Below are 70862 nucleotides of genomic sequence, written 5' to 3' on the forward strand. Positions count from 1 at the left end.
GTGGTATTCTGTTACGAGTTTTTGTATCACTTTGCATGCTGGTTATTTCTCCTTTCATTTTTTTTTATTTGGTTCCTCTCATTTTTCTTCTTGGTGAGTCTGGCTATAGGTTTATCAATTTTATTTTTTTTCAGAGAACATTTGGTTTCACAGATTTCTTCTACTTTGTTATGTCTATCTTCTTGATTACTTTCCTTCTGAGGACTCTGGGGCTTGTTTGTTCTTTTTCTACTTCTTTCAGGTGGCAGGTGAGCTTCTTTGAGATTTTCCTTCTTTCTTGAGGAAAGCCTGTGTTACTATGTTACTAAAAGCAGTTCTTGGAACTGCTTTTGCTGCGTGCCATAGATTTTGGAGAGTTGTGTTTCTATTTTCATGTGTCTCTAGGTGTTTTCTGATTTCCTTATTGACTTCATTGACCAATTTTTTTTGTTTTTATTTTAGCAGCATGTTGTTTAGTCTCCACATATTTGTTTTTTTCTTTTTATTTCTGTAATTGATTTCTACCGTTTCATACAGTTGTGATCAGAAAAAATGCGTGAATAACATATGCATCTTTCTTACAGTTTTGGCTGTACAGGAGCCCTCTGCCAGTTTCCAGTGATAACTGCTCTGCACGGAGATGTATTTTTGGTGAGTCCCTGGGAGCAGGTGAGCTCTACCTCCTCTTACTCCACCATCTTGACTGATCCCCCTGAGGTTTGTATGATTTTCTTATTAGTTGCTCTAGCTATTATACATATAAGTAACTTATCACCACTTACAGGTGAAGCACATATATTTAGATCAGATACTTAGGAAATTGTATTTTTAAATTGGGAGGGTGAAAGTGAAAGTCGCTTAGTTGTGTCCGACTCTTTGTGACCCCATGGACTGTCCATGGGATTCTCCAGGCTAGAATACTAGCGTGGGTAGCCTTTCCCTTCTCCAGGGGATCTTCTCAACCCAGGGATCAAATCCAGGTCTCCCAGACTGCAAGAGGATTCTTTACCAGCTGAGCCACAAGGGAGGCCCAAGGAGGGTAAAGGAACCTAAACGTAAGTCAAGCTTCTGTATTTCACTTGAAGTGGTAAAATGTCACACTCTATTTATGGGCTTCTATGTACACTGAGCACCACTTCAGATGTTATAACTTTTGCTTCAGTCATAAAACGTGATTAAAGAAACTCACAAAGTGAAAGTCTATTATGTTCCTTTCTACTTTTACCTATTTCATTGTTCTTTCCTTTCAGAAAGGCCCATCTTACTATTATCATTTTCTTTCTGTTTGGAGGGATTTCTTTAGCCATTATTTAAGGGTAGTTCTGCTAATTTTTTTAGGATTTTTTTCTTTGTCCTTAGTTTTCAAATGTTTAATTATTATGTGTTTTCATGTGAATTTCTTTGAGTTTATTCTCTTTGGGATTTACTCAGTTTCTTGGATCTGTAACTTTACATCTTCTATGAAATTTGGGAAGTTTTCAGCCATTATATCTTCAAATTCTTTTTTAGTCTGACATTCTCTTCTCTCCTCCCCAAATCTCCAATGATAGCAATGTTAGATCTTTATTTATTGTCCCAGAGGTCTCTGAGGCTCTGTTAACTTTTTCCTTTTTTTCCTGCTGTTTACACTGAGTAAATTCTATTTTTTTTCTTCAGGTTCACTGATGCTATCATTTGTCATGTCTGTTCTACTCTTGAGTCCACTAAGTGAGTTTTTTTTTTTTTTTTAATTCACTTATTGTATTTTCAGTTCTATAATTTCCATTTGGTTCTTTAAAAAAAAAACCTAACAGCTTTATTGAGATACAATTCACATACCACAAATGCATCTTTTAAAAGTGTATCATCCAGTGATTTTTAGTGGATTCATTCAACAATCACCACTGGCTAATGTCAGAACAATCCATGGTACCCCAAAGGAGATCTGTCCCCATCAGTGGTCATTTTCCATTTCCTCCTTCTTCCAGCCCCTGGCAACTGCCAATCCATTTTCTATGCTACGGACTTGCCTATTTCGGACACTTCATGTAAATGAAACCGTGCATGCAGTCATTTGTGGCTGACTTCTTTCAATCAGCGTGATGCTTTCAAGGTTCATCCCACTGAGGTATTTGTTAGTACTTCATGCCTTTTAGTGGCTGACTCATATTTCATGGGAATATCTTGTTCTGTTAGAACAAGACCCAGTTTCTCCCAGTCAGGCTCTCCCATCAGGAAGCTTCCATAAGCCTCTTACCTTATCCCTCAGAGGGCAGACAGGATGAAAACCACAATCACAGAAAACTAATCAAACTGATCACATGGACCACAGCCTTGTCTAACTCAGTGAAACTATGATCCATGCTGTGTGGGGCCACCCAGGATGGGTCATGATGGAGAGTTCTGACAAAATGTGGTCCACTGGAGAAGGGAATGGCAAACCATTTTAGTATTCTTGCCTTGAGAACCCCATGAACAGTATGAAAAGGCAAAAAGATAGGACACTGAAAGATGAACTCCCCAGGTCGGTACGTGCCCAATATGCTACTGGAGAAGAGTGGAGAAATAACTCCAGAAAGAATGAAGAGATGGAGCCAAAGTGAAAACAATGCCCAGTTGTGGTTGTGACTGGTGATGGAAGTAAAGTCCAGTGCTCTAAAGAACAATACTGCATAGGAACCTGGAATGTTAGGTCCATGAATCAAGGCCAATTGGAAGTTGTCAAACAGGAGATGGCAAGAGTGAACATCAACATTCTAAGAATCAGTGAAATAAGATGGACTGGAATGGGTGAATTTAACTCAGATGACCATTTTATCTACTACTGTGGGCAGGAATCCCTTAGAAGAAATGGAATAGCTCTTATAGTCAACAAAAGAGTCAGAAATGCAGTATTTGGGTGCAATCTCAAAAACGACAGAATGATCTCTGTTCGTTTCCAAGGCAAGCCATTCAATATCACAGTAATCCAAGCCTATGCCCCAACCAGTAATGCTGAAGAAGCTGAAGTTAAATGGTTCTATGAGGACCTATAAGGCCTTCTAGAACTAGCACCCCAAAAAGATGTCCTTTTCATTATAGGGGACTGGAATGCAAAAGTAGGAAGTCAAGAGATGCCTGGAGTAACAGGCAGATTTGGCCTTGGGGCACAAAATGAAGCAGGGCAAAGGCTAACAGAGTTTTGCCAGGAGAATGTACTGGTCATAGCAAACACCCTCTTCCAACAACACAAGAGAAGACTCTACACATGGACATCACCAGATGGTCAATACTGAGACTGATTATATTCTTTGCAGTCAAAGATGGATACGCTCTATACAGTCATCATAAACAAGACTGGGAGCTGACTGTAGCTCAGATCATGAACTCCTTATTGCCAAAGCCAGACTTAAATTGAAGAAAGTAGGGAAAACCACTAGACCATTCAGCTATGACCTAAATCAAATCACTTATTATTATACAGTGAAAGTGACAAATAGATTCAAAGGATTAGATCTGACAGACAGAGTACCTGAAGAAGTATGGACGGAGGTTCATGGTATTGTACAGGAGGCAGTGATCAAGACCATCCTCAGGAAAAACAAGGCCATTACAAATAGCTGAGAAAACAAGAGAAGCTAAAGGCAAGGGAGAAAAGGAAAGATACACTCATTTGAATGCAGAGTTCCAAAGAAAGCAAGGAGAGATAAGAAAGCCTTCCTTAGTGATCATTGCAAAGAAATAGAGGTAAACAATAGAATGGGAAAAACTAGAGATCTCTTCAAGAAAACTAGACATACCAAGGGAACATTTCTTGCAAAGATGGGCACAATAAAGGACAGAAATTGTATGGACCTAACAGAAGCAGAAGATATTAAGAAGAGGTGGCAAGAATACACAGAAGAACTATATAAAGATCTACATGACCCAGATAACCACGAGGGTGTGATCACTCACCTAGAGCCAGATATCCTGGAATGCGAAGTCAAGTGGGCCTTAGGAAGTATCACTACAAATAAAGCTAGTGGAGATGATGGAATTCCAGTTTGAGCTATTTCAAATCCTGAAAGATGACGCTGTGAAAGTGCTGCACTCAATATGCCAGCAAATCTGGAAAACTCAGCAGTGGCCACAGGACTGGAAAAGATCAGTGTTCGTCCCGATCCCAAAGAAAGGCAATGACAAAAAATATTCAAACTACCACACAATTGTACTCATCTCACATGACAGAAAAGTAATGCTCAAAAATCTCCAAGCCAGGCTTCAATAGTACATGAACCGTGAACTTTCAGATGCTCAAGCTGGATTTAGAGAAGACAGAGGAACCAGAGGTCAAATTGCCAACATCCATTGAATCATAGAAAAAGCAAGCGAGTTCCAGGAAAACACCAACTTCTGCTTTATTGACTATGCCAAAGCCTTTGACTGTGTGGATCACAACTAATTGTGGAAAATTCTGAAAGAGATGGGAATACCAGACCACCTCACCTGCCTCCTGAGAAATCTGTATGCAGGTCAGGAAGCAACAGTTAGAACTGGACATGGAACAACAGACTGGTTCCAAATCAGGAAAGGAGTACATCAAGGCTGTATATTGTCACCCTGCTTATTTAACTTATATGCAGAGTACATCATGGGAAATGCTGGGCTGGATGAAGCACAAGCCGGAATCAATATTGCCGGGATAAATATCAATAACCTTAGACATGCAGATGGCACCACCCTTATGGCTTAAAATGAAGAACTAAAGAATGTCTTGATGAAAGTGAAAGAGGAGAGTTTAAAAGCTGGCTTAAAACCCAACCTTCAAAAAGCTAAGATCATGGCATCTGGTCCCCTCACTTATGGCAAATAGATGGGGAAACGATGGAAACAGTGAGAGACTTAATTTTCTTGGGCTCCGAAATCACTGCAGATGGTGACTGCAGCCATGAAATTAAAAGAAGAAAAGCTATGACAACCTAGACATCATATTAAAAAGCAGAGACATTACTTTGTCAATAAAGGTCCATCTAGTCAAAGCTGTGGTTTTTACAGTAGTCATGTTTGGATGTGAGAGTTGGACCATAAAGAAAGCTGAGCACTGAAGAATTGATGCTTTTGAATTGTGGTGTGGGAGAAGACTTTTGAGAGTCCCTTGGACTGGAAGGAGATCCAACCAGTCCATCCTAAAGGAAATCAGTCTTTGGAAGCACTGATCCTTGCCCACCTGATGCTGAAGCTGAAACTCGAATCCTTGCCCACCTGATGTGAAGAACTGACTCATTGGTTAAGACCCTGATGCTGGGCAAGATTGAAGGCAGGAGGAGAAGAGGACGGCAGAGGATGAGGTGGTTGATGGCATCACCAACTTGATGGACTTGAGTTTGAGCAAGCTCTGGGAGTTGGTGATGGACAGGGAAGCCTGGCGTGCTGCAGTCCATGGGGTCACAAAGTGTCAGACAGGAGTGAGCAACTGAACTGAACTGAATATTTCATGGGATAGATATATGACATTTTGTTTATCCACTCACTGACTGAAGTGCATTTAGGTTGTTTCTATTTTTTCTATTACGAATAATGCTACTATGAATATTTGTGCACAAGTTTTTATGTGAACTTATCTTTAAAATATTCAAGTATTGCTGATTTGCAGTATTAGTTTCAGGTGTATCTGTTAGTCACTCAATGATGTCTGACTCTGTGATCCCACAGACTGTAGCCTGCCAGGCTCCTCTGTCATGGACTTCTCCAGGTAAGAATACTGGAGTGGGTAGCCATTCCCTTCTCCAGGGGATCTTTCAAACCCAGGGATCAAAGCCAGGTCTCCTGCATTGCAGGCAGATTCTTTATCATCTGAGGCTTCAGTTGTACAGCTGAGTTTCAGTATTTTTACAGATTATACTCCATTTAAATGATTACAAAGTAATGTCTATAATTCCCTGATTTGCACGATATCGCCTTCTTGCCTATCTTGGACATAACTTCATTTCTCTTTGATACACAGGATTTCTGGGTCATAGGGGACCACTGTGTGCTGTGCTTAGTCATGTCTGACTCTTTTAGACCCCATGGACTGTAGCCCACCAGGCTCCGCTGTCCGTGGGGATTCTCCAGGCAAGAATACCAGAGTGGGTAGCCATGCCCTCCTCCAGGGGATCTTCCCAACCCAGTGATCGTACCCAGGTGTCCCACATTGCAGGCAGATTCTTTACCATCTGAGCCACCAGGGAAGCCCTAGGGAACCTCTGTGTTTAACATTTGGAAGAACTGCCAGATTGTTGCCCAAAGTGGTTGCACTATTTTACCATTCTGACTGCAAAGTATGAGTGTTCCAGTTTCATTTTTATAACTTCTATTTCTTTGCTGGAATTTTTTTCATTTATCTAAAAAGAATTTGGAACTTATAATAGAAGCATCTTTATAATGACTGCTTGAAAGTCCTCAGATAATTTTGACGAGTATTGGCAGCTGATTGTCTTTTACCATCAGATGTGGTTTCCCTGGTTCTTCTCATGGTGAGTGATTTTCAGTTGTACCCCAGGCACGTTGGTTGTGATGTCAGACACTCTTGATTCTGTTTAAATCTTCTATTTCAGCAGGTGTCCATTCTGTTTGGACTCAGTGTGTAGGTTCCAGTCTTCTTTTGTGGCCTCAGTTCCAATGATAGTTTAGGTCTCAGAGCCCTTGTAAAGCTGTCATGGCCTGTCTTGTTCTTCTGTGCTTTGGGACTCCTACTGTGTCCCTGCTGGTCCCCATGATGTCTGGGGTCACTGTGTCACCACTCATGATGGGGAGCTGAAGCCTGGGTGGAGGGCAGGGCTTGGCTGCTGCTGTGGCCGTGAGCCCGTTGGACCACCTGCCTGTCTGCTGGGTCTGAGTGCAGCTACCCTGTCAGCGTTTTCAGCAGAGGAGGAAACCCAAAGGCCGGGCCCCCCGCTCGGTCTGGTGATGCTCGGGGCTGCCAGCCATTGGCTGCTCTGCCCACAGATGGAGACAGAACCACTGATACGCCCTGGAAAGGCCCTCGTGGCAGCATTGGTCCTGAGGGGCTGCTGATGGCCCTGCTTCTATGTGTTGCCCTGGACTGTGATCCCTGCGTTTGCACAGGCTGAGCCGTGGAGCTGGCTTGCAGCTGCAGGGCCATGAAGGTGGCTCTCTGGGTCTTGGACCTTGGCATCCTCCTCCTCAGGACCAGGGCCGCCCCCACTGGTAAGAGTTTCCTTCCTCCACCCATGGAACCTTCTGGAGGCTCTGCTCCACAGAGGCTGAGGCCCTGGGGTATGACGGTCCCGTGTTGTCTGCTGTCTGCTGGGGTCTTGCTCAGCCCAAGTGGGGCCACGTCCTAGGGCAGAAGACATGTGGGGCTCCTGAGTGCAGACACCCAGAGATGCTGGTCCTTGCGCTGACTGAGCAGGTTCCACCCGGGGTGAGCCAGAGCCCCCGGCCCCGCCACTCGGAGTCCAGGATGCAGGGCTGGCCAGAGTCCAGACGGAGTGAGGGACATGGCTGGCGTCTGGCCCCAGTGACCCAGACGGACAGGGGATGCTGATGGGTTCTGCAGGGAGCTGCCCCGTCTCCTTCCCTTGGGGCAGGCAGGTGGTGGGTGGGTGTAGGCAAGCTGGGGGCACCCGGCTGTGATGGTGAGTGTGGTTTGGTGCTGGGCCACGGAGGTGAGCCAGTCCCGGAGAGACGCCACGTCAGGGTGGGGGGTGGGGGCTGCTGGGTCCAGAAGCCAAGAGCTAGGTCATGGCAGGAGCTGTGGACGGGTGTCCTGCTGGGAGACAGCACAGAGAGGCTGGGTGAGAGGGCGCCGTGCGGCCTGCGTGCGGGTCTGCGCGAAGAGTGGTGGAGAGTGAATGCCGAGTACAGGCAGGGATGCGTGTGAGAGGAGGCTGGGCAGCTGTGTGTGGACGCATGTGAGTGTGTCTTGGGGCTGGGGAGGGGGCGAGGTGCCCTGGGAGCTGACGGGGGGAAAGGTCACTGGGCAGGTTGATCCAGGGTCCAGCAGGAGGCGACAGAAAGCCAGACAGAGGGGCACGCTGGGTGGGGTGGGGTCTGGGTGATGCTGGAGCGCGTGAAGGGTGGGGGGCTGGGTTCTGAAACGCAGTGAGGCTGGCTGGCGGGAGGGGTGCTGGCTTGTGTTAAAAAGGCGCACACTGTGCACATGTATGTCCAGAGGAGCAGGGGTGGGTGTGAGGGGGCTTTGGGAGCGGGTGGGAGCGGTGGATGAAGGCCTGGAGGGTGGTGGGAGGAATGTGCCTTCTTCTGTACTGAAGGCTGGGGGTCCCCCTCTCTCTCCTGCCCCACGAGTCCGGGACAGGCCCTGGAGGTGGTCTGGCCCAAGCTGGGCATACTTGTCCCTGCGGAGGCTATCTGACCCCCCTGCATCAGCCCAGGGATCGGTAGGATGATGGAGGGTCCAGGGGCCAAGATGAGGGGCTTCCGGGGCTGTGGTGTGGTGAGGACAGTCCAGGGTCCGAGACAAGGGGGGCTGTGTAGGAAAGACCGGGGTGCAGGGGCCTAGTGAGGAGTGCAACCCTGCTCCCGGTGGGACTGGAAGGTCAGGGGGCGGCTGAGACTCTTGGAGACCCAGGAGGCAGCCCCCAGGAAAGTGAGCTGGGGTGCAGGGGGTGGGCAGTCAGAGATGTGGGGTGGGGGTGAGCAGGAAGATGAGGGGCTGCGGGGCTGCTGGGAAATGACCTTCGGCTGGAGGCTGGGATGGGTGATGGGAGGAGCCCGCCATGCCAGGCAGAGGACAGGGGACTTCCATGCCTTGGGCCTGCGGTCACCCAGGATGTGGGGGCTCCGGCGGGCCAAGGAGGGCACTCAGGGCCCTTGCCCCACCACCCGTCTGGACGGCTCTGCGGTGCGGGACTTGGCTTTGCACGGAGGCCTCGGAGTCAGGCCTTGGCAGGGGCCCCAGGCACTGTCGTCACCACCACCGACTCTCTGCTGTTGCCGGCCCTCACTGGCCCGTTCCATCTGCAGGTGGACCCGATGACCTGCGGTTGGCCTACCGGCCCAGTCCATGCGACGGGGTGGTGCTGGTCTGGCATGAAGGGGCCTGGGGACACGTGTGCAACTGGGAGTGTACGCTGAAGGAGGCGTCCGTGGTCTGCAGGCAGCTGGGCTGCGGCTGGGCCGTGGGCGCCCCCAAGTATGTCCCGCTGCCCAGAGAGGCGGTGCGGCCCTGGCTCCACAATGTGTCCTGCAGGGGAGACGAGGCCTCCCTCTGGGGGTGCAAACTGGGGGCCTGGACGAAGAGCGAGTGCCCCTACGAGTGGGTGGTGGTGGCTCTGTGTTCCAGTAAGTTGTGGGCTGGGGTGTGGGGGGACGAGGGGTCCCAGGGCTCTCAGTGGGGGCCCCCAGAGCTATCTGAGACAGGCCGGCTCTCAGCTCTCCCTTCTTCCTGTGTCAGCAGGCCTCTGTGTTTTGCTTAAGAAATCCCTTCTTTACAAGGCAGCGGCAGTGTTCTGGGCGCTGGGGATGCAGCCATGAGTAAACAGTACGAAACTGGCTGCACAAAGCCTGCTGTCCAGGGAGAGACCGAGGGAGAATGCACAAGCAGGCAGAAGCGCAGTGAGGGGGTGGACATGCAGGCAGGGGTGGGGGCGACACTTGAGGGAGCCCCACGGACTGTGCAGGCATCTTATCACCATCACCAGCTCGAATGTTCTCCCTGGAGGTCTGTCTGGAGGGTCTAGGGCTGTGTCTGGCACCTCACGTCCTGTCTGAACTGACCCACAGGGTGGTTTGTGGGGCCCAGAGCAAAGCGAGAAGGCAGGTGTCTGTTGAAAAATCAACGAGGGTGTCCAGAGATTGTTGAGCCAGGAGGGCCTCTGAGCAGCCCCACGCTGACCCCTCAGCGAGGCACAGGGCTGGTCTGGCTCAGGCCGGGCCCTGCTGGGGACGGCTGTCATCGAGGCCTGAGGTCAGCAGAGCCTGCACTGTGCGCGATGCCCTTTATGCTTCACAGGTGGCACTTTCCGGGAGGTGCGGCTGGTGAAGGGCCGGAGCCCCTGTGCGGGGCTCCCTGAGATCAGGAATGTGAACGGGGTGGATCATCTCTGTGGCCTGCACCGGGAGGAGGCCACAGTGTTCTGCCGGGAGCTGGGGTGTGGCCCTGCCCTGCAGGCCCCCTGTCAAGATGGCAGCATCGCCAGGAAGTACACGACTTGTGTGGGCGATGAGCTGACCATCCGGAATTGCAGACTGAACAACAAGTTCCGCAGTGGCTGCGACTTCCAGCGAGATGCCCAGGTGGTCTGCTCAGGTGAGGTGGACCCTCCATCCTGGTGTGGGGTGGGGTGGGGACAGCAGGGAGCTGGCCATGGGCTGGCCATCCCTCCATGCTCCGAGTGGGCTGCAGCAGAGTGCGCCCTGGGAGTGCCTCTCGCTGGCCCAGTCCTGCCTGAGGCCTGGGGTGCCAACGTGGGGGAGATGGCCCCTGTGCAGCCCACCTGTTGTGGCGGAGGCGAGAGCAGGCCGGGGAAGGTGAGTGAAGGCAGACAGGAAAGTCTCCTTGAGAACGGACTCTGTAGCTCTTCCTTGCTTTGGACAGAGACCTAGAGGTGAAGGCACAGGATGGAGCCGGGGGCACGTACAGCCGTTGCCTCTGGAGTGCAGGGTGGCCCAGGAGAGGTGCGGGCCGGAAGCCAAGGGCGGGTGCAGTCCCGGCCGTGTGCCGCGTCTGTGCTGCGTTGACTGTGACCACTGTGGGTCTCACACAAGTCAGGGTCAGTAGTGGGAACAATCTGGTCTCTTAGATCCTGGTACATTCCGGGTGGAAATGAGGTAAAGTGTCCACTCTCCTTGGTGCCCTCGGGGGCATGCCCTCAGGGGGCCATTACCTAGCCTCTGAGACAAGGAGGGTCTTGATGCCACTGCCCCGGGCAGACAGAGGTTGTGCAGCGTCTGTTGTGATGGGGATGGAGGGTCTCTGGCCATCAGTTCTCCCACTGCTCAGCAGGCCCTGCTGCAGGCAGATGATCGCCTCTGACAGGACTGCTCAGGGTCCACAGGGGGGCTCAGGGCTGAGCTCTGAGCTGAGAAGCCCTGTACATGTCAGAACTGTCTCCTATCCAGGACACATGGAGGCCAGGCTGGTGGGTGGCGAGCACTCCTGTGCTGGGCGCCTGGAGGTAAGGCGGGGCCTGACCTGGGGCACTGTCTGTGACGCTGACCTGGACCTGGCCACTGCCCACGTGGTGTGCCGGGAGCTGCAGTGTGGCATGGCCGTGTCCACACCCAAGGGCACCCACTTCGGCCAGGGCTCGGGGCTCGTGTGGACCGAGGCCTTCCGCTGTGTGGGCAATGAGTCCCTGCTGTTCCACTGCCCTCGGGGCCCGGGCACCAGTGTGGGCACGGCCAGGATGCGGGGCTCAGGTGCTCAGGTGAGGCCACGAGGGGGGGCTCCCAGTCTGGGCCCTGCCCGCTCCCTGCCAGCCTCCCTCTCAGGATGCAGCTGGCCCAGCCCCAAGGGGCCTCCTTCCAGGAGGTGAGCCCATCCCCTTGAGGAAGTGCTGCTTCTGCGGGTTGCGGGCAGGCTTTGGGGACAGAGGGATGTGACCCCCAAGGCCGGCACAGAGCCCTGCACACATGTATCCTCTGGGCATTGCCGCTGAGGCGGGTGTGGGGCTGGCAGAGAAGGGGACCCGGGACCCCCATCCTGGGTGTGAAGGGAAGAAAGAGCCAGGAGCAGGGCCCGTCGGGGGAGCGACGCTGACACCCCCTCCCCCTGCAGAGTTCCGGCTGGTCAACGGCAGCAGCGCCTGCGAGGGGCGCGTGGAGCTCCAGGTCCAGGGGGCCGGGGCGCCCCTCTGTGCCGCCCACTGGGACCTGGCAGACGCCACTGTCCTCTGCCACCAGCTCGACTGTGGGAACGCGGTGGCCACGCCCCCAGGGGGCCACGTTGGGGGCGGGGCCTCCGCCCTCTGGCCAGACAAGGTGCACTGCGCGGGGACAGAGTCCCACCTGTGGGACTGCCCCGTGAGCACCCTGGGGGCGCCCGCGTGTGGCCCCGGCCATGCAGCCGCCGCCGTCTGCTCAGGTGGGTCAGCGCGAGCGCGGCCGGAGGGGAGGCCGGGAGCGGACAGGGCTGCGCTGGGAGGCGGCGTCCTCGGCCCGGGACAGGCCGGGTGCCACCCGCCGGCCCCCGCCGCCCTGCAGTGTCCTCCTCCCCCCCGGCCCCCGCTCCCAGGTCTCCCCGACGCCCTGCGGCTGAGGGACGGACAGAGCCGCTGCGATGGCCGCGTGGAGGTGTCCCTGGACGGGGTGTGGGGCCGCGTCCTGGACGAGGCCTGGGACCTGCGCGGCGCAGCCGTCGTCTGCAGGCAGCTGGGCTGCGGCGCGGCGGAGCGAGCTTACGAGGTGGCGGCGCCTGCGCGCGGGACGGTGCCCCTGGGGCTCAGCCGCGTGCCCTGTGCAGGCACCGAGCCCCGCCTGACGCGGTGCAGTGTGTCCGCGGCCCCGCTGGTGTCCGCGGGGGTGTCGCGGGACGCGGGCGTCGTGTGCTCCGGTGAGTGCAGGCCCAGCCCCCAGGACCCCCTCCTGGGGCCCCAGCGCCCTGACTTGGCCTCTCCGTCTGCAGGGAACCTCCAGGTGCGCCTGGCCGCGGGGCCGGGCTGCTGTGCGGGGCGCGTGGAGCTGCTCCACGCGGGCGAGTGGGGCACCGTGTGTGACGACAGCTGGGACCTGCGGGACGCCCAGGTGGTCTGCCGGCAGCTGGGCTGCGGGCACGCGCTCAGCTCCCCGGGGGCCGCACACTTCGGGGCCGGGGCCGGGCGCATCTGGATGGACGAGCTGGCCTGTGAGGGCCACGAGGCCGCGCTGTGGCGGTGCCCGTCGGGAGGCTGGGGCCGACACGACTGCGGCCACAAGGAGGACGCCGGTGTCCTCTGCTCAGGTGGGTGCTGAGACCCAAGTGCCCTCCCAGGGCCGCTGGGTCTCCAGGGGTCTCGCGCTGTTCGTGCGTAACGTAATGGCTAGTGCTTTCCTGGGATTGCACTGAAACGTCCAGGGCTGTTCCCCCGCCGGTTTGAAGAACTCTGCACTTGACTCCTCAGTGCCCTCCTGCTGCAGTGATGCTGAGCGACTGACGCCCCTTTCTTTGCTCCTGTGGGCGGGGGTGGGGTGGGGTGGGGTGGGGAAACTGGGAGGTGCCCGGCGGTGGGCAGAGTGAGCTCACCTTGCTCCTGCTCTTGGAGCAGCACTGGGGGCCTTTCTCCGCAGCTGCTGGAAGCCCATCTCACATTTGGACTTTAGGGCTTCCCTGTCGTGAATTCTTGATTTTGATCCACATTTCAGTGTGCTGGACCGGTTCTTTCCAGAGTATTGTTGAGGCATGGTAGGAAGATTGCTTGCTTTTAGCTCATACATCTCTGAGGCTTTTTGTGTGCATCTTGTCTGGGTGCGATTATTCTCAGTGATGGGGTTTTGTCACACGCTGGAGGCATCTGTGCTTCCTTCCTCCTCCAGGGTCTCTGGGAAACCCTTTGAGAGGGGGTGGGCATCCCCGCGTGGGCTCTTGGCCTCTTCTGATGGAGTTTGGTTCCTATTTTTGCTTTAGGAACGTTTTCTGTAACTTTCTTGGATGTCTTAGATGACTGCTTCTACTTAAGTCATTGCATTTCTTTTCAAGTAGCAGGCGCATTGTTCTGGCTCCCCCAACCTTGTCACTCATCTGGTGGGGGTGGGGTCTCTGCTCCTTCCTCCTGCTTCCTGGGAGAGGGTCTCTAGGTGCTGTCCACTTCACACTTGGCTCTGCTGGCACTTCTGGTCTTTCTGTCCTTGGATGTAGGTTTCACTCCCACTGTTTTCAGCTTGAAGCTCTTCCTTCCTCCGTGCTCTGGGCTCCTCAGGCAGTTGCTGGTGCTCGCTGGCGGACAGGCCTCTGTAGGGGACCTGGCTGTTGGCAGGGGTGGGGACTCTGCTGTCCCGATTAGCCTGGCAGCAGCGGGGTTCCGAGGGGAGATCAGAGGCAGGCAGGCGCTACGAGGCCCGGGCGTGGAGCGGGCACCGGTCACTCTTGCCCCATGCATTTGGTTGGTGGAAGGTCAGAGGTCAGCCCAGATCCAGGGCTGGGAGTAGACTCGGTGAGGGGGCAGGGACAGGCGGGGGTCTGAGTGGCCGCTTTTACTCTGTCACAGATGCAATTCCTGCCGTTTATTTTCTAAGCCTATTTTACTTAGTTAAGATGCTGTCAGATGCAATTCCTGTCTCAGTTCTTCAGTTTATCCCCATGTATGTATTGTGATGCATTCTGATTATGGCCCTTTTGACTTATTTTAGGGGGTGGCGTCCTATTCCACTGTGTGGTCAGGTTATAGTCGGCTTAACATACTCCTTGCTCCTGGACTTTCACCACTCCAGGGTAACAAGACACTACTTGGGTGCTGACCAGCCGGGACCAATGACAGACTCAGAGATCGGGCTAATTCCTTTTTTGTTGTTGAATTTTTACAGTCACTGCTAAATTGATCATGTTGTTTAAAAGGGTTATTCTGTATCTGAGTGACTTCCAGGGACAGATTTCTACAGTCAGTTGAGTTACTAGGGATCGCAGCATTGGCGCTGGGGCCTAAATTGGCTCCCTGTGGGCCGCTGCTCCCCTCTCGGGTGGGGATGGACGGGGACGTGGTGGTGTGAGCTGGATGCCAGAGGCCCTGGCTTGGCTCGGGTCTCGGTGCTGGGGGCCCCGGTTTCGGCCTCCCCCTCCAGAGCCCCTGACCCGAGGGGCTTGTCTTCCAGAGGCAGGGGCCCTGAGGCTGTGCGGTGGCGCCGGGCCCTGTGCCGGGCGGTGGGACGTGTTCCACAGCGGAACGTGGGGGGCCGTGTGCAGTAACGCCCTGAAGGACGCCTGCTTGTCCATCATCTGCCAGCAGCTGGGCTGCGGGGAGCAGGGCTGGCTGGAGAACAGGCCGGGGCACAGCAGCCTGGACACCTCCTGGGTGGACAACATCCAGTGCCGCCGGCTGCGGAACTCCACGCTGTGGCCGTGCCCCTCAGCCCCCTGGCACCCGCGCTCTTGCACCCGTGGAGAGGAAGTCTGGATCACCTGTGCAGGTAGGCCCTGCCACCTACTGCCAGTGGGCAGACTCTGGGGGCCCTCGAGGCAGCTTCAGTGTCCTGACAGGTCATCCGCAGGGGCTGCCATTCACCGATGGCTGGGGGTGGTGGGGTCTCTGGGCTCCACAGGTTCCGTTCTGAAGCTTCTCTGAGCATTTATGCTGGGTGAACCGCTATTTGAATCCAACAGGATCATCAGGGACAACGACGCAGGATTCCGGGGAGGCCCTCAATTGCTCCTTGATGGGCAGCTGCCCAGGTACCCCCCCTCTGCCCCTTCTCCCCCCCCCCCCCCCCCACCAATCCTCTCCCCATCCGGGTCCTGCCCCGCGGTGACCACAGACCCCTCTTGCAGAGGAGGGCGAGCTGCGCGTGCGCGGGGGTGAGGACCGCTGCTCCGGCCGCGTGGAGCTCTGGCTCGCGGGCTCCTGGGGCACCGTGTGTGATGACTCCTGGGACCTGGCGGACGCTGAGGTCGTGTGCCGGCAGCTGGGGTGCGGCTGAGCTGTGGGCGCCCTGGCGGGGGCCGCCTTCGGACCAGGCTCGGGGCCCGTGTGGCTGGATGAGTTGGGGTGCCGGGGCTGCGAGGCCTCCCTGTGGGGCTGCCCGGCGGAGCCGTGGGGCCGCGGAGACTGCGGGCACAAGGAGGACGCGGGCGTGCGCTGCGCGGGTGAGTGGTCCGGGGGGGCTCCGTCCGTGCCCTCCATGGGGTGAGGGGTCGAGGTGGGGCTCCGTCGGTGCCCTCCATGGGGTGAGCGATCCAGGCGGGGCTCCGTTTGCCCCTCCATTGGGTGGGTGGCTGGGTGAGGCCTTCCTAGGGCCTGGGGATGGGGCGCCCGGTGGGTTCCTTTGGCGCCCCCTCAGCCCTGGTGCTGCAGAGTCCAGCCCTGAGGCTGCTCTGAGCTGGTCCCCTGGATGCTGGGGTGGAGGCTGTCTCCATGAGCTGTTTCAGCCTGACGGGGCTGCGGTGCTGCTCCGGTGGATTGGCTGGCCACAGCCCAGGCTCTCACTTGGATCCCACCCACTTTTCCTGCAGGTGACAGAGAGGCCGTCACCCTACATTCGGCATCAGGTAGGTGAGCGCTTCCTCAGGCCTCAGCTCTGGCCCTTCTGCTTCAACCCACCCGGAGGGGCCCTGCATGGAGCCCTGCCCCACACAGAGGGGCCCTGTAGGGACTCTGCCCCACCCACAGGGGCCCTGGAGGGACTCTGCCCCACCCCAGGGGTCCTGGAGGGACTCTGCCCCACCCACAGGGGCCGTGGAGGGACTCTGCCCCACCCACAGGGGACGTGGAGGGACACTGCCCCATCCACAGGGGTCCTGGAGGGACTCTGCCCCACCCAGAGGGGTCCTGGAGGGACTCTGCCCCCACAGGGGTCCTGGAGGGACTCTGCCCCACCCACAGGGGCCGTGGAGGGACTCTGCCCCCACAGGGGTCCTGGAGGGACTCTGCCCCACCCACAGGGGCTGTGGAGGGACTCTGCCCCACCCACAGGGGTCCTGGAGGGACTCTGCCCCACCCACAGGGGTCCTGGAGGGACTCTGCCCCATCCACAGGGGTCCTGGAGGGACTCTGCCCCACCCTGGGGGGCTCTACCCCACCCTGAGAGGCCCTGTAGAGGCTCTGCCTCAGAGGTTCTGTGGACTCTCCCACATCTACCTGGCTGCTGGGTGGAGGTCAGGATCCCAGGACCGCCGTGCTGGATGTCTCTACAGGTGCCCTGGGCCAGGCAGGCAGAGCGCCCAGGGAGGGTCAGCCAGCCCCCGCCCTGCTGGGCCATCTGCTGGGCATCTCCTCTGGGCCTTTCTCTTGCCAACTGTGGGGTTCAGTTCCGGTACACTGTGTCCTCTTAGACACCGAGTCTGAGTCCAAAGCCGTCAGGACGCTAAGAGCTACCCTCCTGGCCCCTCCCTCCTGGCCCCCCTCCCGGATTTAGTGCTGTGACCTCGGGGCCAGCTGGGACAGAAGCACAAGGCCCACCTCTCCTCTGGGTGCCCCCCCCCAGGGGCTCCGGTGGTCCAGGCCGAGGGTCACAATGCCCCAGGAGGAGCAGGCACACGGGCGAGACCCTCCTCTCCCTGTCTTCCCAGGCAGCCCTCTGGTCCTGGCGCCTGCCCTCGAGGCTGGGACTCTGCCCATGACCCTCGGCCTGGCCCTCGGCCCCCTGCTGCTCGTCATCTCCCTGGTCCTGGGGGCTTGGTGGTTCCGGGCCAGAGGTGCCTGCAGGGGTAGGTGGGCGTGGTGGGTGGGGTTGACCGTGGTCCCTGGGGGTGGGAATGCTGGGGGGGGGGGGTGCTTTGAGACCCTAGCCCATCGCAGCTTCTGTCTGTCCCTGCCGCTCCACCACAGCCTATGGCAACTTCCTGCGAAGTAAATCCATGAGTTATTGGTGACTGGAGACGCTGGGCCCTGCCCCACTTCTGAGAGGGGCCAGACGGGGGAATCCACAGTCCCAGGGCTGCCTGGGTGGGACAGAGGGCTCCAAGGGTATCTGGACCCCTCTGTCCTCCATGCAGCTGGGGACAGCTCCCACATGCTGTGCCTGGGGAAGCGTGTGGCCGCTGCTATCCGTGGGGAACTGCGGCAGAGGAGCCCAGGGTCCAGAGGGTCCTGGGACGTGTGGCCACCCCGCAGGGGCCCCGTGGGCGGGCTTAACTGCTGGGAGTGTCTCAGCTAAAGGGCTCTGGTGTGACCCCTGCAGGTTCTGGAATGCTGGGGAGCCTGCCCTCAGAAGGTGTTTATGAGGACATTGGAGCTGCCCCCGCCGGGGAGAAAGACGAGGCTGCTGGAGCGTCCGGGGCCGTGGTGCCGGAGGAGGAGTATGACGACGTGGCGGAGCCCGAGCCCGAGGAGGGCGACGCGGAGGAGGGCGGCGCGGAGGAGGGCGCTCCCCTGAGTCCCACGGGTGTGCAGCTCTGCGCCGTGGCGTCCATGGTGCTCTTCCTGCTCTACTGCTGCTTCGCCCGGGGCTCCGCTCCGGCCCACCCCTACATCTAAAGGCCCGAGAACGCCTCCGTGTGTGCGTGACTCACTCCCCCCACAGGCTTGGTGCTGGGGCACTTGCTTCTCCCTTCCAAGTTGTCCCTTAGACTAGAATCTTCTCAGGGATAGACTCGGAGTTTAGGGAGGGGCCTGGGCTTCTCTTTGGGTTTCTTCTCGAGCGGCAGCCGCTGTAGGGGCTGAGCACGCGGTGGGAGGAGGCGCGCCAGCAGCAGCCCGGCCCCTGCCCCGTCCTTGTCTCGCCCTCTGGCCTCACGGTGAGCAGGAAGCCAGGGCCCGGGAGTCCTGGGTCTCTGAGGAGTTGCTGAGGGTCCCCAACGGGTGTCTTTCTCTTTCAGTGCAGGCGGGGCTCTTCATAGCCCGGGCCTCCTCACACCTCAGGCTGGGAAGGAAGACCCCAGTGGCCTCTGCCCTGGGACGTGCTGACCACGAGCCGGCTGCAGGGGACATCAGTGAGACCAGGGCAGGGGAGAGGCCAGTGTGCCTGGGGCTTTCATCCTCCTTGTTTCTTAAAGAGTTTTATTAAATGTCTCATCCATAATTCATCTCAGACATTCCTCAGATGCCCACCACGGCCTGGGGTCTGTTTCTGGCCCCCTCTCTGCCTCGCCCTGGTCTGGGTGGGCCCCGAGGGTCTTTAGCTGTCATGGACTCTTGTCCTCACGGGTCTCCTGAGTTGTGTGTGCGCGTGGTCCCTGATGAACCAGCTCCGGCCACCCCTCCTTTCATCTGCGGACGTGCTTGACCTGGCTCAGGTGTTGTGCCACGGTCCCCAGTGTTCACGCATGTCCAGCCCTGATGCCCCCACCAAGCCCCTTGTGACCACAGCTCCCTGACGACACCCTCTTTGGGAAGCTAGTTGCCCTGTATCTTCTTCCTGTGTGGGTCTGGTATCAGTTTGCAAATGACCAGGCCCCCCTCCTCCATGTGTAGATCTTTCTGGACTCCCACCTCCTATCTCAGCACCCTGGGAAAGAGCAGGCTTACTTCTCCTGTGATCCCTCCCCTACAGGGTCTGTCCAGCACTGCTGTTGATTACCACCTACCTTCCATGTTTAACTTCAGGGTCTGGCCAGCCTGCAGTGACCACCACTGGCCCTGGACTCTTGGAGGGTCTCTGTCTGCTGCCTCCCACCTCCCGGCCCTTCCCCTGTGCCCCACCCTTGGACTGCAAGAGAGAGGCTGCTGTGGTCTCAGGGACCACGCTGCTGGAGGACGTGAACATGAAGGTCTCCCTTGGATGGGAGCCCTGATGAGGAAGATGATCAGGCTAATGTCCAGAGGGACTGGGCAGGGCCTCGGGCGCAGTGAGGAGGGCAAGTCACCAGGTCCCGGGGCAGCTCCTCACAGAGCTTTGGGGGACACACAGGGGCTTCCTGGCCCACCTTGCACCCCTGTGCATGTTCGAGGCCTGCCTGCTGGCCCAGAGTTGGCCAGCCTGGCTTACTGGCGTGCACTGGACATCTGGGGGGGGGGGCCTGGGAGTGGTAGCAGGGGTGCAGGGGGAGAAGGTCCCTGGGTTGGAGGAACGTGAGCTGGCAGGAAGTGGGGTGAGGCCCGAACAGAGTAAGGGTGCCAGCCCAGCAGTCAGAGAGGGTGGGGACTTCGGGAAGGATGCACCTGCCCTTCCCTGCATGCCTCTCCCTTCTCCTGCCCCCAGCATTCTGGTTACACTGCCTTCAGAGCGGAGTGTGAGCTCGTCCCCACGGGCTCCCAGCCCCCTCAGTCCACCTGGGGGTGCTGATTAGGCACCCTGTGAGTAGAGCCCCCTGGGGACCCCACTGAGGCTGCTGCTGGTCCGCGCGCCCCTGAGGTCCGAGCTGGGGTGCGGCTCAGTGCTTGGTGCAGGCTGCGGTTTGGGAGGCGCTGGGGCTGATGCACAGAGGGTCCTGGCTGACGGGCCCTTGACTTCTCTAGAAACCCCTTGTCTTCTCCACATCATCTGACAACCCGGGCTGCTCTTTGTAAAATTGGTTCTCTGGCAAATCTTTTGGAAAGTAACCTTTATTGATCTTATTCTGCTTAGAAGATAATGCACATTCAAAAACTCATGTAAGCAAGAGAGAAAATGAAAAACAAATATTCTATCACTCAGAAAAGAATGCCTCAGCATCCTGGCTCATATCCACTGAGAACTTTTCTTTTCAAAGATGCAAAGCCCTGAGCATGATGGCCAGCAGCACGTGGCACCCGCTCCCTGTCCCCATGCGTCTCCCACTAGAAGGTGCAGCCTGGCCTGCTCTGCGTGCTCAGTGGCTGCTGATGTCTCATTCACTCGCCTGCTGTCACAGCTTTGGCTGCTTTCCAAGGACACCACCCTCTGAGAGTCATGTGTTTAAGGGGTTGGTTCATGACACGCCGGAGCGTGGATTCATTCTGCAGCATACCTCTGTGTGTAGGCAGAAAGGCGTGCCTCCTACCGAGCGTGGCCCCTGGCTCCAGCCTGGCCTCCACAGGGTCCCAGCTCTGAAGGAGGCCAAGCCTGCGTCTCACCACAGGCGGCTCCACTTCACGTGTCCGGCCGGCAGATGGGCTGGGGAGACGAGGTATGGCTCATGGGCTGACTCAGACTGGCTCCCATCAGCAGGAGGCCACCTCCTGCACCCAAGGACTGCAGGCTGGCCTGTGCTTGGGCGGCTTCAGGGGCAGAGGGGCCAGGCTGCTGCTGTTCCCTCTGCAGCTGTGACCCTCCCTCCCGGGGAGGGTGCCCTGTGGGCCCTGGGCTGGGAGGATGCCCCATGGGGGCCCACTGGGGGTGCTGGCTCAGCCTGGCCCAGCCACCTGACGGGAAGTGACCACAGGCATGTCAAAGGCAGGGCCCCAACTCCAGAGATGCCACCGAACATGGTCCGTGAATGTTCATTTGTGTTAACCTTTTACTTTGTTAATGTCGTTGTTGCCATCAAAATAAAGCATGAGAAAACTTGGGAAAGTTGAAATTAAGGGCACAAATTTGGAATGGAAGAGGAAATTAGATTTTTAAGCTTTGAAAATCCTGGACAAGAAGCACCTTTCTGCCATCCACGAAGTTCCCATGTTCTTGTCTGGAAGGCCTAGCCATCGAGTCCCTGTCTCTGCTGCAGGGCGGGCCCCCAGCCAGGGCCTGGTGAGCAGGTACCGCTGGGCGGGAGGGCGGGAAGCATGGGTGTCTGCAGGTGGCCACGCCCCCACCTCCTCGGCGGCCAAGGGAGAGAGGCCTCGCTCCCTGCTCCAGGGCAGGCGGTGCATGGGCCTCGCTTGGGGCTGCGCGCTGGGGCCGTGGGGCCGTGGGGGCTGCCCGTGTGGATGCGTGAGCACCGCGCGGCCCAGGTGGGACGCGCCCCTCTCCCCGCCACGCCCCACGCCCGCCTGAGACAGCCCCCAGGGTAGAAGCCCAGGAGCCCTGGGCTGTGACCCTCCGCCTTCCCCTTGTTATGATGACCCTACGCAGGGCACCTTCTTGAGCCGTGTGTCTTCTCCGAAGGCAGGGCGGCACTTCCCCAGCTGCTTTTCATGCCCCAGCCCTTTCAGGGTTCAGGGGACTCTCACCTTCACGACCATCTCCTGCGCGGCGCTCCGACCCCACCCCCAGGCCAACCCCACCTCCTGGCCCGTGGCTGAGGGAGGCTCGCCTCTGGCCCTCTCCGCTCTGGCGAGGAGCCCACCGAAGCTCTGGAAGCCAGAGGGCAAGGGGTGCGTTCCTGCCGCGATGCCGGGCACCTGGCTGCGTAGCTCGATGCACCTTCCGGCTGCCTCCCTCCCCGGGGTCCTGGGAGGGAGGGAAGGGCCTTTCTGCCCCAGTGCCCTGATTCCTGCACGCGGAGAGATGCCCTCATGGCGGCAGGGCTCAGGTGAGGAAGGCGGGCTTCTGTGCTGCTGTGTGCAATGGGACGCTGGCCACCCAGGGACTGAGCGGTGGGCAGCCCTGTGCTGGGACCTTTGGGAGCGTGGACGGGAACACCTGTCCTGAAGGGCGGCTTGCACGCAGTGGAGGCAGGTGTCCTGCAGAAGGCTGGGGTGCCGCTCTGCGCTCCAGGCATCCAGACCCCGCCTCTTTGGGATCCCTGAGGGCTGAGTGCCTAAGGTCATGAACTGTAAGGAAACAGAGTCCTGCATCTTCTGCCACAGGTTCAATCTGAACTTCCTGGACCTGTGCAAGCTGCCTACAGATTCCCAGTTGCTGTATTCAGGTAGGGAGTTTAGTTCAGTTACTCAGTCATGTCTGACTCTTTGCAACCCCATGGACTGCAGCACGCCAGGCCTCCCTGTCCATCGCCAACTCCCGGAGTTTACTCAAACTCATGTCCACTGAGTCAGTGATGCCATCCAACCACCTCATCTTCTGTCATCCCCTTCTCTTCCTGCCTTCAATCTTTCGCAGCATCAGGGTCCTTTCAAATGAGTCAGTTCTTCGCATCAGGTGGCCAAAGTATTGGAGTTTCAGCTTCAGCATCAGTCCTTCCAATGAATATTCAGGATTGATTTCCTTTAGGGTGGACTGGTTGGATCTCCTTCCAGTCCAAGGGACTCTCAAGAGTCTTCTCCAACACCATAGTTCAAAAGCATCAATTCTTCAGCGCTCAGCTTTCTTTATAGCCCAACTCTCATATCCATACATGACTACTGGAAAACCCATAGCCTTGACTAGATGGACCTTTGTTGGCAAAGTAATGTCTCTGCTTTTTAATATGCTATCTAGGTTGGTCATAACTTTTCTTCCAAGGAGTAAGCATCTTTTAATTTCATGGCTGCAGTCACCATCTGCAGTGATTTTGGAGCCCCCCCAAAATAAAGTCAGCCACTGTTTCCCCATCTATTTGCCATGATGGGGAAGTGATGGGAACCATGGGTCCCCATGGGACCAGATGCCATGATCTTAGTTTTCTGAATGTTGAGCTTTAAGCCAACTTTTTCACTCTCCTCTTTCACTTTCATCAAGAGGCTCTTTAGTTCCTCTTCACTTTCTGCCATAAGGGTGGTGTCATCTGCATATCTGAGGTTATTGATATTTCTCCCAGCAATCTTAATTCCAGCTTGTGCTTCTTTCAGCCCAGCGTTTCTCATGATGTACTCTGCATATAAGTTAAATAAGCAGGGTGACAAATTACAGCCTTGATGTACTCCTTTTCCTATTTGGAACCAGTCTATTGTCCATGTCTAGTTCTAACTGTTGCTTCCTGACCTGCATACAGGTTTCTCAAGAGGCAGTTCAGGTGTTCTGGTATTTCCATCTCTTGTAGAATTTTCCATAGTTTGTGGTGATCTACACAGTCAAAGGTTTTGGCATAGTCAATAAAGCAGAAATAGATGATTTTCTGGAACTCTCTTGCTTTTTCGATGATCCAACAGATGTTGGCAATTTGATCTCTGGTTCAAACAGTCTCATTAACATAGCTTAAGAGAACGTTTGCATGAGTAAAACATACTGGTTTGTCGAGTCAGTTCTGAGTCTTAGGCAGAAACAACTTGAAGACAGAGCACATAGTTCATTGACATAGTTGAAGACAAACATTTCCATAAGAAAAATGTATTGGTTACCTCAAGGTTTGAGAAAAGTTAAGTTCAGGTGGAACCAGGTGTTGTTATGGCAACACAGAATTTTAAGAGAAACCTCTTTTTAAATTTGTATTAGAGTAGAGGAAAAAAAAAAATCTAACACTAGTTTGTTTCCTCCTGCCACTTAAGAGAGAGAGAAAAAATGTCTGACGCTTGCAGTCTATTTCCTCTCTTTGGAGACTCCTGGTCTTCCTGCCTGTTACCCTCTCAACATCATTCAAGATGCTCCTATTCTTATTTTTCCTGTGCTTGATAAAATATTCTCAAGGAAATGTTAATATATTTCACTATGATTATATATTTTTCTTTTCCCTTATGTTTCTTCTGATTTTTGCTTTATGTATCTTTGTTGTTAAGGTACATAATGGTTTATGATGTCTATCTTCTTTGTGAATTTTATCTCTTATCATTAAAAATATTCATCTTTGTTTCATTTAAAATAAAGAAATAAATTTAAGAAAAAAGAAAAAAACGCATCAAAGACTTATTTAAAAGTTAAATCGTAAAACTCTTAGGGAAAACATAGGAATAGACTTTCATGACCTTGACTTAATGGTTTCTTAGAAATGACACCCAAAGGATAAACAACCAAGAAAAAAGGTGTATTGAGTTTCATCAAAATTAAAACCTTTTATGCATCAAAGGACAATATCAAGAAAGTGAAAAGGCAAACTTTGGAATAGAAGAAAATATCTGAAAATTATATTCTTAATAAGAGTCAAGTGTCCAGAAAATGTAAAGAACTATTATAACAAACACATCAGTGAAAAGATAACCCCATTCCAAGTTATGTGGAAGATCTGAATAGACACTTCTCCAAAGAAGATGAGCTGGTGGGCAGCAAGAACATGAAAATATGCTCAGCGTCGTCAGCCAGAGAAGAAATGCAAGACCTCAGGGAGACGTCACTGCACATCCACTGGGGGACCGTCATAAAAGCACATCAAAATTGTAGCAGGAAAGAGGACCCCTTCCTGGGCCCGAAACTGGGCTCTTGTCTAACACTGGGAAATGAATTGTCCGAGGAGACACATGTGCTGACAAACAAGAGATTTTATTGGGAAGGGCGCCCGGGTGGAGAGCAGGAGGGTGAGGGAACACGGGAGAACTGCTCTGCCCCGTGGCTCCCAGTCTGGGGTTTTATGGTGATGGGATGATTTTCCGGGTGGTCTTTGGCCAATCATTTTATTTCGGAGTCTTTCCTGGTGGCGCACGCATCGTTCAGCCAAGATGGATGCTAGAAAGAGGGATTCTGGGAAGTGGATGGACACGCAGTGTCTTCTTTCGACCTTTCCCAAACTCTTTCGGTCTGTGGTGGCTTATTAGTTTTGTATTCCTTACCAGGATCTCCTGTCATAAAACAGCTCATGCAAATGGTTACTGTGGTGCCTGGCCAGGGTGGGCGGTTTCAATCAGCGTGCTTCCCCTAACAACTCCCCCCTGAGAGACTTCATACTCAAGATGCTTCTTGGGAATTGGGGTGGAGGTTTCTTTCTTCTGTAACTTCTTCCTGCTGTGCCTGGGCATAGGCCTGCCTAGCAGAGCAGAAGTCTCTCTCTACCTGATCTAAGTTGGGGTGTTCCACATCTGAAATCAGCTCCCACCCTTGTAATAACAGCAATTTAGTTTGAAACTGTTGGCTCCTCTCAGAGATGAAATAGACAGGGGCCAAACAGGAGACCTAACAGGATGGTCATCACTGGTCCCCAGAAACAGGAGGTAACATTTGGGGTGAGGGCTGCAGGGTTTGTGACTTTTTAAAAATTTTTTGATTGGCTGGTGGTGGAGCTATGCCCCAGGAATCTTGTGTTTAGTCTGAAGTTACCATCCTCCACCTGGGTGGGGGCTCCAGTTCAGTTCCAGAACTGAAAGACATTGTTATGCATATTTCTTTGAGTAGGAACGGGACCCTGTCTCAAGGCTGTACCACCGTTTGATTGTTTCGCCTCTGTTTCTGTATCCCTCCCCTCCCTGATTAGCAATTGTTTGAATCCACCCTTTGGAACTCAGGGAAGGTCAAGGAAGCTGAATGACGCCTATATCCTACAGATAAGAAATGGAGAACACACAGCAGATCTGTACTCCAGAGTCCCACAGAGTCCTGCTCCTGCTACTGCTAAGTCACGTCAGTCGTGTCCGACTCTGTGCAACCCCATAGATGGCAGCCCAACAGGCTCCTCTGTCCCTGAGATTCTCCAGGCGAGAATACTGGAGTGGGTTGCCATTTCCTTCTCCAATGCATCAAAGTGAAAAGTGAAAGTAGAGTCGCTCAGTCGTGTCCGACTCTTAGCGACCCCATGGACTGCAGTCTACCAGGCTCCTCCGTCCATGGGATTCTCCAGGCAAGAGTACTGGAGTGGGATGTCATTAGTTTTAATTTAGGGAACAGGGCAACTATGACTGTGATAACTTCCTGTCAAAATAGGGCAAAGGACTGCCTCAGCTTGGAGAATAGACACTGAATTGGAAGTATTCCTGAGTTCCAAGTCCTAGGTCTGAGCCTTGTATGATTAAAATCTCAATCCCTTGGTCTGCCATTTTGTTGTAACAGACCCAGTTGGTAGTAGCTGGAGGAGGGGTAACTGGAATTTTAATAGACGAAATAAATCTCTTTCTTTTTAGACGAATAGGCCTGAAACCCAGTCTGGACCTGGCACTTCAGGGAGACTTTTAGCCAGGTAGCTAGTTGCCTAGTTTTATAAAAAGTAAGGTATAAGTTACTAGCTTTTAGCAGACATCGTTTGGAGAATGGTGGCATCTAAGCATGACACGACTCAGAAAACTCAAGTGTTTAGCAATACAAGGTCTAATCTGAAGTTACACCCATAGTAACACCTAGTTATTTCCCAGGGTGTCTGAACCGTAGCTACTGTGTTTTGACTTTTAATTGTAAAATATTCCTTAATAGCCAAAGCAGATGTCACCATTAATGACGTCAGTGTTTTTCTAGGTATGAGAAGATGCAAGAATTGGAACTCATAAAATCTTCTCCTGAAAAGATCTAACTATCTGAAGGCCTATTCTGCCAGCTTTTCTCAGAGCACAGAGTGCTTCATTCCTGATTTTCACCCTGAACTCCTTTCAGGGCCATTGAAAGTCAGCAGTTGCAGTGGCCATGATTTAATCTCTGTAGATGTAGATGGCAAGTGTCAATCTTTAGTTGTCAGAGCCCCTTTTTGCTCATAAACTTGACCATGATTTTGAGGGGGCATTTCATGACCATTTTATCCCATGGTGCTGAGAATATCCATTCTCAGGTTTGGCAAAGATTTTGTTGACAGGCCACCCAATGTGCTGTTACTGGACTAGGCCATAAAACAGTATCCAAAATTCTCTGGACCACCTGTCTTACTAGCCTCTTCGTCCAGGAAAACATTCCCTCTTGTTGCTTCTTCCCATATCTAGAGTTACACTGTTACCATCATCGATCTCATGTGGAACTATATATTATCCTATCAGGGGCCTCAGTCACACATTTGGCAATGTAGGAAACAGCAATTTTGAAAAACAGGTGAAATACAAAGAACATAGCCAGCAGTATTAGTAAAGTCACAAGTAAGACTTAAGAGCTTCCATTAGATGTAGCCCAGTATATCCCAGGTCGTCTGACTTAGTCTACTCTGCACGAATCTTTATCTCCTAGGGAAATTATATATTGGCACTGTCTATAAAGCACACAGCCCAGTTTTCTAGTATTGCTAGACTGATTATCCTTAGTATGATTTAATTGTTTCCAACATAGAGGAGACTAAACTTAAATTACCATAGCCTGGTGTTATCTATATAAATCCATCCCATAATTGTGGGAGATTTTTCCTCCTTTGCTGAAACTTTGCTTGTTGATTGAGCTTGAGTAATAGAAGAATGCTCAAATTTATGGCCAGAGTCAGAGCAGGCATTATTAATTGGCCTGGTGAGGGGGTCCCATCTAGTAATATCACAGTGACCTGAATATGACTATAATTTTATTTTTTTGTAAGTAAATTTTCTCAGGGCCAACCAGTTAGAGCCTTGTAGTAGAGAAATTTACTAAGGTAACCCAGAACTAGACACAGGTAATTGGCCACAAACCCAACAATTGGATTGATTTCTAAAATTAGCATAGGATCAGGCCTATGATAGAAAAGCATTTGATTTATATGCAAAGGTCTAAGAAGTCAAGAAAACATTATAAATGATCATACGAATCAGGTCCAGCATCTTGGGCAAGCAGTCTATCTCTGATGTCTTCATCTTTTCATCCTGGTGTAGTGTAGTTTCTCCTGATAAAAAAGTCCTTCCATCCAAGTTGGAGACAGTCCCTTAAATTATGTCTTTTTCCAGTCCTGGTTGCAGGTCATGGGCCATCTGATCTTCATCCAAAGATAGATTACTGAGATAAGCTTCAGAAGCAAACTTAGGGTGTTCTTTAAGAATTCAATTAAATTTTACATTAATATCACATAACAGCAAAGAACTATCTAAGAAATGAGTCTTACTACCTCCATTGGTAGACCTCCATTAACAAACTGGGATTTAACATTTGTTGAAACATCTTTTTCTCCCTAAAATTACCTTCATTTTTATCAAATATAACCAAATTCAGGCTGGCTTGTTTGCAAAATAAGTCTGTTCTCACTAATTTTGGTCTGATGATTTATATAACCATGATTGATCATAGACTTTTTATTTTGCTGAAACATTTATAGAATCTCAGACTGAACTTTTAAAATAAAACAGGGCTGGGAAACTCACACCAAAGGCTTATGACAGATTTTGCCTAAGAAATCTAGGTGAATTCTTCCCTCTTTAAGCTCTCAAAAATTCCTTGAGATTTTGTACCTGTTAGTGAGATAACCTTCCTAGCTCATTTGATAAACTTACTGAAAGCCTAAGAGTTTCAAATTTCTGAAGGAGTCAGACAGAAAATATAATTGTTTTGTTTATAACATATAATTTTACCGAATTATTTTCATAATTAGTTTGAGAGAAAGGTTTTCCCTACTCCCGGAAAACGCAAGATTCAAACCTGTAATTTCTCAGAGGAAACCATAAAAGTTATGAGCATATTCGCTGGTTCATTCAGTCCTTTGTTAGCTTTTGTGAAGTCATCAGATTTTTCATTAGAATACCAAGACATATCAAAATGTTAAAAACTCCATATAATTTCTTGGATATCTGTACTAATTTTACCATACATTATAACATGAGCAGATTTATTACTCATTTGATAATCTTTTTCATGTAATTTAACTAACCAAATAAACACAGTTTAATATCTCTCTTTGGGATGTTTCAGGGGCCCTCTGAAGCACCCCAAAGTTAGCTAGAGGTCAAAGGAACTTGAAAAGAATTCGATTTAGGAAGTTTTATCGAAAAGATCAATTAAAAGTGTTTAGAACATTTGGTCAGATTTAGTCAACGTTGATGGGTGTATCATTTAGCTTGTTGATATGTCACAATGGGCGCAAATACCAAGGCTCAAGGTCTAATGAAAGTCAGCTCCGCCATCTTGGACCTAGTTGGCTTTAACCAGTTTTCTTATGGCTGTGTCATTCCTAACAAAATCCATTTATCTAACTAATTGTAATCCAATTTTAGAAAATCCTGATCATGAGTAACTCTTTTTAGTATTTTTTTCATACTTTTTTTTTTTTTTACTGAAAGCACACTTTCTGCTTTCCTTTAGCAACCAAGAGCTAACTTTTATATTAGCATTTTATAGATTGGGGAGCATAAATACCAGTGATAATTTCTAAAACCCTTGTTTTCTTAAAAGCATTTTAGTATGGCATCAAACATTATTCATTTATACTCCCAAATCTCTTTAGTTTCTCTGTAAAAGGAAATCAGTGTTTGGTAGTAAATGTTTCAAAATCTTATTTTATTTGGAAATGACCTAACTATTCAATAGACTTCCAACACAACCCTTAGAAATTCAAGTTATGCCAGTCTGGAGAGACTATTTTAGACAGATATTCCTAAAGAATAATTATTCCTAATAGAGTTTATATAAAAGCTCATATCTCATTTACATTTTTTTAGAAGTTTCTTCACTCAAGGTAATGTCCTTGTTGACAAACTTGTAACAGATATAATATTTAACTTATATTAAACCTAGGTACAATGAAAATGTTCTACTTCATGTTAATTACTCTAAGACATGTCTATATTAGATAGGTCAACAAACAAACATTAATATCAGGTATTTAAAATGGAATATTTCCCAGTTCACATGAACCTGGAATTTATTGTTTAATTTAGGATTACTTGATTTGTAAGTGCTTACCTTTCTTTAAGCCAATTCAATAGAGCTCACTTACAAATTAACCTAAAAAATATTACCCAGAGACAAAGACAAACCAAGACACATTTAGATAGACTCAGTGCAAGATTTAGCTTCATTTTCTAACTTTAGTCATGAATTAGATATTACAATATAAAATTTACTAGTTTATAAAAACAGTTGAAATAAAAAATTTTAAGGCTTTTTCCCTTTTCCCTCAGTCTCAGGTGTTAGAGAAGATCTAGATAAGTGTTCCTGAGAGCCCTGGTCTCAAGGCACAGGGAAAGAAAATCAAGTTCTAACAAAATGGTGGCAGGTCTAAACCAAATGGTGGCCAGACAAAGCAAAATGGCCATCAAAAATCACAACACAAAACACAGAGTTAAAACACATACATATAAACCTGGCAGTCTTCATCAGACACTCCCTTACATACAAGAATACAGTCTCTCAAAAAACCTTCTATAGAGACACAGAACTTCAGATGTCTTCAAAGATTTCAAAGGGAGGAAAGGAAGCCAGGTTGAAAGAAGAAGGGGGAGGTGGCGGGAAAGGGGGGCAAAAGGTATGGCCTTACAGACGTCTCCTGCCACCTGCAGATACCCAGGCATTACGGGACTTTTCCCTGAGCTTCCAGAGAAGGGAGGACTGGAACTTGGCCCTACCAGAAATCAGAACCAGAATTGGATTTCTCTGCTAAGAGGAGGTGATCAGTCTCCAACCCTCAGCTCAGGCTGAGGCCCTTCCACCAGATTCCTGCGTCCAGGATCGGGGGACTAGAAAAACAGGGAAGGATGGGCAGGGTTAATGAGAGGAAAGAGAGAGGGAAGGGGAGAGGGTCAGTAAAGTCTCTTGTTCCTTACCGGTCGGGGCACTCTGGCCAGTTGTCCGTGTCAGGAGGAGACCAGGGACAAAAAGGTCCCAGTTGTGGCCACTGGGTCTGGTCCATTGGCAGGCAAGCTGGCCCCTGAGTACCCCAAGTGGTCAGGATGTCAGTCTCAGTGAAGAAGAGTCCCCACCAGAGTCGTCATTTGTTGCAGGAAAGGGGACCCCTTCCTGGGCCCGAAACTGGGCTCTTGTCTAACACTCGGAAATGAATTGTCCGAGGAGACACATGTGCTGACAAAGCAAGAGATTTTATTGGGAAGGGCACCCGGGTGGAGAGCAGGAGGGTGAGGGAACCCAGGAGAACTGCTCACAGTCTGGGGTTTTATGGTGATGGGATGAGTTTCTGGGTGGTCTTTGGCCAATCATTCTAATTCGGAGTCTTTCCTGGTGGCGCACGCATCGCTCAGCCAAGATGGATGCTAGCGAGAGAGATTCTGGGGAGTGGACGGACACGCAGTGTCTCCTTTCGACCTTTCCCAAACTCTTCCGGTTTGTGGTGGCTTATTAGTTCTGTATTCCTTATCAGGATTTCCTGTCTTAAAACTCATGCAAATGGTTACTGTGGTGCCTGGCCACGGTGGGCGGTTTCAATCAGCGTGCTTCCCCTAACAAAACCAGGGAGACTCCACTGCACACCCACTACGGGGGCTGTTGTAAAAGGCACGGACACTAACAAGTGTTAGTGAGGAGATGGAGAAATCAGAGACCTCACACTTGGGAGGCAGACATGTTGAAGGTGGAAACAGACAGAACAGGTTCCACCTTGAAAGCAGGACTCTATCTTGGGCCGGACTGTGGACTTTGAGCTCTAGGTCCTGTATCTATGGAAACGACGTACCAACTGGAAAACCAGGCCCCCAGAAGGAAGAGCCCCAGGGCTCCTACCTATACTCTCCATCACCTAAAGTTCAGGTCAGTTCAGTTCAGTCGCTCAGTCGTGTCCGACTCTTTGTGACCCATGAATCGCAGCACGCCAGGCCTCCCTGTCCATCACCAACTCCTGGAGTTTACTCAAACTCATGTCCATCGAGTTGGTGATGCCATCCAGCCATCTCATCCTCTGTCATCCCCTTCTCTTCCTGCCCCCAATCCCTCCCAGCATCAGGGTCTTTCCCAACGAGTCAACTCTTCACATGAGGTGGCCAAAGTATTGGAGTTTCAGCTTCAGCATCAGTCCTTCCAATGAACACCCAGGACTGATCTCCTTTAGGATGGACTGGTTGGATCTCCTTGCAGTCCAAGGGACTCTCAAGAGTCTTCTCCTAAAAGAATACCCTAATTATCTGTGTAACCGAATAGAATCATACATTCTATTATGCTTATTGGGGTATGACCATAGGCCTATTGTTAACTACCTAGGCTTAAGGCATATGAATCACGGGTTAACTTTGATTGTATCTTTCTTTTCCTTTGTTCAGACTAGTTTCAGGGAATTTGGGGAGGTGGATTTGGGCACGTACACTTAGGGTATATAAGGTTTTCACAAAAACTGGTCAGTGTCCTTGGCTAAGCGTGTTAGGGGAAGCACACTGACTGAAACCACCCACCCTGGCCAGGCTCTCTAGTAACCATTTGCATGAGTTGTTTTGTGACAGGAGGTCCTGGTAAGGAATATGGAACTAGGGACTTCCCTGGTGGTTCAGTGGCTAAGACTCTCTGCTTCCAATGCAGGGGGCCCGGGTTCAAACCCTGGTCAGGGAACAAGATCCCATGTGCTCTAACTAAGTCTCTGTAACTAAGACCTCATGCAGTCAAATAAATAAATATATATTTAAAAAAAAAAAAAAAAAAGGAATATGGAACTAATAAGCTACCACCAACCAGAAAAGTTTGGTAAAGGTCAAAAGGAGACACCACGTGTCCGTCCACTTCCCAGAATCCCTCTCGCCACCATCCATCTTGGCTGAGTGAGGCATGCACCACCAGGAGGGACTCTGAGTCAGAATGATCACTCAGTCAAGATGGATGCTGGCGAGAGGGATTCTGGGAAGTGGACAGACACGCGGTGTCTCCTTTTGACCTTTCCTGAACTCTTCCAAGGAGACTCTGTCTGGCGCCGCCTGTGTAATAAACTGCACTCCACTATCTGCGTTGTCCTTCTGAGTGAGTTTGTTTCCTGAAATGCGGGGCTACAACACCGTGAGCAGTGCAGCTGCTCTGGGAAGCGGGCGTCCAGCCTCAGAGGCCGCCTCAGGTCAGCCGTGACACGGTGTTCCATTCCTAGGTACATACCCAGGAGAAGTGGAAATGTGTGTTCGTACAATAACTTGTACACAAATGCCCACAGCAGCATCATTCATAACACCCAAAAGTGTCCATTAACACAGTTGGGAGGGTGGCCCTTCCCCCTAGCGGGGCGCTCTTCAGCCGTGAAAGGAGTACCAGACTGACATAGGACAGAGCAGGGAAGGCCCTGAGCACGTGAAGCTCAGCGTCAGACACAGAAGCCTACACGACGCGTGATTCCGTTTGTGCGCATCCGGGGCGAGGCCAGGTGTGGCGGGGCTGAGAGTGAGGAGGGCGCTGGGGAGTGACGGCCAGTGGGCACGGGGTTTCCTTCCGGGGTGACAAAGTGTTCCGGAATTAGATGGTGCTGGTGATAGTACAACTTTGTGAATGTCCTAAAAGCCACTGCATTTTACAGTTTCAGATGGCGAATTTTATGGTATGTTGATTATATCTTGGTGTTAGTTATATCTTAAAGTGGCTCACTGGTAAAGAATCCACCTTCAGTGCAGGAGACGCAGAAGATGGGGGTTCACTCCCTGGGTTGGGAAGATCCCCTGGAGGAGGGCATGGCAACCCACTCCAGTATTCTTACCTGGAAAATCCTACCAACAGAGCCTAGTGGGCTACAGTCCATGGGGTCGGAAAGAATCAGATACAACTGAAGTGACTGAACAAAGTGCAAAGACAAATAATCTTATCTTTGAAATATCCAACCTCTATCAAAAGCAGCCTGTCTCTGGCTGTAGTTCACCTCTGCTCCTTCAGTCCCGGGGTCCACCTGCGATTCTTCCCCCCTCACATCTGGTGGATGTGGTGAGTTTCACTTGCAAAAGGGCTCTTCCTGCCACGACCCTGCCTAGCCCTGGCCAGGGCCCCTGCTTGCCCTGCTAGAGTCTCCCTGCAGTTTCTCCCCTGCCATCCGGAGAGTGAGGGCCACACTGCTCATGCCCTCTCAGGCCCCCGGGGGCTTCTGTGCCCCGAGTGGAGGTCAGTCATCTCTGTGTGTCCTCTCCTCCCCTGCCCTGCCCCAGCCCCAGGGCCCCCGGCTGCTGCAGGACCAGGCGAGGTTCTCCCACCCCAGGGCCTCGACACTGGCTGCCTCTGCCCCAGAAGTCTTCTCTGTGACACTCCCCAGCTGCGTTCTTTCAGGTCCTTATTCCCGAGCCTTCCCTGACCACTTGACTTAGGGTTGCAGCCTCCCTGGGTCTCCCAAAGCCCCTCCTCCCACTGGTCCAGCGTCCACTCCCAGCGTCCCCGCCTGGACGTGCGCTGTCTCCCCTCTGCCCCCACCGTCAGCCTGCGCATGCCGCCTTGGCCGCGCTGGCCTCCTCCGCGGGGCGCGGGGCCTCCACCGGGCCTGCCTTCTCGGCCTGAGCTTGTTTCTCCGCTTTGTCACAGCCTCGGACTTGGCATTCCCGTCTCTTCACTTCCGGCACAGAAACACTCCTGCTCTCCCCTCCAGGCATTCAGCCGTCGGCACCGGGCAGGCCTCGCGCCACCAGGGCTGAGGACGCCCACTTCAGGTAACTCGCTGGGCACGGAGCTGCCTTTCCAGGTTGCCACTTGGTGGTGTCCTGGGCGCAGGGACCTCGCCCGCCTGCACCCTAGTGGTTCCAGGCACCCAGAGCTGCACGCCTCCCAGTGACCGCGGCTCAGGGCTACAGGCGGCTAGGGCGGCCCCCTGAGGCCTCTGCAGCCGCACCTTCTGCCGGGAGGCATGCTTGTCCGGATAGAGGCACCGCCCAGGGCCGCCCTCCTTGCACCTACAGGGGTCCAGGGGGTGCGCAGGGCTGTGCAACCCACTGGCGGCCCGTGTGTGCAGCATCACAGGGTGCAGCCATTGATAAATTCTGAGCCCTCATTGGCGCCTTCGCCCCAGCCTCTGCCTGCTCTGCAGCAGCGCAGCCCCAGGGCGTTCACTGTGGCAGCTGGGCAGGCTGCATCATGAGGCTCCCTCTCTGCCTCCTGGGCCTTGGGCCCCTTGTGCTCACCCTCCAGGCTGCTCTCCCAGGTGAGTGTCTCGCTCCAGCTCCAGGGGCATTGGAGACGGGCAGGTTCGGGAAGGGTGGGCCTTGCTCCGCCCTGGGCATGGCTGGACTGGGCTCCCATGCCCTGGGCCAGGGCCCAGCCTCAGTTCTGAGATTTCTGACTGATCATGATTCTTCAGAAGATGTTTTGCAATGTAGAATGATTTAAAAATACAGTTTGTTGGTAAAAATACCCCCATGGGTGCTTGGTCTGGGATCTCCTCCACCACTGTTCACCTCACCACCTCCCCTGTGCCCTGCTTTGCCCGTCTCCCCCATGCACACCCTGCCACCCCCGCGAGGCTTCCAACATCTGGTCCAAGAAGCTCGGTAGCCCCTCCTCCCTCTGTGCGGGGGCCTGGAGCCATGGAGGGTCTGCGAGGTGGGGAGGGGGTCGGGTTTAGCTTTACTTCCCTCCGTTCCTAATCTTTCTCTCTTGGCCTCTCTGGTCTCCCAGGAGTCCTTCAGTCTTCCTTCTCTGAGTCTCAGACTGACAGCCAGTCTCCTCTCATTTCAAGGAAATCCCCTAAGGCCTCCACGGCGCCAAGCAGTGGCCTCAGCCGGCTTTGCCCTGACCCCACGTCCTGACCTGGCTGACTCCCTGCCTTTCTCTGGGCTGGGGCTGCGGGGTGCTGCTCCTGCTCACAGAAGTGTCCTGCACACGCTGTGTGCTCCAGCCCGATCTTCTGGCTGCAGCCTTGTTAGGAGACACACCAGCTGTCGCCACTGCCGGGCCTTCCTCTCACCAGAGCCAGGGTGGGGCTGGCCCTCACTCTTGCCTTGCTGTAGATGGGTTCTGGCCGCACGGCTGCCCCGGTTAGGCAGCGAACCCCTCGGGAGGGATTTTATCCTTCAGAGTCAGACAGGGACAGAGGGGGTTCTGAACCCTCTCAAGTGTGCAAGTGATTGTGCACACATGTATGTGAGTGTGCGAGTGTGCAACTGCCATCTCTGGAGAGCTGGGTGAAGGAGCATGAGCAGATTTTTGCTCTCAGGGCCCAGAGGGGCTGGGTGTGGCCCCCGTGTTTGGAGATGCTCATCCAGGCTGGGTCACACACCCGGTGACCTGGATGGGCAGGCAGGGAGGACGGACCCTCCACCTTGGGGGCAGTGTAGACAGCGCTGTGTCCATTCTGGCCCCTTGCTGCTGGTCCCTTCCACACCTGAGGCCCCTGGATGCTCACCTACCTGCTCCCTCTCCCTAACCCTTGCCTGGGCCTGAGCACCATCCCCACAAGCCACCCCAGCCTGCCCTCCTGAGGTCCCCACGCTTTCCCAGCCCCCTCCAGCCATGTCCTGCCTTCTTCCAGGAGGATTCAGGAACCATGAATCCCTTCCCTCTCCTGCTGGGAAAGCCCTGGGAGGGTGGTCATGGTGGCCTGGTCCTTGTCTGCCCCCATGGTGGGCTCTCAGAGCCCCCTTGTCCTCTGGGGGTGGAGGTGGCAGCCTTGAGGTTTGGAGACAAGGGCCTGGATGCTACTTCAGAGGCCCAAGGCCCAGGGATCCGGCCCGAGTTGGGGCAGATGCCCTGGGGCTCCTTCTGCAGCACCTTCATGATGAAGATGCAGGCATCAGGGTGGGGCCTCCTCTGAGCTGGGGCAGGAGGACCCCAGCATGGCCAGCCCAGAGGCCCCGAAATGGTCAGGGCTGCTGGGGGTGTTAGGACCTCACTCAGAACAGGTTTGAACTTGTCCCATGGAAGGACCTTGGGCCTCTGAAGGGCCTGTTCCTGGGCTCCTGGAAAGACCCCTCTGGTCTGGGGGCAGAGTCGCACGGTGCTCTTTAACCGGAGCCTGCATCTCCCACAGGAGCGGCCCCCAAGGAGCAGCTGACCATCTTCCTTCACATCACCCGCTGCAACGGGATCCTGCTGCTCCAACACCGAGGCTAGCTGGGCACTGCGTGCACAGACACCTGGGGCTCCCCGGAGGCCGCAGTGGTCTGCAGGGAGTTGGGCTGTGGGGCCCCCTTGGGTGCCCCCAGGGAGGTCCCGGGTCCTGAGATCATGGCTCAGCCCTGGCTGCATGGCCTGACCTGCCAGGGCAACGAGTCCTCCATCCAGGAGTGAGCTCTGGGCACCTGGGGCCCTCAACCCTGTCCGCACGACTGGGTGCCAGCCGTGATGTGCGTGGGTAAGGGCTGCCCCTCCCTCCATTCCCTCTGACACCCGCACTAGGGCCTGTGCTGGACCTGGGAATGCCAGGTGACCCCGAAGTCCTGCTCCTAGCAGGCGGGGAAGAGGCCCCAGTGCCACAGCCCCAGGGACCACTAGCCGTGGGTATGCAGTTTTCACAGAAGCACAGGAAGGGCCTGTGGCCTGGGGACCGGGCTCAGAAGCCCCCCAGTCCTCTGAGCAGTGTCCATCTGGGCAAATCGCATCTGTGTGGCCCTCAGGCCGATGACTCAAGAGTGGCAGTGAGATTCCCGCTGCACAGGTCAGGGAGTCAGGGAGATGCTAGTCCGGCCTGGCTGGTGGAGGGGCACTCAGAGGCACCCAAAGTTTCAGCAGGGAACCGAGCCTGATGCTCTCAGTGGGAGGGCTATTTTTGCCAGGCTCCTGACCCCTCGGGGAGTGTGAAGGCTGGGTCTTGGTTGAGTGGTGGTTACATGCGGATGCATTTGCCTACACCCATCAAGCTATAGGTTCGGAATGTGTGTGTGGAGGAAGACCCGCATGGGCAGGTGGGTGGGTTGCAGGGAATTGCATGCAGGCCTGGCATCACTTCCAAGGAGGGTCAATCAGGGCTGTGGGGTCAGGGATAGGGATGGGAGTGCAGACTTTCAGAGAAGAGTAATAATCAATAGGAAGTGGGGGTGGGAGCTGGATGAGGGGGATGGGGGGCATGGAAGTGAGGGGGTGGGGTCACAGAATGGGTGGTGGGGGTTCTCTGTGCCCAAGGCTGAGGTGGGACTGGGATCCTGGACGAGGTGGGGGTCGGGAGTGGCAAGTGGAGTTTATTGGGTGGGGGAGGTGAGCATCATCTCCTCTAGTAGAATGTTCAGGTGCAGGGCAGGGGTGGGTGCTGAAAGGCTGGTGCAGGATCTCGGAGGTGAAGCCAGGACTCCTGGGGACTGTTCTGGACACAGTGGAGGAGCCAGGCAGGGGGACCTGGGAGCTGGGAGCTCGGCCGTGAGGAACGGGGAGGACCCACTCCCCAAGGAGCAGGCAGGAACCCTGCAGCCTGAGAGGTGTACCTGCAAGGCCAGTGACATGGCTGCCTTCTCTGAGACGCGCTCCTTTGCAGGGGGTCTGGAGGTGGTGGTAAAGCTGGTGGGTGGAAGGAGCCCCTGCGCTGGCGTCTCGGGGCTGGAGCACTTCAACCAGACACTAACTTCCTGTGACCCGCAGTCAGTCGAGGCCGGCACTGTCTTCTGCAAGGAACTGGGGTGCGGCTCAATGCTCCAGGCTCCCAGCCCCCCACCAGAGACAGAAGGTCCCAGAAAGGGGCAGCAGTTTGTTGTCTGTGAGGGCTCTGAGCCAACCGTCCTGAACTGCAAGATCAACTGGGCAAACTTCAAGCCTTGTGTCTCACATGGTGAGGTGATCTGCTCAGGTAAGAAAGCTGCTTCCTGATCTTTTAGAGCCCCTGTGACCCTTTAGATCGTGTGTCCGTGGCCTAACCCCAGTTGACCTAGGGCTGCCCATAACTTGAGGTTCTTGGTCTCCGTGACTTGAGGTTCTTGGTCTCCGTGTCCCTTTGTGGGGTCAGTTGGGTGACCTCTCGATGAAGAACTGGTGCCCAACGTTTCATGATTTTAGGAATGCTTCCTGGAGGTTGGGGGAGGAAAAGGACTCTCCCCAGAAATGTTACGGTCCTCCCCCTCAGATTAGGCCTTTCCAGGGTTCTCTAACAGAGGTAGTACTTTCCTCCGAGAGGCTCCTGAGCCACGTAAGTGGTCACTCTCCTGCTGCACACACACGCTTGAGGGCCTTGCCATCAAGAAATCAGTGCAGGATGGAATTTTGAAAGTGCTAGTTTTGTGTCTAAAGGAAGAGCTGGATGGTTTAGGGTGCTACTTTGGGAGGTGAGGTGGGGTGGGAGGAGGCTGTCCTCCACCCAACGTTGACCTGAAATGATGGCCCAGGTCCTGCTTGTCAGTGACAGCAGCTCAGCCCCAGTGACCTCAATAAAGAAAGGGGCGGGAGGGATGGGAGAGCATGCCGGGCTCAGCCACTGGGCACCGTGAGTGCCAGGGTGTGCTGGGTCTGTGCTCGTGGCTCTTGGCACCCAGAACCTCAGCCACAGAAGCAGCAGGAGGAGTGGGTGCAGGGCAGCCGGCTGGTGCCTTTCTCTGCACTTCTCTCCAGAAGGTGCAACAGTGACCAGCGTCGTGGTGCTCAGGGATCACTGTCTCCAGGGGTCCACCGGGCCCCTCATGGGGAGAATCCATCAGAACCTTTAGGGGATTTTTCAACACACCCCCGCATGAGTAGGGTGCAGCTAGCTTTGAGAATCTCTGGGCTAACTTCAGCTGTAATTGGGGCTTATTGGAAACACACAAGACAGTTTCCGAGTTCAGTCAACTGCCTGAGCCAACAAAATAGTGCAGGGCTCCCTGGTCTGGACGGGATGAGAAGCTGGCAGCCCAGGTCCCATGCTCCTCGGGAGGCCTGCTGGCTTTCCCTGTCTCCACCTGCCACCTCAGGGTCACAGGCACTTGCCACCATGCAGTGCTTAGAGGCAGCCTGGCGGTGGGGGCAGAAACACGAAGATGGCCGTCCAGGAGGGATGGCCACAACTGCTTTGTGACCACTGCGGACCAATGTGTGGCAAGTGAGAGGCTCCAACGGCCCCAGGAAGTCGTAAGAGGGACTGGATGTAAGAAGAGACCACTGTGGGTGTGGGGAGCCCCCCGGGGGGGTGGTCCCTGGGTGCAAGGGAGAGTACCCATGAAACCACTGAAGAGGGAAGGATGGTGTGAACTCTCTGTGCCCACAGGACATATGGAGGCCAGGCTGGTGGGTGGTGAGCACTCCTGTGCTGGGCGCCTGGAGGTGAAGCGGGGCCTGACCTGGGGCACCGTCTGTGATGCTGACCTGGACCTGGCCACTGCCCACGTGGTGTGCCGGGAGCTGCAGTGTGGCATGGCCGTGTCCACACCCAAGGGCACCCACTTTGGCCAGGGCTCGGGGCTCGTGTGGACCGAGGCCTTCCGCTGTGTGGGCAATGAGTCCCTGCTGTTCCACTGCCCTCGGGGCCCGGGCACCAGTGTGGGCACGGCCAGGATGCGGGGCTCAGGTGCTCAGGTGAGGCCACGAGGCGGGGCTCCCAGGCTGGGCCCTGCCCGCTCCCTGCCAGCCTCCCTCTCAGGATGCAGCTGGCCCAGCCCCAAGGGGCCTCCTTCCAGGAGGTGAGCCCATCCCCTTGAGGAAGTGCTGCTTCTGTGGGTTGCGGGCAGGCTTTGGGGACAGAGGGATGTGACCCCAAGGCCGGCACAGAGCCCTGCACACATGTATCCTCTGGGCATTGCCGCTGAGGCGGGTGTGGGGCTGGCAGAGAAGGGGACCCGGGACCCCCATCCTGGGTGTGAAGGGAAGAAAGAGCCAGGAGCAGGGCCCGTCGGGGGAGCGACGCTGACACCCCCTCCCCCTGCAGAGTTCCGGCTGGTCAACGGCAGCAGCGCCTGCGAGGGGCGCGTGGAGCTCCAGGTCCAGGGGGCCGGGGCGCCCCTCTGTGCCGCCCACTGGGACCTGGCAGACGCCACTGTCCTCTGCCACCAGCTCGACTGTGGGAACGCGGTGGCCACGCCCCCAGGGGGCCACGTTGGGGGCGGGGCCTCCGCCCTCTGGCCAGACAAGGTGCACTGCGCGGGGACAGAGTCCCACCTGTGGGACTGCCCCGTGAGCACCCTGGGGGCGCCCGCGTGTGGCCCCGGCCATGCAGCCGCCGCCGTCTGCTCAGGTGGGTCAGCGCGAGCGCGGCCGGAGGGGAGGCCGGGAGCGGACAGGGCTGCGCTGGGAGGCGGCGTCCTCGGCCCGGGACAGGCCGGGTGCCACCCGCCGGCCCCCGCCGCCCTGCAGTGTCCTCCTCCCCCCCGGCCCCCGCTCCCAGGTCTCCCCGACGCCCTGCGGCTGAGGGACGGACAGAGCCGCTGCGATGGCCGCGTGGAGGTGTCCCTGGACGGGGTGTGGGGCCGCGTCCTGGACGAGGCCTGGGACCTGCGCGGCGCAGCCGTCGTCTGCAGGCAGCTGGGCTGCGGGCACGCGCTCAGCTCCCCGGGGGCCGCACACTTCGGGGCCGGGGCCGGGCGCATCTGGATGGACGAGCTGGCCTGTGAGGGCCACGAGGCCGCGCTGTGGCGGTGCCCGTCGGGAGACTGGGGCCGACACGACTGCGGCCACAAGGAGGACGCCGGTGTCCTCTGCTCAGGTGGGTGCTGAGACCCAAGTGCCCTCCCAGGGCCGCTGGGTCTCCAGGGGTCGGTCTCGCGGTGTTCGTGCGTAACGTAATGGCTAGTGCTTTCCTGGGATTGCACTGAAACGTCCAGGGCTGTTCCCCTGCCGGTTTGAAGAACTCTGCACTTGACTCCTCAGTGCCCTCCTGCTGCAGTGATGCTGAGCGACTGACGCCCCTTTCTTTGCTCCTGTGGGCGGGGGTGGGGTGGGGTGGGGTGGGGAAACTGGGAGGTGCCCGGCGGTGGGCAGAGTGAGCTCACCTTGCTCCTGCTCTTGGAGCAGCACTGGGGGCCTTTCTCCGCAGCTGCTGGAAGCCCATCTCACATTTGGACTTTAGGGCTTCCCTGTCGTGAATTCTTGATTTTGATCCACATTTCAGTGTGCTGGACCGGTTCTTTCCAGAGTATTGTTGAGGCATGGTAGGAAGATTGCTTGCTTTTAGCTCATACATCTCTGAGGCTTTTTGTGTGCATCTTGTCTGGGTGCGATTATTCTCAGTGATGGGGTTTTGTCACACGCTGGAGGCATCTGTGCTTCCTTCCTCCTCCAGGGTCTCTGGGAAACCCTTTGAGAGGGGGTGGGCATCCCCGCGTGGGCTCTTGGCCTCTTCTGATGGAGTTTGGTTCCTATTTTTGCTTTAGGAACGTTTTCTGTAACTTTCTTGGATGTCTTAGATGACTGCTTCTACTTAAGTCATTGCATTTCTTTTCAAGTAGCAGGCGCATTGTTCTGGCTCCCCCAACCTTGTCACTCATCTGGTGGGGGTGGGGTCTCTGCTCCTTCCTCCTGCTTCCTGGGAGAGGGTCTCTAGGTGCTGTCCACTTCACACTTGGCTCTGCTGGCACTTCTGGTCTTTCTGTCCTTGGATGTAGGTTTCACTCCCACTGTTTTCAGCTTGAAGCTCTTCCTTCCTCCGTGCTCTGGGCTCCTCAGGCAGTTGCTGGTGCTCGCTGGCGGACAGGCCTCTGTAGGGGACCTGGCTGTTGGCAGGGGTGGGGACTCTGCTGTCCCGATTAGCCTGGCAGCAGCGGGGTTCCGAGGGGAGATCAGAGGCAGGCAGGCGCTACGAGGCCCGGGCGTGGAGCGGGCACCGGTCACTCTTGCCCCATGCATTTGGTTGGTGGAAGGTCAGAGGTCAGCCCAGATCCAGGGCTGGGAGTAGACTCGGTGAGGGGGCAGGGACAGGCGGGGGTCTGAGTGGCCGCTTTTACTCTGTCACAGATGCAATTCCTGCCGTTTATTTTCTAAGCCTATTTTACTTAGTTAAGATGCTGTCAGATGCAATTCCTGTCTCAGTTCTTCAGTTTATCCCCATGTATGTATTGTGATGCATTCTGATTATGGCCCTTTTGACTTATTTTAGGGGGTGGCGTCCTATTCCACTGTGTGGTCAGGTTATAGTCGGCTTAACATACTCCTTGCTCCTGGACTTTCACCACTCCAGGGTAACAAGACACTACTTGGGTGCTGACCAGCCGGGACCAATGACAGACTCAGAGATCGGGCTAATTCCTTTTTTGTTGTTGAATTTTTACAGTCACTGCTAAATTGATCATGTTGTTTAAAAGGGTTATTCTGTATCTGAGTGACTTCCAGGGACAGATTTCTACAGTCAGTTGAGTTACTAGGGATCGCAGCATTGGCGCTGGGGCCTAAATTGGCTCCCTGTGGGCCGCTGCTCCCCTCTCGGGTGGGGATGGACGGGGACGTGGTGGTGTGAGCTGGATGCCAGAGGCCCTGGCTTGGCTCGGGTCTCGGTGCTGGGGGCCCCGGTTTCGGCCTCCCCCTCCAGAGCCCCTGACCCGAGGGGCTTGTCTTCCAGAGGCAGGGGCCCTGAGGCTGTGCGGTGGCGCCGGGCCCTGTGCCGGGCGGTGGGACGTGTTCCACAGCGGAACGTGGGGGGCCGTGTGCAGTAACGCCCTGAAGGACGCCTGCTTGTCCATCATCTGCCAGCAGCTGGGCTGCGGGGAGCAGGGCTGGCTGGAGAACAGGCCGGGGCACAGCAGCCTGGACACCTCCTGGGTGGACAACATCCAGTGCCGCCGGCTGCGGAACTCCACGCTGTGGCCGTGCCCCTCAGCCCCCTGGCACCCGCGCTCTTGCACCCGTGGAGAGGAAGTCTGGATCACCTGTGCAGGTAGGCCCTGCCACCTACTGCCAGTGGGCAGACTCTGGGGGCCCTCGAGGCAGCTTCAGTGTCCTGACAGGTCATCCGCAGGGGCTGCCATTCACCGATGGCTGGGGGTGGTGGGGTCTCTGGGCTCCACAGGTTCCGTTCTGAAGCTTCTCTGAGCATTTATGCTGGGTGAACCGCTATTTGAATCCAACAGGATCATCAGGGACAACGACGCAGGATTCCGGGGAGGCCCTCAATTGCTCCTTGATGGGCAGCTGCCCAGGTACCCCCCCACTGTCCCTCCTCCCCCCCCCCCCCCCCCCCACCAATCCTCTCCCCATCCGGGTCCTGCCCCGCGGTGACCACAGACCCCTCTTGCAGAGGAGGGCGAGCTGCGCGTGCGCGGGGGTGAGGACCGCTGCTCCGGCCGCGTGGAGCTCTGGCTCGCGGGCTCCTGGGGCACCGTGTGTGATGACTCCTGGGACCTGGCGGACGCTGAGGTCGTGTGCCGGCAGCTGGGGTGCGGCTGGGCTGTGGGCGCCCTGGCGGGGGCCGCCTTCGAACCAGGCTCGGGGCCCGTGTGGCTGGATGAGTTGGGGTGCCGGGGCTGCGAGGCCTCCCTGTGGGGCTGCCCGGCGGAGCCGTGGGGCCGCGGAGACTGCGGGCACAAGGAGGACGCGGGCGTGCGCTGCGCGGGTGAGTGGTCCGGGGGGGCTCCGTCTGCCCCTTCAATGGGGTAAGCAGACTGGTGGGAGGGATGGGAACCAGTTGACGAAAGGGGGACCCGGTGGGTGGGAGTGTCCTACCCAGACGGGACTGTTACACGGCTGGGGATCTTCCCGCTGTTCTGCGCCCCTAATCCCAGGAAGCTTCCAAGTGTCCGTGAGGAGTACTGGGGTCTCTGGAGCAGGAGAGTCCCACAGTGCAGGGCTTGGGAACTCACCAGGCCCTTTTCCTGCAGCCATGCCTGGACCAGGCGGTGTGGCACATGGGGTCTGTTTGATATACTTGTGATTGTGTGAGTGTGATGGGTGAATGTGTGAATGTGTGAGCGCTGTGTGCCTGTGTCCATGTGTAAATTGTGTGTGTGTTTATGCATGTGTGTGCTGGATTCTTGAGCTGCCAATGTGGCCTAGTTGGTCCATGTCCCGTGGGGGCATCCCTGACATACTCTGGGGATAAAGGTGGCCGTGCAGGAACACTCGGGCTCCAGTCGGTGGGGAGGTCCACTGGGTCCAGGGTTGAGGACTTTGCAAACCTGAGCGCTGGCCAGTGGGCCCCTGGTGAAGCTGGGCAGCTCAGGACTGGCCCAGGCAGGGGCTGCAGCCCCGCTGTCCTCATGTCCCTCCTGTCTCTGCTGGAATGTGGCTACAGCCCACCTTGGAGATGTCCCCTCAGCCCATCCTCAGAGTGGTCTTGCTGGGGCAACACCAGGAGCTCAGAGGCCGAAGGACAGGTGGGCTGTGCCATCTGCCCTCAGCTGGAGGCCTGTGTGACTCCCTCTTTCTTATAGGAAAAGCAGACATGGGAGGAGCAGCTTAGGAAAGCCTGATCTCAAGGAGGGTCAGGCCAGAGCCGGCCCTGGCTGGACACATTCCGCAGTCTCTTAGCTGGGCTTCCCACCTTCAGGCCTCCCCTGAAGCGCGTCCTCAGGGCCCATGTGGGGTCATGCTCTGTGGCTCTTCCTCTGGAGCTGGGCTGATGTCCAGGGGTCAGCCTGCCTTTCTGGACTCTTCCTGGCACTGACCCAGCCTGTGCTCCATCTTGGCACAACCCTTTCTCCAACCCCAGCAGAGCCAGCTGCACCTCACCTTTGCTCCAGAGTTATCTATAGACTTTTCGTGCCAGTCACATATGTGCACACCCACCCCTACAACATACATGCACACAACCCCCCACAACATATACACACATGCACTCCCCCCAATATACACACAGGCACATACACCCTCACAACATACACACATGCACACCCCCCCCAACATATATACATGTGCACACACCCCCACAACATATACACACATGCACACCCACACCCACAATATACACATACACACACACACCCTCACAGCATACACACATGCCCACCCACCCCCACAACATATACATTTGCGCACACACACCTCCACAACATATGCAAACATGCCCACCACCCCACAACATACACACGTGCACACCCCCCCACAACATATACACATGTGCACACACACTCCCACAACATATACATACATGCACACCCCCATAACATATGGACATACACACACACCCCACAACATATACACACCTGCACACACACGCCCACAACATACACATACACACACCCCTTCAAACGTATACATGCATGCACACATACCCCCACAATATACACACATGCACACACACCTCTGAACTGCTCTCCCACGGGCATCACTGCTGCCTGGCTGAGTCCCCTGAGCTCCCCCACACAGGGCTCTCACAGCTCCGTGCCTCTCACACCCAGGGCTTCACCCACAGCACGAACACAAGGGGGCCTTCAGTTGAACACCACACTGAGCACGCTTCTCCCCTCTGGGCATCTCCCTGCAGGACATGTGGAGTCCAGCCAGGCACCCCTGCCAGGCTCACAGGGGACCCTGCCTACCACCATGGCCATCATCATCCTGGGGGCACTGCTCGGCCTTGTCTTCAGTGGGCTGGCGGCTAGGATGTTGCTTGGGAAGCTGCGGGGCAGGGGTAAGTGTCCTGGAATTCAAGTGTCCTGGCCCTTAGGAGTGCACTGGGGACCCAGGCCAGTGAGAAAGGAGACCCAGTGGAGAAAGCAGGAGATGGATGCACACGTGTCCCACACAGCGTGGGGGGGCGGGTAGGGGGAGGGTGTGGAGCTGCTTCGGTAATCCCAGAGGTTCTTGTGCCCGCTGACCAGGGCTTCACTACTGAGGTCTGGAGCCAGTAACTCTGCCATAGGCATCCTGGGTGCCTTGGGGTGCCAAGCAGCACCTTCCCCCATGCTGTGACAACCGGAAGTGTCTCCAGACACGATGAGCTATCTGCTGGGGGCAAAGCTGCCTGGATCAGGAATTCCAGGATCAGAGGCAGGTTTGATAGGATGAGGAGCATTTTTCCAAACCACCACCAGCCTGTAGGATCTGACAAAGGAAGTTTCCTTATTTATGAATTTATTTGTGTAAAAAGTCTTAAAATATAAAGATATTAACTCCTTAGTAATTATACACATAATGAGTCATCTATAGAAAAGAACACTACATAGAAAAAATAAATTTTAGCAAAATTGTAACGTGGGGAAGGTTTTGCTAACCTGGAACCTGAGTGGTGACTCAGCTCACTCAATAAGTATGACTTTCGTTAACCTGTCAGTGGCAAGTCTCCTCATGTTGCCATTTACACTCTATTCACTGATGATTTCACTCATCTAAAATTGTTCACTTTTGAGATTTTCAGTGGCAGCATTGGAGGATGATTCAGGCAGTTTCGTTATACTTCAAATATTTACATCCTTGTGATAGGACTTCTCCTTTGTGTTATCAACTGTTATGCTTATCTTTGTTCATTTCATGAATTTGCATTTAAGTGTAGTTTAAGGAACAGTATTCATTATAGAGACTGGACTACAGAAAAGAGGCAGACCATTGCCTGACTGTTGTGTTAGGAGGCCAGGGGGGTAGAGGTGACTTGAAGCCTCCTGTTAGCAGCTGTAAGGGTTCAGCTGGACACAGCCCCCCAGGACGTGTCCCTGTCTCTCAGGCTCTGAGAGGGGGTGCCCGTGGGTGTGGTGTCAGGTCTGATGTGTCTCAGCCCCTGTTCAGTACATTAGCAGAATCAGAGCACCCTGGGTTCAACCAGAGATGCATTACACTACGGGTGTGGGGTTGAGTCCCAGCCCAGCCCCGCCAGAGCCTTGTGGCTCCCTCACCCTCACGGTGCCATTGCAGAGTTAAGTCAGACAGTGTTCAAATGTGCAGGTGATCAGTACGTGAGGTATTATTACTGGGCCCTTAACTATAGCTACTGATAACTATAATATGATGACAGTGCAAGTGTTCACCATCCTTTGTAATTAACTGTCTCCGGAAGAGATTCTCAGAATGTGATTATTTGGAACTTGTACGGTAGTGCTGTTATGGACACTTTCAGAGACTTATCAAGAAGTAGGCAAATGCTTAGAAAGGAAATTGTTACTTAATCTCTGACCTCACAAGTTGTTCAGCAAGTTAATAAAAATATAACCATCAGCACTGGGAATCCTTTTACATTTAAGGACAGAAGGATGGAGGCAGGCAAATTCCTGCTGCCAATCTTCTGATATCTGAAACAAGAGGTAGTTTTATTTGTTGCTGTCTGGGTTTAGGCTGATGCTCCCAAAGACAAGCCCTGCCTAGTGTCTTTGTATGTTGGTTGTGCAAGCCCCCTGCCACGGATCTGACCTGGATTCCACACTGTCACCCTGCACCCATCTCTCTGAGTTATCCGACCCTATGTGGGCACCCAGCTGCCTTTGCAGACTCATAGGTGCAGAGAGCTGCTGACCTGGGACATGACTAGAGTCCACACCTCCATTTGGAGGCTGAGCTGGAGCTGTGAAGGGGCTGGGACAGACAGGAGAGGTGCTGGGGCCAGTGAGGACACAATGAGCCCCCGGCCTGGGATAGAAGGGGCCTGGGATAGAAGGGCTGGGACAGACAGGAGAGGTGCTGGGGCCAGAGAGGACACCATGAACCCCCGGCCTGGGATAGAAGGAGCCTGGGATAGAAGGGGCCTGGGATAGATAGATAGGGGCCTGGGATAGAAGGGCCGGGACAGACAGGAGAGGTGCTGGGGCCGGAGAGGACACGGTGAGGCCCCGGCCTGGGACAGGTGTTCTCAGCTCCGGGGCCGCAAGGGCCCAGAGCGCCGAGGCTGAAATTGGAGACTGCTTCAAGGACACTGCTGCCTGCAAACACCCGTCTGAATCATGCGGCAGCCCTGGCAGCTTGGGCTGCTCCCCACCCGTATAGAGGCTGCTCTTCTGTTTCCAGGACCTCTCCGGGTGGGGTCTCTCAGTGTGCTCCTTTGCAGAATCCCAAGGACACGAGGAAGTCTCTGAGGTCATCTATGAGCAGATCCTTGAGGAATGGGTAGACTCAAGTGGTGCAGGCCTGAGGCCTGGGACCTCCCTGACTGGTGAATGATGGGCCTTGCACCTCTGCCTTTAGGCTGTCATCAGGATGGGGAGGCATAGCCACCATGAGCTTCCCCAAAGCCCTCTGCCATTTCTGATGAGACTAATGTCCATGATGCAGCAGGTGGGCAGAGCTTGTCATGAACGGATGGTGAGTGAGTGTCTGGCAGGTGCTGGCAGCCTGGTTGTCTGAAAAGCTGCAAGGAAGACAGATCTCTGGGGTCAGACAAGGACATGTGCTGAGCAGAGTTAATGTACAGAGATGTGATGGGGTGGGTCCTGCCTCAGGCCCCAGGTGACATTAGGGTGGGCCCTCGGGGCGGGTGGGGACCAGTTTGCCAGAAGCAGGGAGGAGCCTTGTGCTCCCAGGGTGGCAGGAGGCCTGTGGGGGGATGTTCGGACGGGCAGCAGCAGGGCCGGGCTCCAGGACTCATGGACACACAAGTGTGCACCCCTCCCCATGCCCATGCAGTATTTGCTGGCTGCACGCTGTCTTAGCTGTCCTGGGTTCCCCGAGGCCCCTCTGCCCTAAGGAGACCCAGCCAAGCCAGCCAGCCTCCTGGCCCATGAGGAAGAGTGACAGAAGGTGTCTACAGGTCAACCAATCTTGACCCATCCCTGGGATCCCACACTCTGCTCTGGTGGTTAAGGGGTGGGGGGCAGAGCATACCTGGAATCAACCCAGGGGAGTTAAGCACCTGAACCAAGGCTCCTGGGGTGGGTCAGAGAAGGCCAGCAGAGCCCACCGCCAAGGATGCGCTGGGGCCAGGGGCCAGGAGGACTGGCGAGCAGTCATTAGAAGCCAGGCAGCCCCTCCCTTACTCTCTCCCTCGAGGGACATGGCCTGAACTCCTCCAGCGAGTCTTTTGGACAAACTGGACCAGGTGTCCTGCATAACCCCTGTGTGCCGCCCCAGTGGGCCCTGCCTGTGCACGGAGCGTGGGAGCCCCTGAGACCTGATGAGCCTGGTAACCCACGCCTCTTCTGGCCCTCAGGTGACCTGCCCGCAGAGGACATGCCCGTCATGCTGCAGGCAGGTAGCCCCCTGCAGATGGGACAGGAGCCCCCCTTGCAGGCGTCCTCGGGCTCCAGCTATGACGACATGGGCGCGGCGTGCACAGGGCTGTGAGCCCACCGCTCCTTCTCCACCTGCTCTTCTGCCCTGGGGCGGTTCCAGGGCGAGCTTCGGTTTTTCCTAGGTTTGACAGATTTGTCTTTGGAAGCTTCCTTAACAATCTCCTCCTCTCCTGACTAATAAAACTCCCTCGATTTAATGAGTCTCGCCTTGCGCTTGTGGGAATGGGTTCATTAACCACAGAAATCCTGAACAGTGCAAATGCCCAGTCCGTGCCTCTGCCGGTTCCCATCCAGCAGTGACGGGTGCTAGGCCTGGGGATCTCACCCCCATCGCCTCCCCTCTGAGCGGGCGGGCTGGGTCCCAGATGCTGGGTGCCCCCGCTCGCTCTGTGCTGCCGTTGGGGGCCACCGCTCCCTTCCAGCCCATCAGCGGAGCTGTGTTCCCAGCACGCATAATTTGCGAGGAGTGGGGTCCGCTTGTTCCCATTGCCCTGATAGTTCTTCATTTTCAGGCGACTTTTATTTTTAATTGGAGGATCATTATTTTTCAATATTGTGATGGTTTTTACTCAGGCAACGTTTTTATTCTTACAAACGAGATATTCTTTGTGGACAATGTGTGAAAGAGGCATCAGAAGAAAGAAATGTTCACCCTGCGGTCAGACTTGCTAACGACTGTCTTCTTAAAAACGTGTGTGAGGGGCTTCCCCGGTGGCTCAGTGGTAAAGAGTCCGTGGGTTCCGTCTCCGATCCGGGAGGAGCCCACTCCCAGGTGTTGGGGAGCAATCAGGCCTGGGTGCCGCAACTATGGAGCCTGTGCTCTGGAGCTTGGGAAGCGCAGCTGCTGGAGCCCGTGTGCCCCATAGACCTGCTGGAGAGCAGGAGAGGCTTGTGCCAGAGCTAGAGAAAGGCCCCGCCCTAGCAACCAAGGCTCAGCACAGCCCAAAATAACTAAACAGATGCCATGTAAAAATAATAAAACATATCTGAAAAGACATGTGAGGGCACTGAGGCATGTATATGTCTCTAGTCCGTGTGCCAACAGGACACAGACAGTAAAACAGAGATGGAGGGTATGAAGCCTGTAGAGAGATGACTGGGGTCCCACCTGGCCCAGAATGGACAGCTTTCACATATCCAGATCTCAGAGCCGTGACAGCACTGTGAGCACACGTGCACACACACGTAGAGTGCACACTTGGGGCTCTGCCTCCACTAGGTTCCAGGCCCTCGGCGAGATCCCCTCCTCCATGACATGTTTTTTCAGGCAATAGACCTGCTATTTTGGTTTCCATTTGCTTTGGTGATCTTCCATATCTCAGTTCCTTTTTTTCTGGTAGGGAGGAGGAATGCTTTTATTGGGACTATGTGGCCTCAACACTGAGGCCAGCTCCTGGGTATGTGTGTGTGTGTGTGTGTGTGTGTGTGTGCGTGTGTGTAGGGAAAGATGGCAGTGGTCAGGCTCTCTCGCCCCACGCCCTCTTGTTCTCACCCCACGTTTTGTAAATAATGGTTATATAACAGCTGAGATCGCTTACAGCACACATGATGCACACATGCATCACCAGGTACTTGCTCGGCCACAGGCTACTTTTGTTTTGAAAGCGTATATAATTTCCACCTGGAAAACCCTGGCAGGTGTGAGGTTTTGTGTTATATTATGTCTGCTGTTGATGGCTGTCTGCGCCAGCCAGGAGAAAGACGTGTCTGCAGCTCCTATGGCTCCTCGCATTTTTCTCGCAGCCTTTTAGCTTGTCCCTTGCCTACCAGGGGTTTAGCGAACAGTACACACAGTGAGATACAGTGAGACAGTTGGTATAGCCAGCAGGATACCCAGCAGGCATACCTGAGGCTTCACCGGATGAAGGAAGCCAGGGGCCACCATATAGCATGTGGTACCATGTGGCTGCGATCCTCTCAGCGTGGGCTCCAGTGGAAGACAGATAGGCGATGGACAGTTCACCGGCTAGCACTGAGAGTCATCAGGGGCAGTGAGTTCCCGTTTGCTTGAACAAGGCAGCACCCTGGGGTGGGTTTTCCCGATTGCCCTGGAGGCGGATGTGGACTGGGCCCTACCCAAGGCTGTGCTGGTACGCAGTGTGCGGAGACGCTTGCAAGAGCTAGAGCAACGTATATTGGAGTTAGAGCAAGAACCCAGCACCTCTGCCAGCGAGCCAGATGAGCGTGGTGAGACTACGGATGATGATGAACTCTGTGAGACTGCAGGTCCCCACCTGGCAGCAAGCCCCGTTGTGCAGCAGGTAGGAAGCATGAGTAGCCTATGGCCGGGGGGACAAACTCCAGGGGCCCCCAATGCGACAGGGTTCATGACATATCAACCATGTACTCGGGTGGAGTTTGTCGACTTGAATAAGCAGTTTTGGCAAAAGCAAGGGGAGACCTTGGCAGTTTGGCTTTTGCAACTCTGGGATACAGGGGTGGGCCCAGCACCTATGGGGGGTTTGTGGATCCTTGTTGAGAGAAGTCCAGGGAGGGTATGCGAGATGCCATTTTGAAAGTGTGAAGATCCTGAAGGGGGCTTGAGCTGGCGGGAGTCCCATCCGGGTGACACCGATGCAAATGTGGGCTGATTTGTCAAGGACAGACAGTGGACTAGACCTGACCATGGAAGGTAAAGGTACTCCATGTGTGGTGGGTGGCTGTTGTAGCCCCCTGAGGGCAAGGACCGCAACATGAGTTCCAGGTGATACCTGGAGTTGGGTTTTGCTATGTGTTGGGAATGTAACTGTTTGTTGTTGTAGCATCTACTGCTGTTGCAGGATGTGGGTTCGAAGGTCAGTGTTACTCAGAAGATGGATTGCATGCAGATTGTGAGGCAAGAAACCCCTGAAGGGGTGGAATGTAGGGAAAGAACAAATTAGCCAAGACGGCTGTGGTCAGGCGGTCTAACCCCGTGTCCTCTGATCTCACCCCATGTCTTGTAAATAATGATTAAGTAACAGCTGATGTCACTTATAGCACTGCACATGTGTGTCATGAGGTATTCGCTTGGCTACCGGCTACTTTTGTTCTGTAAGCATATATAACTTCCACTTGGAAAGGCCTGGAGGGTGTGTGTTGTGTTATGTCTGCTGCTACGGCGGCTGCAGCAGCCAGGAGAGAATAAATCCATCTGCAGCTCCTACAGCTCCTCACATTTTCTTCCAGCCTTAGCTCGCCCCTTGCCTACTATGGGTTCAGTGAACAGTGCTTACAGTGAGATACAGTGAGCCAGTGTGTGTCTGGGGGAAGGGTTCTTGTATTTGCCCTCCTCTTCTTACAGAAAATAAAAATGCTCGTGAATACTTAGCATCAGGAGCAGTTCATCAGTTTTCAGAGGTCAGAGCTTATTTAGTTATGGAAGCATCATTTCTCTTGTATATCATGAACTCTGTTTCATGCTTCATTCTACCCATTTTATCCTTCTCAGTGTCCTTTAGACGAGTGGTTTTTATAGAAACAGCTTGTTTGCTTAGCTGTGGTTTCCTTTTCTTTCAACACCCCCACCCCGTGGCAACTTGGCTGTGAGGCTCCTCAGACATCTCCTGACATCTCCTGAGTCCTCTGGGTCCTCCTCAGCTTCGTCCCAAGCTCCTGGTTCATCCTCCTCAGCATCCCTTGTTTCCCCTTTGGTAACCAGAAGTTCGCTTTCAATATCTACAAGTCCGCTTCTGTTTAGCAAATAAGTTCATTTGTATTTTTTTAAAATTAGATTTCACATGTGAGTGATACCATATGATATTTGTCTTTGTCTGATAATCTCTAGGTTCAACCATGATGCTGCAAATAGCACATTTCATTCCTTTTATGGCTGAGTAATATTCCATTGTATACATATACACCACAGTTTATCTTTTCCTCTGTTGATGGACCTTTAGGTTGATTCCATGTCCTGACTATGTCAATAGTGCTGCAATGAACATAGGGGTGCATGTACCCTTTTGAATTATGGTTTTTGCAGGTATGTGCCCATTAGCAGGATTGCTGACTCACATAGTTTTATTTCTAGTTTTTTAAGGAATCCCCATACTGTTATCAGGGACTTCCCTGGTGGCTCAGTGGTAAAGAATCTGCCTGCAGTGCAGGAGACACAGGTGACATGGGTTCAATCCCTGGGTTGGGAAGATCCCCTGGAGGAGGGCATGGCAACTCACTCCAGTATTCTTTCCTGGAGAATCCCATGGACAGAGGAGCCTGGCTGGCGTCCATAGGGTTGCACACAGATATAACTGAAACACACATGCTGAGAGCACATACTCTCCTCCACAGTGGCAGTACCAGTTTACATTCCCACCAACCGTGTAGGAGGGTTCCCTTTTTCTTCACGCCCTCTTCAACATTTATTGTTTGTAAACCTTTTGATGATGGCCATTCTGACTGGTGTGAGGTGATATCTCATTGTAGTTTTGATTTGCATTTCTCTAATAGTGCTATTGAGCATCTTTTCATGTGCCTTTTGGCCATCTGTATGAGGCCTCCCTGCTGGTTCAGACAGTAAACAATCTGCCTGCAATGCAGGAGACCTGGGTTCAATCCCCGGGTTGGGAAGATCCGCTGGAGAAGGAAATGGCAACTCACTCTAGGATTCCTACCTGAGAAATTCCATGGATAGAGGAGACTGGCGGGCTGCAGTCCATGAAGTTGCAAAGAGGCAGACTGAGAAAGTAGCACTTTCATTTTCATGTCTTCTTTGGAGATCTGTCTATTTAGATCTTCTTCCCATTTTTTGATTTTGAGCTGTATATTTTGGAGATTAATCCCTTGCAAATGGCTTTATCATTTGCAAATATTTTCTCCCATTCTTTGATTGTCTTTTCATTTTGTTGATGATCTCCTTTGCTGTGTAGAAACTCTTAAGTTTAACTAGGCCACGTTTTTATTTTTGTTTTGATTTTCATTACTCTAAGGTAGGTGATTCAAAAAAGATGTTGCTGTGATTTATGTCAAGTGCTCTGCCTATGTTTTCCTCTACAAGTTTTATAATGTCCACCCTTACATTTAAGTCTTTGATCTATTTCAAGTTTATTTTTGTGTATAGTGTTAGAGAATGTTCTAATTTTATTCTTTTCCATGTAGCTTTCCAGTTTTCCCAGCAAAACTTACTGAAGAGACTGTCTTTTCTCCATGGTATGTCTTTTCTCTGTTACCATAGATTGGTTGACTATAGGTGTGAGTTAATTTGTGGAATCTTGTCCTGTTTCACTGATCTATATTTCTGTTTTTGTACCCATACTATACTGTTTTTATTACTGTAGCTTTGTAATATTGTCTTAAGTCAGGGTGTCTGATTCTTCTAGCTCCATTTTTCTTTTTCAAAATTACTTTGTCTTTCAAGTTCTTCTTTGTTTCCATACATTTTAAAAATATCCAGATATTTTGGAGCTTTTACTTGTCTTTTCCCAAAATTTTATTGTGGAAAATTTCAACATACAGCAGAGTTGAAAGAATTTGTAATAAACACCCATATATCCACTGTTAGATTTTGTCTTTAATGTTTAATTACACTTACTTTGAAGTAAAGTGAGACTGAGGCTTCCTCGGTGGCTCAGATGGTAAGAATCTGCCTGCAAGCAGGAGACCCAGGTTTGATCCCTGGGTTAGGAAGGTCCCTTGGAGAAGGGAATGGTTACCTACTCCATACTTACATTAGGATGTCAGACCTTCTATATCCATCTGTCTATTCACCCATGAATTTATATTTTTTGGATGCATTTCAAAATACATAACAAATTTCAGTATATTTCCTCCTAAGTATCTCAACATGTGTTAACTAGAGTTCAAAATTCAATTTTCTTTTGTTGTATAATTTGCATATAATAAAATCTTACATATTCATTGAACTTTGAAAATGCATAAAGCTGTGTAACCTAATACCTATCAAGTTGTGGAATGTTACCATCACCTCCAGAGGGCCTTTTCATGTTCATTCTCAGGAAGATCTCATACCTTCCCCTGACAGAACCATAGTTCTCATTTTTTCTACAATAAGATAGTTTGCATTTTCTAGAATTTCACATAAAGTGGAATCATACAACATATACTCTTTGATGTAAGGCTTCTTTCACCTAGCATAATGTTTTTGGGATCTGTTGTTGTGTTTATCTAAAATTTGTTTCTTTATATTGCTGAGGAGCCTTCTATGACATGACTATACAATGGTTTGTTTTCTCAGTTTTCTTACTGGGCTATTTTTGCTTTTTGGGTGAATGAATAAAGCCATTCCAAAATTCTTGTACAAGTCTTTTTGGGTGTATGTTTATGGTATGTATTTATAAATATATACCATAAATATAGTTGGCACATATTTAGTTTTATAAGATACTTACAGACCTTATTCCGAAGTGGTTCTACTAGATTTCACCCCCACCACCAACAAGTGAGAGTTCAAATTGCTCCACATCCTTTCCAACACTTGATGTTGTCAGTCTTTTCAACATCAGCTATTCTAAGCTGTATATTTGTGTCCCATTGTGGCTTTAATTTGTGTTTCCCTGGATTGAGTGAGAATCAGGATGTTTCCTCAGACAGACGATGGTGGAAGGCAAGCCTCACAGTGATCACTGTTTCTGCTTTGCTTTTTTATCTCCATCAAATGCTCTCTCCTATTTCCTTTCAGTTTCTTTCTTTCTTTTTGATATTTTTCATGTTTCTTAAGTTCAGTGTTTGTGTTTATCATTTTTTTAAAAATTGACTTTATTAGTTCTGTTGACCACTTCCAAGGACAGACCCTCTAGTCATCTGTTGCAATCCAAGGAGGCCTGTCCATGTGGCAGACAATACAGAGTTTCTTCTGAACCAGAGATCTCCATTGTGTTCTTGTACACTGGCTTTTGGAACTCAAATAAAGGCCCTTTCATTTCAGGTGAAATTCCTCATAGTAGATTGAACATAGGCTGGTCTTTGGAGATAGATTAAGCCCTGAGTGGGAGCACTGACTCCAAGACCCTAGACAACCAGAGAACCAACCCTCAGTTCAGTTCAGCCACTCAGTCATGTCTGACTCTTTGCAACCCCATGGACTGCAGCATGCCAGGCCTCCTTGTCCATCACCATCCCCTGGAGTTTGCTCAAACACATGTCCATTGAGTCAGTGATGCCATCCAACCATCTCATCCTCTGTTGTCCCCTTCTCCTTCTGCCTTCAATCTTTCCCAGCATCAGGGTCTTTTCAAATGTGTCAGTTCTTTGCATCAGGTGGCCAAAGGATTGGAGTTTCAGCTTCAGCATCAGTTCTTCCAATGAATATTCAGAACTTATTTCCTTTAGGAGGGACTGGTTGGATCGCCTTGTGGTCCAAGGGACTCTCAAGAGTCTTCTCCAACACCACAGTTGAAAAGCATCAATTCTTTGGCGCTCAGCTTTCTTGATAGCCCAACTCTCATATCCATACATGACTATTGGAAAAACCATAGCTTTGACTAGATGGACCTTTGTTGGCAAAGTAATGTGTCTGCTTTTTAATATGCTATCTAGGTTGGTCATAACTTTTCTTCCAAGGAGCAAGGATCTTTTAATTTCATGACTGTAGTCACCATCTGCAGTAATTTTGGAGCCCCCCAAATAAAGTTTGCCACTGTTTCCCCATCTATTTGCCATGAATTGATGGGACCAGAACTAACCCTAGGGAGTATCAAATAGTGAGAACTCACACAAAGGAAACCAGTTGAGTACAAGACCTGGCATCACCCAGCTACCAGTAGCACCCTGTGCAGGACACCTCATCTAAACAACAAACAAAAATACAAACCAAATGATTAGCAGACAGGATTACCACCTCACTTAACCTTGCCCATCAGAGGAAAAACAAACAAAAACTCAGCACAAATCTCACCCTACACAAAGCTTACACAAACCACTGGACCAAACTTAGGAGGGCAGAAACCAAAAGGAATAAAGAATTCAACCTTGAAGCCTGGGGAAAGGAGACCTCAAGCACAATAAATTAAAAAAAATAATGAAAAGGCAGAGAAATACTACACAAATGGAGGAACAAACTATAAAAACAGAAGTCCAAATAAATGAGGAAGAGGAAATAGACAAACTACCTGAAAAAGAATTCAGAATAATGATACTAAAGATGATCAAAAACCTTGAAAACAAAATGGAGAAAATGACAGAATCAATTAATAAAGACTTAGAAGAATTAAAGAATAAACATACAGTGACAAAACAATTACTGAAATTAAAAATACTCTAGAAGGAATCAATAGCAGAATACCTGAAGCAGAAGAATGAATCAGTGAGCTGGAAGATAGAATGGTGGAAGTAACTTCTGAAGAGGAGGATGAAGTAAAAAGAATGAAAAGAACTGAAGATATTCTCAGAAACCTCTGGGACAATATCAAACACACCAACGTTTGAATTGTAGGGGTCCCAGAGGAAGACTAGAAAATGAAAGGGTATGAGAAAATTTTTGAAGAGATTATAGTTGAAAATTCCCCCAACACAGCAAAGGAAATAGTCAATAAACTCCAAGAGGCACAATGAGTCCCATACAGGATAAATCCAAGGAGAAACATGCCAAGACACATACTAATCAAACTAACAAAGACTAAACACAAAGAAAGATATTTAATGCAGCAAGGGAGAAGCAACAAGTAACATACAATGAAAACCTCATACTCTTAATAGCTGATCTTTCAGCAGAAACTCTGCAGGCCAGAAGGGAATGGCAGGATATATTTAAAGTATTGAAAGGGAAAAATCTACAACCAAGATTACAGTACCCAGCAAGGATTTCATTCAAAATTGATGGAGAAATAAAAAGCTCTTCAGACAAGCAAAAGTTAAGAAAATTCAGTACCACCAAAGCAGCTTTACAACAAATGTTAAAGGGACTTATATAGTCAAGAACTACTAGAGAAGAAAAAAGATCTACAAAATCACCTGCAAACAATTGAGAAAATGGCAATAGGAACATATATATCAATAATAACTTTAAATGTAAATGTATTAAATGCTCCAACCAAAAGACACAGACTGGTTGAATGGATACAAAAACAAGACACATATATATGCTGTCTACAAGAAACCCACTTCAGACCTAAAGACACATATAGACTGAAAGTGAGAGGATGGAAAAATATATTCCATGCAAATGGGAAGCAAAAGAAAGCTGGAGTAGCAAGCCTCATATCAGACAAAATAGACCTTAAAGAAGATTACAAGAGATAAGGAAGGACACTGCATAACGACCAAGGGATCAATCCAAAAGGAAGAAATAACAATTGTAAATAATTATGCACCCAACATAGGAGCACCTCAATACATAAGACAAACACTAACAGATACAAAAGGAGAAGTTGACAGTAACACAATAACAGTAGGAGACTAACACTCCACTCACTCCAATGGACAGATCATCAAAACAGAAAATTAATAAGGAAACATGAGTCTTAAATGATACATTACATGAGGTGAATCTCACTGATATCTTCAGGGCATTCCATCCAAATGCAGAAGACTACACCTTCTTCTTAAGTGCACATGGAGCATTCTCCAGGAGAGACCACATCTTGGGTCACAAATCAAACCTCAGCAAATTTAAGAAAATTGAAATTGTATCAGGCATCTTCTCTAACCATAATGCTATAAGACTAGATATCAATTACAAGAAAAAAAAAACTATAAGAAACACAAACACATGGAGATTAAACAACATGTTGCTAAATAACCAACAGGTTACTGAAGAAATCAAAAGGGAATTAAAAACATTTCTAGAAACAAATGACAATGAAAACATAACAACTCAAAACCTATAAAATGCAGCAAAAGCAGTTCTAAAAGGGAAGTTTATAGCAATACAATCCTACCTTAAGAAACAAGAAAAACATCAAGTAGACAACCTAACTTTACACCTAAGACAACTGGAAAAAGCAGAAGAAAAAAAAAACCAAAATTAGTAGAAGGAAAGAAATCATAAAGATCAGAGCAGAAATAAATGAAAAAGAAATGAAAGAAATAATAGTAAAGATTAATAAAACTAAAAGCTGGTTCTTTAAGAAGATAAAACAAAATTGACAAGGCTTTAGCCATACTCATCAAGAAGAAAAGAGAGAAGAATCAAATGAACAAAATTAGAAATTAAAAAGGAAAGATTACAATAGACAATGCAGAAATACAAAGGATTATAAGAGATTATTATGAACACTATATGGCAATAAAATGGATAACCTGGAAGAAATGGACCAATTCTTAGAAAAGTTCAATCTTCCAAGACTGAACCAGGAAGAAATAGAAATTATGAACAACCCAATTACAAGCACTGAAATTGAAGCTGTGATCAAAAACTTCTCAAAAAACAAAAGCCCAGGATCTGATGGCTTCACAGGAGAATTCTATCAGACATTTAGAGAAGAGCTAATGCCTATCTTTCTAAAACTTTTTCAAAAAATTGCAGAGGAAGGAACACTTCCAAACTCATTCTACGAGGCTACCATCACCCTGATACCAAAACCAGACAAAGACAACACCAAAAAGGAAAACTGCAGGCCAGTATCACTGATGAACATAGATGCAAAAATCCTCAACATAATTTTAGCAAACAGAATTCAGCAACACGTCAAAAAGCTCATACACCATGATCAAGTTAGGTTTATTCCAGGAATGCAAGGATTCTTCAATATATGCAAATCAAACAAGTTGATACACTATATTAACAAATTGAAAGATAAAAGCCATATGATAATCTCAATAGATGCAGAAAAAGCCTTTGACAAAATTCAGCACGCATTTATGATTGAAACTCTTCAAAAAATGGGCATAGAAGGAACCTACCTCAACATAGTAAAGGCCATATATGATAAGCCTACGGCAAACATTATTCTCAATGGTGAAAAACTGAACATATTCCTCCTAAGATCAGGAACAAGACAAGGGTGTCCACTTTCACCACTATTATTCAATGTAGTTCTGGAAGTACTAGCTACAGCAATCAGAGAAGAAAAGAAATAAAATGAACCCATATCAGAAAAGAAGTGAAGCTGTCACTGTTCGCAGATGACATGATACTACTATACATAGAAAACCCTAAAGATAGTATCAGAAAATTACTAGAGCTAATCAGTGAATTTAGCAAAGTTGCAGGATACAAAATCAATACACAGAAGTCACTTGCATTTCTATATACTAACAATGAAAAATCAAAAAGAGAAATTAAGGAATCAATCCCATTCACCATTGCAACAAAAATAATTAAGTATCTAGGAATAAACTTACCTAAGGAGACAAAAGAACTGTACCCAGAAAATTATAAGACACTAATGAAAGAAATCAAAGATGACATAAACAGATGGAGAGATATCCCATGTTCCTGGGCAGGAAGAATCAATATTGTGGAAATGACTATACTATCAAATGCAGTCTACAGATTCAGTGTGGCCCCTATCAAATTACCAATGGCATTTTCCACAGAACTAGAACAAAAAATTTCACAATTCATATGGAAACACAAAAGACCCCGAATAGCCAAAGCAGTCCTAAGACAGAAGAATGGAGTTGGGAGAATCAACCTTCCTGACTTCAGGTTATACTACAAAGCTACAGTCATCAAGACAGTATGGTACTGGCACAAAAACAGAAATATAGATCAATGGAACAAGATAGAAAGCCCAGAAATAAACCCATGCACCCTTGGATACCTTAGTTTTGACAAAGGAGGCAAGAATATGCAATGGGGCAAAAATGGCCTCTTCAATAAATGGTGCTGGGAAAACAGGACAGCTACGTGTAAAAGAATGAAATTAGAACACTTCCTAACACCATACACAGAGATAAACTCAAAATGGATTAAAGACCTAAATGTAAGACCAGAAACTATAAAACTCTTAGAGGAAAACATAGGCAGAACACTCTCTGACATAAAGCAAGATCCTCTATGATCTACCTCTTAGAGTAATGGAAATAAAAACAAAAGTAAACAAGTGGGGCCTGATTAAACTTAAAAGCTTTTTCACAGCAAAGGAAACTATAAGCAAGGTGAAAAGACAACCTTCAGAATGGGAGAAAATAATAGCAAATGAAACAACCGACAAAGGATTAATTTCCAAAATATACAAGCAGCTCATACAACTCAATGCCAGCAAAACCAAAAACCCAATCAAAAAGTGGGACAAAGACTTAAACAGACATTTCTCCAAAGAAGACTAACAAACACACGAAAATGTGTTTGGCTAACGAACACATGAAAAGATGCTCAACGTTGCTCATTATTAGAGAAATGCAAATCAAAACTACAATGAGATATCACCTCACACTGGCCAGAATGGCCATCATCAAAAAGTCTGCAAACAATAAATGCTGGAGAGGGTATGGAGAAAAGGGAACACTCTTGCATTCTTGGTGGGAATGTAAATTGATACAGCCACTATGGAAGACAGTATGAAGATTCCTTAAACAACTAGGAATAAAACCACCATATGACACAGCAATCTCACACCTATGCATATACCCTGAGGAAACCAAAATTGAAAAAGATACGTGTATCGCATTGTTCATTGTAGCACTATTTATAATAGCTAGAACATGGAAGCAACCTAGGTGTCCATCGACAGATGAATGGATAAAGAACTTGTGGTACATATACACAATGGAATATAACTCAGCCATAAAAAGGAACTCATTTGAGTCAGTTCTGACGAGGTGGATGAACCTAGAGCCTATTATACAGAGTGAAGTGAGTCAGAAAGAGAAAGATAAATATCATATTCTAATGCATATATATGGAATCCAGAAAAATGATACTGAAGAATTTATTTACAGGGCAGCAATGGAGAAAAAGACGTAGAAAATAGACTTATGGACATGGGGAGAGGGTGAGATGTATGGAAAGAGTAACATGGAAACTTGCATCACCGTATGTAAAATAGATAGCCAACGGGAATTTGCTGTATGGCACAGGAAACTCGGACAGGGGCTCTGTATCAGTCTAGAGGGGTGGGATGGGGCAGGAGATGGGAGGGAGGCTCAAAAGGGAGGGGATGTATGTAATATCCCTTGTGGCTGTGGCTGATTCAAGTTGAGGTTTGATAGAAAACAACAAAATTCTGTAAAGTAATTATCCTTCAATAAAAAAAATTAAAAAATTGACTTTATTTTTTAAAGCACTTTCAGGCTCACAACAGAATTGGTCAGGAAGTCAGAGATTTATCATGTACCTCCTACCCCCCTCACACCACCCCCACTGTCAACATCCCTCCAGAGTGGTGCAGTCATTAAAATGGATGAACCTACACTGACACATCATTATCACTCAAAATCCACAGTCTACATTAGTATCTATAGTAATTTTTTTATTTGTGAATTTTATAAAATAAATTTTTATTGTGGTACAATTGGCATGTAGCATTATATTAGTTTCAGATATACAACGTGATTCAATATTTGTACACACTGTAAGATGATCGCCAACCTAGACAGCATATTAAAAAGCAGAGACATTACTTTGCCAACAAAGGTCCATCTGGTCAAGGCTGTGGTTTTTCCAGTGGTCAGGTATGGATGTGAGAGTTGGACTGTGAAGAAAGCTGAGCGCCGAAAAATTGATGCTTTTGAACTGTGGTGTTGGAGAAGACTCTGAGAGTCCCTTCGACTGCAAGGAGATCCAACCAGTCCATCCTGAAGGACATAAGTCATGGGTGTTCATTGGAAGGACTGATGCTGAAGCTGAAACTTCAATACTTTGGCCACCTCATGCAAAGAGTTGACTCATTGGAAAAGACCCTGATGCTGGGAGGGATTGGGGGCAGGAGGAGAAGGGGACGATAAGAGGATGAGATGGCTGGATGGCATCACTGACTCGATGGGCCTGAGTTTGACTAAACTCCGGGAATTTGTGATGAACAGGGAGGCCTGGCATGCTGCGATTCATGGGGTCGCAAAGAGTCGGACACAACTGAGTGACTGAACTGAACTGAACTGAAGATGATCACCACAGTAGGTCTAGTTGACATCTGTCATATAACATAGTTACATTTTCTCATGATGAGATCTTTTATGATTTTTTTTCCACAACTTTCAAACATGAAATTTAGTATTACTAACTATAGTTGCTGTATATTATATCTATGATCCATTTATAACTAGAACTTTGTGCTTTTTGCCAATGTTGCTCCCCCCATCTTTGTCCCACATCTGGCAACCACCATTCTGTTTCTGTATCCAAGAACTTTCTCTTTTCAAGACTGGACCTGTGAGGTCATGTTATTTGTCTTTGTCTAACTTATTTCATTAGCATAATACTCCCAAGGTCTACCTTTGTTGTTACAAATGGCAAGATCTTCTTTTTTATGGTAGAATAATATTCCATTGTGTGTCTGTGTGTGTGTATCATTTATCCACTGATAAACACTTACATTGTTTCCATGTCTTGGCTGTTGTAAATAATGCAGCTATGAACATTGGAGTGCATGTATTTTTTTGAGTTAATGTTTTCATTTTCTTCAGAGAAATACACAGAAGTGGAATTGATGGACCATATAGTAGCTTTATCTTTAATTTTTGAGGAAACTCCATACTCTTTCACAGTGGCTGTACCAGTTTACATTTACACCAATGGTGTACCAGAATTCCCTTTTCTCTGCATCCTCACCAATACTTGTTATTTTTTGCCTTTTTCACAGTAGTTACTTTAGCTGGTGTTTGGTGATAACTCATTGTGGTTTTTTTTCCCCCCCAATTATTTTTATTAGTTGGAGGCTAATTACTTTAAAATATTGTAGTGGCTTTTGCCATGCATTGACATGAATCAGCCATGGATTTACATGTGTTCCCCATCCCGATCCCCCCTCCCGCCTTCCTCCCCATCCCATCCCTCTGGGTCTTCCCAGTGCACCAGCCCCGAGCACTTGTCTCATGCATCCAATCTGGGCTGGTGATCTGTTTCACACTTGATAGTATACTTGTTTCAATGCTGTTCTCTCAGATCATCCCACCCTCGCCTTCTCCCACAGAGTCCAAAAGTCTGTCCTACACATCTCTGTCCCTTTTTCTGTCTTGCATATAGGGTTATCGTTACCATCTTTCTAAATTCCATATATATGCGTTAGTATACTGTATTGGTGTTTTTCTTTCTGGCTTACTTCACTCTGTGTAATGGGCTCCAGTTTCATCCACTTCATTAGAACTGATTCAAATGAATTCTTTTTAATGGCTGAGTAATATTCCATTGTGTATATGTACCATAGCTTTCTTATCCATTCATCTGCTGATGGGCATCTAGGTTGCTTCCATGTCCTGGCTATTACAAACAGTGCTGCGATTAACACTGGGGTACATGTGTCTCAGATCTGGTTTCCTCGGTGTGTATGCCCAGGAATGGGATTGCTGGGTCATATGGCAGTTCTAGTTCCAGTTTTTTAAGGAATCTCCACACTGTTCTCCATAGTGGCTGTACTAGTTTGCATTCCCACCAACAGTGTAAGAGGGTTCCCTTTTCTCCACACCCTCTCCAGCATTTACTGCTTGTAGACTTTTGGATAGCAGTCATTCTGACTGGCATGTAATGGTACCTCATTGAGGTTTTGATTTGCATTTCTCTGATAATGAGTGATGTTGAGCATCTTTTCATGTGTTTGTTAGCCATCAGTATGTCTTCTTTGGAGAAATGTCTGTTTAGTTCTTTGGCCCATTTTTTGATTGGGTCATTTATTTTTCTGGAATTGAGCTGCAGGAGTTGCTTGTATATTTTTGAGATTAATCCTTTGTCTATTGCTTCATTTGCTATTATTTTCTCCCATTCTGAAGGCTGCCTTTTCACCTTGCTTATAGTTTCCTTTGTTGTGCAAAAGCTTTTAAGTTTAAGTAGGTCCCATTTGTTTATTTTTGCTTTTATTTCCAACATTCTGGGAGGTGGGTCATAGAGGACCCTGCTGTGATTTATGTCGGAGAGTGTTTTGCCTATGTTCTCCTCTAGGAGTTTTATAGTTTCTGGTCTTACATTTAGATCTTTAATCCATTTTGAGTTTATTTATGTGTATGGTGTTAGAAAGTGTTCTAGTTTCATTCTTTTACAAGTGGTTGACCAGTTTTCCCAGCACCACTTGTTAAAGAGGTTGTCTTCTTTCCATTGTACATCCTTGCCTCCTTTGTCGAATATAAGGTGTCCATAGGTATGTGGATTTATCTCTGGGCTTTCTATTCTGTTCCACTGATCTATATTTCTGTCTTTGTGCCAGTACCATACTGTCTTGATGACTGTGGCTTTGTAGTAGAGCCTGAAGTCAGGCAGGTTGATTCCTCCAGTTCCATTCTTCTTTCTCAAGATTGCTTTGGCTATTCGAGGTTTTTTTGTATTTCCATACAAATCTCATTGTGGTTTTGATTAATGATTTATGGATCTGTTGGCCACTGTATGTCATCTTTGGAAAAAAAATGTCTATTCAAATCTTCTGCCCATTTTTAAATTGACTTGTTTGCTATTGAGTTGTAGGAAGAACTAAACAGTTCTAGAGAAGCTAAAAGCAAAGAAGAAAAGGAAAGATATACCCATCTGAATGCAGAGTTCCAAAGCATAGCTAGGAGAGATAAGAAAGCCTTCCTCAGTGATCAGTGCAAAGAAATAGAGGAAAACAATAGAATAGGAAAGACTAGAGATCATTTCAAGAAAATTAGAGATACCAAGGGAACATTTCATGCAAAGATGGGCACAATAAACAACAGAAATGGTATGGACCTAATAGAAGCAGAAGATATTAAGAAGAGGTGGCAAGAATACAAAGAAGAACTATACAAAAAATATCTTCATGACCCAGATAATCACAATGGTGTGATCACTCACCTAGAGCCAGACATCCTGGAATGTAAAGTCAAGTGGGCCTTAGGAAGCATCACTACGAACAAAGCTAGTGGAGGTGATGGAATTCGAGCTGAGGTATTTCAAGTCCTAAAAGATGATGCTGTGAAAGTGCTGCACTCAATATGCCAGCAAATTTGGAAAACTCAGCAGTGGCTACAGGAGTGGAAGAGGCCAGTTTTCATTCCAATCCCAAAGAAAGGCAATCCCAAAGAATGCTGAAACTACTGCACAATTGTATTCATCTCACACATTAGCAAAGTAATGCTCAAAATTCTCCAAGTGAGGCTTCAACAGTACATGAAAACTTCTAGATGTTCAAGCTGGATTTAGAAAAGGCACAGGAACCAGAGATCAAATTCTGTGATCCAACATCTGCTGGATCATAGAAGAAGCAAGAGAGTTCCAGAAAAAATGTCTACTTCTGTTTTATTGACTATGCCAAAGCCTTGGACTCTGTAGACCACAACAAACTGTGGAAAATTCTTCAAGAGATGGGAATACCAGACCACCTTACCTGCCTCCTGAGAAATCTGTATGCAGGTCAAGAAGCAACAGTTAGAACTGGACATGGAAAAATGAACTGGTTCCAAATTGGGAAAGGAGCACGTCAAGGCTGTGTATTATCACCCTCCTTATTTAACTTATGTGCAGAGTACATTATGTGAAATGCAGGGCTGGATGAAGCACAAGCTGGAATTAAGATTGCTGGGAGAAATATCAATAACCTCAGATATGCAGATGACACCACCCTTATGGCAGAAAGCAAAGAGGAACTGAAGAGCCTCTCGATGAAAGTGAAAGAGGAGAGTGAAAAACTTGGCTTAAAATTCAACATTCAAAAAATGAAGATCATGGCATCCAGTCCCATCACTTCACGGCAAATAGATGGGAAAACAATGGAAACAGTGACAGACTTTATTTTTGGGCTCCAGCATCACTGCAGACAGTGAGTGCAACCATGAAATAAAAGACACTTGCTCCTTGGGAGAAAGCTATGACCAACCTAGACAGCGTATTAAAAAGCAGACATATTACTTTGCCAACAAAGGTCCATCTAGTCAAAGCTATGATTTTTCCAGTAGTCATGTTTGTATATGAGAGTTGGGCCATAAAGAAAGCTGAGCGCTGAAGAATTGATACTTTTGAACTGTGGTGTTGGAGAAGATTCTTGAGAGTCCCTTGAACTGCAAGGAGATCCAACCAGTCAATCCTAAAGGAAATCAGTCCTGAATATTCATTGGAAGGACTGATGCTGAAGTTGAAGCACCAATGCTTTTTCCATCTGATGTGAAGAACTGACTCATTTGAAAAGACCCTGATGCTGGGAAAGGTTGAAGGCGAGAGGAGAAAGAGATGACAGAAGATGAGATGGTTGGATGACATGAGTTTGAGCAAGATCTGGGAGTTGGTGATGCACAGCAAAGCCTGGCATGCTGCAGTCCATGGGGTTGCAAAGAGTTGGACACAATTGAGCAACTGAACTGTGTTGTAGGAGTTTTTTCAAAAATATATTTTGGATATTTAAATACCTTATTGGATATATGCTTTGAAAATATGTTTTCCCATTCAGTAGGTTGCCTTTTCCTTTTGTTGATGGTTACTTTTGCTGTGCAGAAACTTTTTAGTTTGACGTAATCTCACTTGTTTATTTTTGCTCTTGTTCCCTTTTGGTGACACATCCATAAAACGATTGCCAAGACTGATGTCAAGGGGTTTTTAGCCCATGTTGTCCTCTAGAAATTCCATGGTTTTTGATCTTATATTCAAGTCTTTAATGTATTTTGAGTTAATTTTTGCATATGGTGTAAAGTAGTTTTATTCTTTTGAATGTGGCTGCCTAGTTTTCCAATACCATTTATCAAAGAGACTGTCCTTTCCTCATTATATATTCTTGGATCCTTTGTCATAAATTAATTGACCATTTTGTGTGAGCTTATTTCTGGGCTCTCTATTTAGTTCCACTGATATTTATACTTGTTTTTATGCCAATACCATACTCTTTTGATTACTGTATCTTGGTAATATAGATTGAAATTAGAAAGTGTTAAGCCTCCAGATTTTTAATTCTTTCTCAAGACAGCTTTGGCTATTCTGGGTCTTTTTTGGCCCATACAGATTTTAATATTGTCTGTTATGTTTCTGTGAAAATAATATTTTAATAATGGTTAAAACCTCTGAGATTGCTTTCTAGATGTGTTCTGTGAGCTTCTGGGCCAATTGCTCTCTGTCCAAGGGGAAGGTGGTGAAGAAGGCACTGATGAAGGGTGGGTGAGGGACTCTGGCTGGGGGAGGAGCACAGGGCTTCCTCCAGCTGGGCTCTGCCTGCAGCCGAGGTCCTGGGTGCTGGGTGGGCACTGAGGCGGGTAGGGGTCACACCTTCCTCTGCTTCCCTCTTGACCCTGTTTGTTACCCAGGCTCAGGAAACAGCTGCTTCCTACATATTTGCTGGCACTGCAGTTGTCAACCTCAGCCTTTTAAAAGTGGCTTCTTGAAATGATACTTGCTTTTTGTCTTTCCAGAAGCCACAGACATCTTGTCAAGGCCGATATCAGCGGTGAAAGTCTAGTTGATAGTATGTCTTCTGATATGACGTGTTGAGGATGGCTCCTCACTTCTGTGATCTCCTCCCAAACCCTTCACCCTAGTCTGATCACAAGAAAAGCAGCAAAGTCCCAACAGTGGAACGTCTATAAAATGCCTGGTCAGCACCCCTCAAAACTGCCAAGGTCACCAAAACTAGGAAAGTCTGAGACACTGTCAGCCAAGAGAACCCTAAATGTCATGTGTCCTGATGAGCTCCTGGGACAGAAGAAGGACGCTGAGTGAAAAGCAGTGCAGTCTGGATGAACTGGACTCCGGCTGATGACGTCAGTGTGGGTCACTAATGTAACAGGTACATCACACGAAAGCGAGGCTTAAACATCCAGGGAAACCGCGCGGGTGCTTAAGGGAGCTCCCTGTGCTGAAATCTGAAAACTGTTTTAAAAATTAAATCTATTTAAGATGAAACCCATCGTCCTCACAGGCTCTGGCTGTACACAGCTCCTGTCTCTCATGGGAGAGACCCTTGGCAGAGAAGCCGCCAGCTAACGCTGTGTTCACACTGAGCCCTGCTGCCCCGAGCCCCACCCCTGTGACACCAGGCACCCTGGCCCTTCTCTGTGCCCACTGGGGTCCTGGTTCTGCTCAGCTTGGGGACTGTGCCCACAGAGGCCCTCGTTTGCCTGCAGGAGGGGTAATTGCTCCCTGAGAGATGTGGCTGGTGGTGCTCCTCGCTCCCTCGAGCCTCAGCATCCACCTGAGGGGACGGACTCTTTTTAAAGGTCAGCAGCAGACAAAGGAGTCACTGAACTGGGAGATGGGCTTCAGGTTACGTCTAGTCTTCCACCAGAGGAAGAATTTCTTGTATTTTTCCGTGAAAATGTAAACGTCGTCTCTTTAGGACAGGAGCTGAGCAGAGGATCATCACGGACATTCACAGTGAGTAACTCTCTGTCCTTGTCTCTTCATGCCTTTGGGACCACCTTCCCTAGTTTTCATTTTGATGTTTCTGCAAAAGACAGATTTGTTTTTGTCCTGACCTATTTTATTGTGGAAAAAATGATGCCAAAATTGCTTTGCTTGTCTTTCACCACCCCAGCCTGAAACTAACATTCCAGGAACCTGCAGCACACCTGCTTGTCTGTGACCTATCTTTGTCCCAGATGGGTAGGAGGAAGGAACCCAGCAGTGTGGCTAGGTTTCTAAACAGGTCGAGCTCTTTAAGAGAAACAAGGTCCTGAGGCCCCTGGCCCAGCTGGGGTTCCGGGAATCAGGGGTGAAGCTCGGTGGGCAGCCAGCCAGCATGGCCAGAGGGGACACAGGCGGCTCAGCTGTGCAGCCAGCGGGGCTTTGGGGGCTCATGCCTACAAATGGCGGGTGACTGCTAAGAGGGGGTGTGTGTGGTGTGTGGCACTGGACAGGGCCCGCAGTGACCAGCAGCGGGAACCCGTCCCACACCCCAGCAGCCCCTCAGCTCTGCAGGGGTGGGAGCAGTGAGGGTGAAAGGGCTAGCGGAGTGGCTGGCGCGGCCCCCTGGGTGGCCAGCACCCTCCCTGCCCTGGAGCTTCACCACGGATTACGGCTGAGGACACACATCTGCAAACCACATGTCTTTGCTTGTATTCCACAGGAATGACAAGCCTTCCTGTGTTGTTGACACTTGTTTCCAGCTAGGGTTAGGGTTCAGCCCTCCTAAACCCCCAGGGCAGGTCATAACTTCCTCTGGGGCTGCCTGGGGCTGGCAACAGGGAGGCAGGCACGGTGGCCTCCCTTCCCCTGAGCACATTGATCTAACTGCTCACAGGCACAAGAAAGATGGTCTCTTCAACTGAGCTGGACTCAGGGAGGCCCGG

General features: G+C 50.9%; 1 protein-coding gene across 1 annotated transcript; it reads left to right on the forward strand.

Annotated features, from left to right (window-relative positions):
• The first annotated feature begins 7061 nt into the window (after window positions 1-7061).
• Window positions 7062-49854, forward strand: SCART1 (scavenger receptor family member expressed on T cells 1). The gene is given in 36 exon segments (XM_061161359.1): window positions 7062-7128; window positions 8908-9225; window positions 9896-10192; window positions 11005-11262; window positions 11265-11312; window positions 11663-11968; window positions 12119-12439; window positions 12442-12542; window positions 12544-12823; window positions 14668-14808; window positions 14811-14982; window positions 15176-15244; window positions 15341-15357; window positions 15527-15655; window positions 17078-17215; window positions 17504-17557; window positions 17689-17892; window positions 18326-18439; window positions 21071-21296; window positions 21498-21817; window positions 33796-33965; window positions 34367-34427; window positions 34802-34915; window positions 36345-36507; window positions 36915-36995; window positions 38019-38485; window positions 39165-39214; window positions 39478-40129; window positions 40132-40179; window positions 40529-40834; window positions 40985-41302; window positions 43151-43465; window positions 43659-43727; window positions 43826-44140; window positions 46010-46156; window positions 49595-49854. Coding segments are annotated over 36 exon segments (6990 nt in total). The 3' UTR covers window positions 49729-49854.
• The last annotated feature ends 21008 nt before the right edge of the window (window positions 49855-70862 follow it).

The sequence above is a fragment of the Dama dama genome, chromosome 15 (assembly GCF_033118175.1).
Source record: "Dama dama isolate Ldn47 chromosome 15, ASM3311817v1, whole genome shotgun sequence".
In the NCBI taxonomy this organism is placed as follows: domain Eukaryota; kingdom Metazoa; phylum Chordata; class Mammalia; order Artiodactyla; family Cervidae; genus Dama; species Dama dama.